The 72,089-nt window shown below is 42.2% G+C and overlaps 3 protein-coding genes and 1 long non-coding RNA gene across 9 annotated transcripts in view; 1 reads left to right on the forward strand and 3 right to left on the reverse strand.

Moving 5' to 3' along the window:
* Window positions 1-1,211: 1,211 nt before the first annotated feature.
* On the reverse strand, window positions 1,212-14,030 carry zgc:162872 (BAR_ACAPs and ArfGap_ACAP domain-containing protein). Of its 4 annotated transcripts, XM_021587235.2 has the most exons (22): window positions 13,409-14,027; window positions 13,155-13,212; window positions 12,923-13,042; window positions 12,717-12,770; window positions 12,558-12,616; window positions 11,919-12,102; window positions 10,770-10,814; window positions 10,491-10,586; window positions 9,868-9,942; window positions 9,679-9,782; window positions 9,512-9,563; window positions 9,283-9,383; window positions 8,901-9,012; window positions 8,475-8,671; window positions 8,160-8,229; window positions 7,838-7,932; window positions 7,327-7,403; window positions 7,037-7,191; window positions 6,527-6,636; window positions 5,120-5,230; window positions 4,970-5,031; window positions 1,212-2,915 (listed from the first exon to the last, which is right to left on the reverse strand). In XM_021587235.2, exons 1-22 carry the CDS (start codon window positions 13,459-13,461, stop codon window positions 2,746-2,748), a joined length of 2,160 nt encoding a protein of 719 aa, XP_021442910.1. In that variant the 5' UTR covers window positions 13,462-14,027; the 3' UTR covers window positions 1,212-2,745. The 4 variants fall into 4 exon arrangements, with proteins under 4 accessions (XP_021442910.1, XP_036820825.1, XP_036820824.1 ...); XM_021587236.2 differs by lacking the exons at window positions 1,212-2,915; window positions 4,970-5,031; window positions 5,120-5,230 and having other exon boundaries at window positions 6,523-6,636; window positions 13,409-14,030; XM_036964930.1 differs by lacking the exons at window positions 11,919-12,102; window positions 12,558-12,616; window positions 12,717-12,770; ... (1 more) ...; window positions 13,155-13,212; window positions 13,409-14,027 and adding an exon at window positions 11,287-11,912.
* A 1,967-nt stretch (window positions 14,031-15,997) lies between these two features.
* Window positions 15,998-29,234, forward strand: LOC118944727. The gene is made up of 3 exons (XR_005040018.1): window positions 15,998-16,463; window positions 28,680-28,806; window positions 28,958-29,234. It is a non-coding gene; the product is annotated as an uncharacterized LOC118944727 (long non-coding RNA).
* Window positions 29,235-29,881: 647 nt separating this feature from the next.
* On the reverse strand, window positions 29,882-57,250 carry trmt9b (tRNA methyltransferase 9B). Its single transcript, XM_021587237.2, has 5 exons — window positions 56,970-57,250; window positions 39,723-39,925; window positions 38,858-39,031; window positions 31,766-31,996; window positions 29,882-31,574 (listed from the first exon to the last, which is right to left on the reverse strand). Exons 2-5 carry the CDS (start codon window positions 39,883-39,885, stop codon window positions 30,880-30,882), a joined length of 1,263 nt encoding a protein of 420 aa, XP_021442912.2. The 5' UTR covers window positions 39,886-39,925; window positions 56,970-57,250; the 3' UTR covers window positions 29,882-30,879.
* A 4,120-nt stretch (window positions 57,251-61,370) lies between these two features.
* The window catches only part of n4bp2l2 (NEDD4 binding protein 2-like 2), a 28,825-nt gene continuing 18,106 nt past the window's right edge, over window positions 61,371-72,089 (reverse strand). Inside the window, exons 5-9 of one of the 3 annotated variants that reach the window (XR_005039996.1) lie at window positions 64,411-64,679; window positions 63,568-63,644; window positions 63,298-63,394; window positions 61,891-62,013; window positions 61,371-61,665 (exon numbers count right to left, since the gene is read on the reverse strand). The gene's annotated coding sequence lies outside the window, so the exon portion shown is untranslated. Of the gene's footprint in view, window positions 61,666-61,890; window positions 62,014-63,297; window positions 63,395-63,567; window positions 64,002-64,410; window positions 64,680-72,089 lie in introns of all 3 variants that reach the window. The other 2 variants (XR_005039997.1, XR_002471107.2) reach the window with 2 other exon arrangements.

Consider the following 72,089-nt stretch of genomic DNA (forward strand, 5'->3'; position numbering starts at 1 on the left):
TCTGTGAAGAGCACAGGGCGCCAGTGGCGAATTTGCCAATCTTGGTGTTCTCTGCCAAACGTCCTGCACAGTGTTGGGCTGTAAGCACCCACCTGTGGACGTCAGGCCCTCATACTACCACCCTCATGGAGTCTGTTTCTGACCGTTTGAGCAGACACATGCACATTTGTGGCCTGCTGGAGGTCATTTTGCAGGGCTCTGGCAGTGCTCCTCCTTGCACAAAGGCGGAGGTAGCGGTCCTGCTGCTGGGTTGTTGCCCTCCTACGGCCTCCTCCACGTCTCCTGATGTACTGGCCTGTCTCCTGTAGCGCCTCCATGCTCTGGACACTACGCTGACAGACACAGCAAACCTTCTTGCCACAGCTCGCATTGATGTGCCATCCTGGATGAGCTGCACTACCTGTGCCACTTGTGTGGGTTGTAGACTCCGTCTCCTGCTACCACTAGAGTGAAAGCACCGCCAGCATTCAAAAGTGACCAAAACATCCGCCAGGAAGCATAGGAACTGAGACGTGGTCTGTGGTCACCACCTGCAAAACCACTCCTTTATTGGGGGTGTCTTGCTAATTGCCTATAATTTCAACCTGTTGTCCATTCCATTTGCACAACAGCATGTGAAATTTATTGTCAATCAGTGTTGCTTCCTAAGTGGACAGTTTGATTTCGCAGAAGTGTGATTGACTTGGAGTTACACTGTGTTGTTTAAGTGTTCCCTTTATTTTTTTGAGCAGTGTATTTTGTACCCCTCATTTAGTTCAGTGTTTCCTTTATTTTGTGTTTCCTTTATTTACCTGTAAAATGGACAGGGGTATCTCTGGAGTCACAACAAAATGGAATATGAAGTTGTGTATAAAGTTCGGTATGACACAATTTCATGTGTACAACAGCTAAAGACCTGCATCACAATACTGAGAGCTTTGCTGTTTCTAAAATTATGTATTTTTTTTTTTTTGTGCCTTTTTCATGTCTTTTTTGGGACCCACATACTACACAACGAGGATGAGGTAGTGATTTGCTGTTTGGGGTCAATTTCTATAAAAGGGGAAATCACAAAATATTTGTCTGGACCCTTCTATAACAATCCATTTACATACAAAATAGAGATTTGTTTGTAAAATATAACTTTTCCATCAAGGACTGTACTCATCATTTACTCATTATTTCAATCACATCTGGGACACTGTGCACCATAATCCAATAAAAACTCAAAACAGTATTGACACATTTTTATTATATCTGACTGTGCCACAGTAAAATCACATATAATAGGCCTATATTTAAGCAATAGGGCCCAAGGGGATGTGGAATATTGGCCATATACCACAAACCCCCAATATGCCTAATTGCCATTATAAACTGGTTACCAACACAAGTAGAACAGTAAACAAGTATTTCTGCGTCATATTGTCTGATATACACACAGCTGAAATGCTGTTTCAGCCAATTATAATCCAGGACCCAAACTACCCACTTTATAATACATTCTAAATCCCTGCATTCTCGTTTTATAGTTTTGGTCCACTTATTTCCTCTGCAAACAAAAACATAACAATATTTTATAAGGAGCCATTGCTTTCAATGGGATTGATCCAGACTCAAATTGAAAGATTAACCGGGGTGTAATCATTAGTACACACTGTAACAAAAATGTTTCACAACAGAAAATGTTCTGCAATGAAAACGAGAGTTCTTATTGGACAGATTTGGGTATCCCTCCCTGTTTCGTCCTGTTTGGCTCCTAGTGAATACACCCCACATTCAGCAAGAATCAACTGTTCCCTCAGATGACCTGTAAGTAGCAACATGTATAGGCTATTGCATGCAGCAGTTCAGTCAGTAAGAGTAAGTCATCTAATAACATCTGAAATATTGGAGTTGCTAATAACAATACATAAATATAATACTTTAGTATTTCAATATGTAACCCTTTTATATTCCTTATTTATGTCCTTTTTGGTCATTACAGCAGACTGTGCAAACACAGTTCATATGCATCCATCCTATGAAACATCCATTCACAAGAATGGGAGCATTCATTCCTTAAGGGTTTAAGGGTCTACTGACCAGTATTCAAGACTGTAACATTTAATATTATAAGTTCTATACAGGATTGAGATCCTGAGACCGTTTGCTTCCTTGTAGCAGTAGGCCTAGTAGTTTAAGTTCTTTGTCTTCTTTTTCTTTGTAAAAACTGTTCAGGTAACTTTTCTAATAACTTCAAAAGTGTGCCTCAAAACTGAAGCAAGTTTAAAAAAAAAATGTTTTTACTATGTTCAAGTCAGAATTTGATTTGTTATTTAACTGCTGAGGCACAATGACAACTGTCAGACACTGCAGCCCTGAAGAACCAGGAGGGTGCAACTTTACAGAATGTTTAGATATACTGTAAATGTTTTGTATATATTAGGTGTGAGTGTTTGTTATGTAGAACTGAGAGTCATGTCATTTCTACCTGCAACAATGTGAATGTTTCACCTCATTGAATTCACCCCTGGGTTCCCCATTCTTGACCTGAAAAGTGGTAATGACCCTTTTCCTTTATAATTCCCAACCCTAGGTCTCCTCCTCTTTATTTACATGGGAGAATCTCTATTGCATAATCCTTGCATCCTCTCTCCTCACCTCCTTCTCAAAACCCATTGGATGAGAATGCCAGAGGCCCCACCCGTCTGATCTTTTCCTCCAATGGGTTTTTAGAAAGAGACAAGATGAGAGGACACGAGGAGTATGCAATTGAGAGTCTCCCTATGTGTCTTCCTCCTCCTTCTCTGCCTTGTGCTGGTCATTCACCATCCTCTTGTCCTGTCCCTCCGCTTCTCCGCTTCTGCTGAACTGTCGACGGGTCAGTCTTTCTGGATCGTGAGAAGCCATATCACTGAAGTCACGGAAGATGTCTTGAAATGTCTCATCGTCACCTGGAAAGAAACACACAAGCATTTCAGCAACATTTTGTGTTTCGATTAAGGGTTGTGTTTAGTAGGCATGAAATGAAACAGAGTGAAACAGGCTGAACTATCTGTACTTGTTCAATAAGAACAAGCCATTTTAGTCTTCATTGCAAAACGTTTTGCTATGGTGAGCCCTAATTAATACAACCCAGCACAGCAAAATAACATTGTAGGAGTTTTCACATTCAGCACGGACAGAGAAGTCTGGCTGATACCAAAACTCGAAGTCCTCCTGACTTCAGAGTCTAGGGAGGCTGTTAGATGCTGTCAGCACGATGCATTAATAATGAAGGGGGCTGTGCTTTTACTGGTTTGTTCTCCTCTTCGTCTTTCTCTCTTAAACACCCTCATGGACAGCCTCACACAGCCCCGGCTGCACCGCCCTCTTCCTTTACAAATGTTAGATTTTCACATCCAAACGAGAGGTCTCAACGTTTGAGATTGCCAATCAAAGCGTGCTCTATTTCTGAGTGAATATTGCGCCAACAAAGGAATTCCTGTCCAGACCAGTGGGACACAGCTCTCCCTAGCTGTGTACCACATGGGTGGCATCAGTCAAGCTAGAAGGTGAAAGAACAAAGTCTACTCACAAAGTTTAGATAAACATTGTTGGGTCGATTGGTTCACCTCAACTCTGGAAATCAATACGACTTGCAACTCCATGGGAATTGGACTATACGGATAGGGCTAAATTGAAATGTTTCTTACAGAAGAAATATGAAAAGCACATGCATAAGCATGGTAGCAATTCAAAGGGAACAGTTTGGAGATTATGGGGAAATTATTAGACCAAAATTGAGGACACAACAGTTCACCGCAGAACAGTTTTTTGTGCATTTTATACTGAACAAAAATAAAAACGCAACATGCAACAATTACAGTTCATATAAGAAAATGTGTCAATTGAAACAACCACTGGGGAGCCAGGCCCAGTCAATCAGAATGAGTTTTTCCACGCAAAACAGAAATACTCCTCAACACCCCCCTCAGACGATCCCACAAGTGAAGAAGTCGGATGTGGAGGTCCTGGGCTGGCATGGTTACACGTGGTCTGCGGTTGTGAGGCCGGTTCGACATACTGCCAAATTCTTTAAAACGATGTTGGAGGCAGCTTAGTGTAAAGAAATAAACATTTAATTCTCTGACAACAGCTCTGGTTGACAATCCTTCAGTCAGCATGCGAGTTGTATCCCCCTCAAAACTTGTGGCATTGTGTTGTGCTACAAAATTGCACATTTTAGAGTGGCCTTTTATTGTCCCCAGCACAATTACTGTTGTTGTTTACTCAATCCAAAAACGTCCCATTATAAATGGCAATCTGGGTCAGGTGGGCATAATTTTGAAAGCTTGTTCTATTGCCAACATGACTAGCTAAGTTATAAAATACAATCTTAAAAAGGAGTCATAAAGGAGTCATGCGTGCATTTAGGTGCATGTTCTGCCGCAAATTTTCTTCACAATAGACAAACATTGGCTCATTCTGTTTATAACAACCTAGGGTATGAAGCCATGTCATCTTGTAACTGTACATCAACATAGTGATCATAAACGTTGACACTGTATATGCCCATGAGTTTTATGGAAATGTGAAGTACACATTTGGATTCACAGATGTTTGGCTTGCTTGTATGACATCACAGCGGTATTTATTATAATACTCAACGTCTCATCTTTCAAAAATACACTTAAAATACCTCTTAATTTACAGCATTCCCCTCACTCAGACAAATTTTTTTTTGCATAAGTTGCCCAATTAGTGGGAAGGATGGGGGCAACTTCTTGTCACGTGTGGTGCTCAAGTTCAGAAAAGTTGACAGGTCAAAACCCATACAGAGCTGTGAAGTGGAGGCCCTGAGCTCTGATGTCATGTATAGCATGTTACTGGGCAGCCACTGCGTTCCAATTTAGGCTCTTCTCAGTTAACATATCTTACATTTTCAACCCGTATACAGGTTTCTCACAGGTGAGAAACAAATAAAAGGTATCAGCATTTTATTAAACATCAACATAGTGAATGTTACCCATAGATCCAAAGAATCCCTCTGAGTCTCTCATCTCTTCATTCATGCGAGCCATTCGTAGTCTGGAAAACAGTCCCCAAAAAATACAGGCCATTAACAAACTACCACAAAGCTTCTACTTTTCCTGCATTTCAGAGTGGATTTACTTACAGGGTTACAATATCGGCATGTGCTGTCTCTATGGCAATGGCAAGTGGGTCCTGCCCCCTCTCGTCAACTGCATACTGATTGGCTCCCTTTTTTAGAAGTAGACACACTTGCCTGTGAGAAACATGATACACACGTTATTCATTTGCACCCACCAAACAGATTTTAACCAATCATAGACTGATATACTATAGCCTAAGACATCAGTGGTTCTCAAAGTGGTACAGCAAGGGGTCAGCAACCAAATTATTTTAAAAAATAAGAAAAGGTGCCAGATACTTGGTTAGTCCGATCATGCACTGCAGAAATCATAGTAAAACTCTTTGCATGCTTTTTTTATTGAATTCTCAAGTAGGAGTTGTGTTCTGATTATGAAGGGGTCCCGAAGGAATTTGCCATCACAAAAGGGGTCCCTGACCCCAAAAACTTAAGAGAACCCCTGGCCTGACCTGGAAGTACGTGCTTCTACACCTGCATTGCTTGCTGTTTGGGGTTTTAGGCTGGGTTTCTGTACAGCACTTTGAGATATCAGCTGATGTACGAAGGGCTATATAAATACATTTGATTTGATTTGATACTGCTATATGTAAGACCAAGGACTTTACACTGACCATAAACTCTGGGTCCTAGTTACAGGCACTGTTCCAATAGCATACCAGTTAAAACGAAGCTACGTTTTGGGCATGCATAGTGTAGATATTGTAAAATAGCCAGCCATAGTCTATGGTGTTGCTCATCCCTGCTCTATATACTGTATTCCCTGACTGTGTTATGGTTGGACGATGTTATCGCCCATATTGGCCAAAGTGAAACTGATTTATGTGTGTCTTTGTGACACATGCCATGATGGAGCAAAGTGTCAGTCAAATGGTCCGTCTCACAGTAGTGAGTTATAAATCATGGGCTGAATAGAAGCAAAGTCTACCGCCTTTAGAACTGGATAATAATCGCTTTAGGACTATTTGCCTCCTCCTCTCTTAATATTGTTTGTTCTATCGCTCTCATAAAGCTGTGATTGAGAATAGCCTACGCCTAGGTCCTATAGACTCCGACTTTCATTCGTGTTCCTTTTTAAAGCGTCAACCTTCTTCGGCTATTTGAATATTTGGGATATAGGCTACTGTATATCATTCTAACTTGTCTTAAAGCTTTTATGATAGGCCTAGTAGGAGGATAGGTTATTGGCCATGGAGGGTCAGGGGGTTTTCTGACCCACACAGATAATTCATTTCCAACGGTCTTGACATTCAGGCTACCTAGCTGTCAATCATCGTCAATAGACGATACTATAGTAATATTGCCCAACCCTAGTCTGTGTGAAAGCATTGGTGTGAACTAAATAGAACTCTATTCAACACCATACATATACTGTATATGTAACTGATATATCTCTATGGGTGTGACCCTCACCCTGTGTGGCCCCAGGTGGCTGCAGTGTGAAGGGCACCTTGGCCGCGCTGGTCACGGTAGTTTACATTGGCTCCATTCTGCAGTAGGAACTCACAGGCCGATAGGGAGCCCTGCAGACAGACAGAAAATGTAAGACAAGTGCACACCCCATGTTTATGGCCCTGAAGTTAAAAAAAAAATACACATAAAACAAACTACCTAGTCAGGATAAACTTGGGGGCCTACCATGCTAAAGTATAAATATAACACAATCTATGTCAAACAGACTTAGCAATATTACATTGCCGTGATGTTGCAGATAAGCATGATGCATCACGATGCACTCAAGAGTATCACAGAATAGCTGCACATCTGCATCGGTGCACTTCAATAGCGTCAATGTGATAACTGCAAAACCGAAACAGCAGAGAAGTTTAGCCCTGGGATTGAATGTCCTTAGCAGCTTGATATTGCTGACTACTTTGTTTATCGCTGACTGTACCTTTAAGTAATGTCCATGGCGCTACTCACCCCAAAAGTTGAACCAATGAGAGCAGTGCGTCCCTCCTCCTCAGCGTGGCTCCAGTTCACCTCTGCACCCTGCGCCAACGCTGATGCCATGGTGACCAGGTCCCCTTGGAAAGCAGCCTGGTACAACTGGCGCCCTGCATTCTCCCTCCCAATCTCTACAGTAACAATAATAGCGTCATTGAAAGAGGACTGGACAGAGGAAATTTAGGAGTAGGACTCATTCAATTCACACAGAGACACACAAACAACATCAAACCCGTGCAGAGCTGAGTAGTACGATAGGGACCTACGTGTTTCAGGCGAGCTGGCATCCTTCACAAATCTTTTCTCCACATATTTCTCTTTAATCCATGTCTCTTTCTCTGGGCTGAAAGAGAGCGAGAACTGTTCAGGAACTGTTAAAGCAGGGGACTGTGCAGGGAGTTATATTAGTAGTTTTGTTTCAAATCAAACATTGTAAAGCCCTATGTGAAGTCTTTTGAAACATACTCCAGTGTTCACTCTTAGAAAAAAATAGTTCCATGTAGAACCCTGTGGAAAGGGTTCTACCTAGAACCCAAAAGGGTTCTTTAAAGGGTTCTCCCATGGGGACAGCCGAAAAACCCTTTCAGGTTCTAGATGGAACCTTTCTAAGAGTTCAGCTCATTCAGTGTAGCTCTTTTATAATCAATGCCTTTCAATTGATGGAGTAAGTCTCATTCAATCGGAACAGACAAATATAAGGGGTTTTATTTTAGTCCAAAATAGCGAAGTAATGGGAATTTGACAGTGTTGCCAAAGAAACGGTTGTGAAATGCTTACCGAGGGCTGCCAGCACTAGGCTTTACTCTGCCCTCTGCTGCACACCTGGACTCATATATCCCATTGATGACATCATTACCGAGACCACACAGCAGCTGCAGAGTAGAACAGAGCAGAAGAGTTAAGAAACTAACCTCATACTTAGGGGCCCTTCGTTTTTTCCTGACCATGAGCTCTGACCAGTAAAACTCTTGGCCCTAGGTATAGCCAGCTGGTTATGCAGTCAGGAAAATCTCAGGGCTACTACTCATAATTGTAATATTTTATCTTGAGCTACTCAACTTTAATTTGTAACATGTATGTGAGACTTCCGCTACAGTACCTTCAGCTGTTCGGGATCCCAGGAGTCTAGGGTGAGAGATCGCACTTTGGAGAGATGGACCCCGAGGCTCCTGTTAAAAAAACACAACACAACAGAAACATGGTGGTCAGTAACACCGGTCTTGGGAAGCTCCAGGGGGACTGACAGGACTTCCAGCCTAGCACTAACACACCTGATTCAACTAATCAAGGTATGTGTGAGACCTTGATCTGTAAAATGAGGTGTGAAAGTGCTGGACTGGAACAAAAGCCTGCACGCCCTGTAGTCTTGTCAGTCCCCCAGGACTATAAACACCACACACTAGCAAGGTAGTACCTGTGGATGCCGGAGCACTCGATGCACATGGTGATACCCAGGTTGACGCTGGCCCAGCGTGGCTCCTCCTCACTGCAGTCGCAGCAGCGGTGGTTCCCCGGACTTTGGAGGGCCACAACCAAAGCTGCAGGCCTTTGAGGAGGCTGTCCTGGCTGGGGGTCTGAGGGGCTCTGGAGGGGCAGAGGGCTTTCTTTGGGCTAGGCACACAGAGAGGCATAGTTAGAATGTATTTGCCTAGATATTCCTTAATAAGTCAATAGGACACTGACGGTATGCTGTTTTGTTTAGTTAAATGTGACTTTGTTTTTGTTTTCTTTGTACAATTTTTATTTTATACAAAAATCTAAGTGCTCGACAATTGTAGTTAAATATTGTAGCATGGAAAATCTGTTAATGTGTCTGTATGCTTGTCTGAGTTGTAAATACCTGAGGCTGCTGGGACTCTACTCTCTCGCGGTAGGCCATGTCTATGCTCCCTTGAACAGCACTGATCCAAGCCTGCTTCAGCTCCTCTGAGTCAGCCTGGAGGGCACAGCATCTGGGCAGAGGAAGACAGACAGGTCAATGAGGGATAACTTGGACTTGAGCTCTGCTTTAATGCAATGCGTCACATGCAAAATATAAGTAAAATATTTCCACTGTATCTGAAATCAGCTGCGAAGCTTGCACTGTTAAATCTTCAATGACTGAGTTTTTATTATCTCACAGATAAAGCCTCACGGAGATACATTTAAACAACATTTAGTGGAAAACTTCAGAAAAAATGTAAATAGAATCAAAAATATAGAAATTAAAACTGCTTAGCTACTTTTTAACAGAAACCAGCTCAAAACTGAAGCGGCGGTCAATGCTGTCCAGAGACTTCACCGCACACAGCCTGAGGTCATCAAACAGCGACACAGGCTCCTCCTACAGGAAGATAACTGTCAATCACAACTATTCAAGGACACAAAAATGTCTGTAATAAAATTCTGCAGTACAACTATAATAAATGATTGCTCAAAAGACCAAATAAATACATAAATAAACTGTCCTACCTTATGTGACTTTGTGTACACCAATTGGTTGTCTTTAATGGAAAACCAGCATCTACAGCAAGATTTGAGATTTAGTGACGTGTTGAATACAGGGGAGTAATTAACTGCCATTGTGTGACATAAGTTGTAAGGTATCACAGTAAAGAATTTGTGTTTCTCTCGCTCACCTCTTCCATGTCTTGTTCTTTCTCCGAGATCTTTTGAAGAGGTAGCCCTGTATGGTTTCCCCACCATCAGGACAGGAACTTAGTATGGGCTCCCCTGAGGCATCCTGGACACAAACACACACATTTGTGTTAGTTAAGTGATAATCCTTCAGTAACTGTGAGCGTCTGGCATCTGATGATAACACTCACTCTCTGCTGGACCAGTAGGTGGGTATTCTCCAGGTCCTTTCTTTTAGCTGTACATTCAGTCGAGAGCTGGGCGAGCTGTCAAGAGGCATATTATCAGAAATCTCAATGAACCAGTAGACAATGATATTGGCAGCCGCATTCTGGACTATATACTCCCTGAGTGGCAGGCACAAGTCCAGATAGGGCTCAACCAGTGCCAGAGCACCTGCCCTTTTGACCTCTGAAAAAATGTCCTCCTCGCGCAGAATTTTTTTATTCATGACTTTTTAAATTGTATTTTTAGTCTCTTTTCAATGTTTCGAAATGTAACACATTTCACATTAAACTAGCTAATTTAATTAACTCTTGGGAAAAATCCCCCTCCTCACCCTCCAGTTTAAAGAGCGCACGTCTGACTTCTGTATGCAATCAGTGGCCACTGACACAGAACGGAGAGTATGTCCTTTTTTGTTGTTGTTGAGAACCAGAATATTATATTTTTTTTTTTACAGTCAAGCCAGGTACTTTTAGCTACAGAGTTTTTCCTGGTCAGATCGCGTGGTCAGTAAAAACTCCTGTCCCTAGTTATAGTGACTTTCCCTCAACTAACAATCACATCGTCTAGTCTGTCACTGTAGTCTCACCTGTGCGGCCATGGACTTCATAGTGGGCTCCAAGTCTCTCAGCAAGTCAAAGCCTTGGTGGAAGAAGGTATACTGGGCATGGAAGTATGAGAACACCTGAAACAAACAATATAGGAATGACTGATAATTCTACATCTACATCTGACATGCCCACTCTCCAATGTTCTTCACAATTCACGTTTTAATTAGTTATTGTCATTCATTACACTGAGTTCACCTGGGTATTTAACTACGTTTGCATTTAAGATCACCCATTACAGCTTAGAAACTGGGACTCACAGAATTTAAGATGTCCAGCTTCTGCTGGGCCTTGAAGTTATTCAGCTGCAAGAAGAGCAATGGATAAAAGGACAAATTAACAAAAACAATGCAAGCCAAAATCTAAAAATCTGTTGAACTTCACAAAATGAATTTCAAAGCATTGAACGTATTAATATGACCTCACCAATCGCTGAAGAAACCTAAATGAATGCTGTAACTCCGTTAACTCTGGGTTCTGTTTATTAGGCACCAAACAGAAGAACATGGACTGAAACAAGGAGGGACTTCCTTCACTTATCCAATAAGAAACGCTCATATTTTGTTTTCTGTTGCATTACTTTAATTTGTATTACTTTAATTCCACCTTAATGAACACGACCCCAGGCCTCATCCTTGTCATTAATAGCCGTCCTAAAATGCATGTTTGCTAATGTCTAGCCATGTCATGGGTTGTCTGGTTATGCGCCGGCCTGTTTATGATGACATACAGTATCTGTTCCTGCTCTGTTAGACGTACCTAAACGTGTTCTCTCACCTGCTTACTCAAACCTTAAACAAATAAACCCCTCCCGCTGTTCCAGGATGTCTTTGCCAGTGAGTCCTTTGTCGTCTGAGTTCTCTGCTAAATAGTCTCTGCTGGGAATGCCCTACTTCAGCAGCCATCATCTGCTCTCTGAGGAATCACACATTCGTTCAATTTCCAATCTGGCCCTCATACCATCATCGTAACCTAATCATCTCCCTTCATTCCCTCTCCTCCCCCCTGTAACTATTCCCTAAGTCATTGCTGTAAATGAGAATGTGTTCTCGGTAAACTTACCTGCTAAAATAATGGTAAAATAAAAAAGAAATCACAGCTGAGTGTACTTTACACTATGAGCAGAATGAAAATAATCATCTAAGTAAGAATTACCTGAGTGCTACTCACTCCGCTAACAATTCCTATCCTGTGTAAACATCCCTAATCCCAAGTAGGGTTGCAAAATTCCAGAAAATGTCTCCAAAGTTCGCAGGTATTTTCAGAATTCCGGGCTGGAGACTTAACACCTTTACGAAATTTTGCAACCCTAATTAGTACCTCCTCAAACTAAATTTGAATATAACTAGCAGTTTATTTTCCAATTGTATGTATTGATCTTTGGTTATGCATCTGGCTATTGCATTTACCTGCAAGCAGTAATCAAGGGCAAAGTGCTGGTGACATTTGCGTGTGGCCAACAGAAGATGGCTGGCGCGCTCTGCATCGGTGACTTTGTGGCGGTATATCTGGGCATTTTTCACCGCCGCCGTCTCCAGATCCTCCCCAATCCGCACAAACTCCTTCCTAGTCTCTCCTAGCTGGGGTATGAACCTAAATGACAAAGACATAAAGGACATTTATGGTGCATTATGATGCAGTTATAATGCATTGTAAAACTTGTCATGAGCATGTCTTATAATTATCTCTTCTTCTTTTGTCACATACATCTGTTAGGTGTAGTGAAATGTGTTGTTTTACAGGGTCAGCCATAGTAGTATGGTGCCCCTGTAACAAATTAGGTTTAAGTGCCTTGCTCAAGGGCATCGAGAGATTTTTCATCTTTTCGGCTCGAGTATTCGAACCAGCAGTTACTGGCCCAATGCTCTTACCGCTAGGTTACCCTAATAATAATGATCCTGACTAGATTCCAGACATTTTGTGTAAGTTGAAATATCGAGAGACCTAAGTCTTATTATAAGACATTATTAAGGCTCATGCTTATAACAAGTTATAAGTGCACCTGTGTGTGTGTGTGTGTGTGTGTGTGTGTGTGCAAGGCAACATACTGTGTGAGAAGGTTTGACAGCTGCTGATTGATAGCTCTTTGCGTCTGGTCAAACAGCACCTAAAGACAGGAGAGAACCACTAGGAGAGTAAAACCTGCGCTGACTTAAGCACATAACAAGTGGACAACAATCATCCGTCTCAAGTGGAACTCAACTCACAGTATGAAAGTTGATCATCTCCTGTAGTCCTTGAATGAACTGACTCATGCAGTTCTATGAGGACAGAAGAGTAGAATCCAACAGACATCAATTTTGTGATAATAAAACAGAACCAAATTCCAATTTTAGCCTAATGATTTGTGTCCCTTATAATTGCCCCAAGCCCTTCTTTCCTACATTTTAACCCTCTCCCTGTTCATACATACCACGATGACGCTGTCACGTTTGTGATACGTGGAGAACTCGGCCAGTCCGGCGAGGAAATGCTGATTTGCTGTGTTGTATGCTTGCCCTGATTCAACCATCTTGCCACAGAGCTTCATCACCTGCATCAGGAGGTATACACACTCAGATATTTATGACTTACAATTGACATCACTGCAGAAGCAAAATCATCATGCTGCTTGCTACATTTTCAGAGCACAAAGAACTTTGCACCTTTTCCACTTGACTCTGCAGCTCTGCAACATCAGTTTGACACTTATCCAGGGTAAGCCTGAGCAAAACCAATAAAAACAGATTATTCCCCAGTCTCCAGAAACTCACCATCAGAGCTATGAAATGCACCATAGTGTCATAGTGTTATATTGTTTAAAATCATCTAGACCAGTGTTGTGACAGGTAGAGGAGCAAGGAGTTTTTCCTTAACACCTGAGCAGGAAAAACTCCAAGCCCTAGTGAAGGTTACCAACCTAAATGCAGGTGAGTCCTGGATGCATTCTTCATAGTCCAAGAATGAATCCATTTTGGCTGCGATTTCTCTTCAGTAGAACGGTAGCTGGCTAATAGCTTTGACAAAATTATTAAATGCAATGGGGAGACCTAGATAGCATTAAGCTAGCTAATACCGTTAAGCTAGCTATGTTTATAAACTGTCTATGCTATTCATGATACATATTTAAAGTCACAGCTTGCATCACTAACAGTGACAATAACATAACCAGTTGCTACAATTATAAAGAATAAAACAAAATGTAATTGACATGTTCAGTAGCTAGTGCATTAGCGGCATGCCTATCATTAGCCTTCGAGTAAAGGATAGCCTAAAGCTAGCCAGCTAGGTGTCCTTCCTTGAAAGACGATCGATGGGATGTGAAAAAATGTAATTCGTTTTTCTGAACACGAGCGGCAATGCCCGCTTACAACAAGTTATGGACTGCATGAGCGTGTAACAGCTCAACAGAATTTTAGATCTGTCCCTTTGTAATAACTAACTATAAATACTAGTCTCAAACAGCTGTCTCCGCATACATGCAAGATGTTGCCAATCGCTTTTTGTAAATATCCGATGATGACTATTTTTCTGCTAGCGGCACTAACGATGATGTCACGTTCTTATGATAATGAGAAAACCTTCAAAGTAAAAGCCGCTATTTCAAAACATTGCAAGGTGGATAAATCATTCTAAAGATAATACATTTGAATCCATGTCGATTTTTATTTTGCTTCTTAGCAAAAGCAAGAAGGAATTTATGGAAAATATATGTTAAAAAAATTCAGACCACTGTTGAAAAATACAAATTTTAGACTGGCATGTCACAATATTGGTGTTATAATGAAAAAAACTATTATTTGTGACAGTTTCAAAGTGGAGTTGGAAGTACTCATTAGAGTTTGTAGAATCTATATATGGTGTCATTTTATAGGGTACTGAATCATATGGAGTGTTGCTAGCCTTTTACTCCACCCATTGCATTGGCCACAATGAAAATCACTGTATATGCATTACATATAGGCTTATATAGAAAAAACGGTTGTTTGTGCGGATGTAAAAGTGGGGTTGAGAGTACTCATTAGGGTCTATAGAATCTATATATAGTGTCATTTCATGGGGCAATGAATAATAATACAGAGTGTTGCTGGCCTTTTACTACATCCATTCCATTGGCCACAATGAAAATCACTGTATATGCATTACATATTGGCTTATAACATTTTTTATTTTATTTGTGGCGATGTAAAAGTGGGGTTGGGAGTACTCAGTAGGATCCATAGAATCTACAGCACCAGTCAAAAGATTGGACACACGTACTCATTCAAAGGTTTTTCTTTATTTTTACTATTTCCTACATTGTAGAATAATAGTGAAGACATCAACACTATGAAATAACACATATGGAATCATGTAGTAACCAAAAAAGTGCTAAACAAATCCAAAATATATTTTATATTTGAGATTCTTCAAAGTAGCCACCCTTTGCCTTGATGACAGCTTTGCACACTCTTGGCTTTCTCTCAACTAGTTTCACCTGGAATGCTTTCCCAAAAGTCTTAAAGGAGTTCCCACATATGCCGAGCACCTTTTGGCTGCTTTTCCTTCACTCTGCGGTCCAACTCATCCCAAACCATCTCAATTGGGTTGAGGTCAGGTGAGTGTGGAGGCCAGGTCATCTGATGCAGCACTCCATCACTCTCCTTCTTGGTCAAATAGCCCTTACACCGCCTGGAGGTGTGTTGGGTCATTGTCCTGTTGAAAAACAAACAATAGTATGCAAATCAGATGGGATGGCATATCACTGCAGAATGCTGTAGTAGCCATGCTGGTTAAGTGTATGGAACGCCGTTTGGGTCTTTATGTGTCAAAAAAGATACACGTCAAATAACAATATGCAAATATTGGCCAATAACAAATAAGGTGCATGTGAAGCCAGCCATGTGAAAAACATTTTCAATCATAATCACCAACAAACTAATAAGTTGTGTCGAACCTTGAAAACATGAGACGGCTTTTAAAGTTTTGCCAACCAAGGACAACCACCTTTACAACTACCCCAGGAGGATCAGGTGGTTCAAAGGTAAGATTAATTCTGGTTGGTAATACCTGGCAAAAGTCAACATTAACTGGCACAGCTACCTAACGTTAATGTAACGCTCCCCCCTTTCTATTGTTAGCCTATTTAGCCATGTTATCGTTTGTTATTTAACAGTATGTCCGTTCGAGTAAACTAGGCCTTTACATTGCTGTTATGTTGTTTAATGTTTTCGTTGACTTTTTCTTCAAATATCGCTTGAACATGGAGGGTCATAGGACTGGACTGAACTACACTAACTAGCTAGGTATGGCTAACTATAGCAGCAGCTACCGTGGGGTGTGCGAGTATGGGCGGCGTCGATTATGCTGTGTCATTAGTGTAACTTTTTATAACGTTTGCACCTGTCAGATTTAAATCATTCAAGAGACAGCATAATGCTGGAGTCCAAAGGCGGCAAACAGGGAGAAACCGGCTGATAAATATGAGGGTTTGCCTGATCGCTGACCCTACCATCCAGCAGCTCTTTTATTATTTTCACCCCTCACGTTCTAACTCACTTTCTCCTTCTCCCTCACCTTCACCCCCCTCATCTCCATTTGTTTATAAACAAATTGTAGTATTTAAAACCTTAATGTCAGAGTATTTTCCCTTAGGATCAATCCTTATTCGATTTGTCATACATTTTGAATGAGCTCCCCCCCTCTAGAACGGACATAAATTACCTTTTACGTTCGCTATAGAGCCGAGTGGACCAGGACAACTGCCCCATCGTCGACGTGATAAATGTCCACAGGGGCAACGTCCTAAACAGTAGCCTGTATGCGTTTCAACGCATAAACTTGAATGCAGGGGCTAAGATGGATGTTGCATTCGTGTATGTTGAGTCCAAGGGGTCCCTCCAGGGAGTATTACAGGCTCCTCATGGGGGACATCAGAGACTCGGCCATCTTCGATGGTCCGGAAGGAGCGAAACGGCTGTACCTTGATGTTCATGGTAAGCCTTCTTTTTACCTGTATTAAGGTCTGATTTTCATGTAAAATACAGAAATTAAGCCAAAACAATTAGTGAAGAGGCTTTTTCGGGTACTTTCTCCAGGGCGATATTTCATAGGGATAATAAAGCTGGCACACATTTGAAATGGTCTTTTTAGCATCACAAAGGCCTGTATAAAACCATTGGGAAAATGATCAGTGTGTGTGTAGTCCATGGAGGGGTTGGGCCACACTTCTTCTCTGAGCGACTTCGCAGCAGTGTGTGGGAAGCCTGCACCTACACTCAGTTTGGAGGAGGTGAGCCACACTACTCTGAGAGCACATTTGGAAAATGTCCGTTTGATATCCTCCCTAACAGCAACAGGAAACAATATAGCATTTTTTACATGTATGGTTTCTTTTGCTGTGTTTAAAATTCTTGATTGCCTGTCAAGATCAAAAAAGCAGAGGACCTATCAGAGGTGAATAACAAATTGGAGGAATCGGACTGGCTGAGCCTACTGGGGCTGAAAAGGATTGTTGTCAAGACAATGGAGGACAGTGATGGTGTGGTTGAATTGGTGGCTCAACAATTTGTACAAGGGAGCTCTGTCATAAACTCTGTCATAAATATGTGAAGTACTAGTTCTTGCCTCCCCTAACATAAGTATTTTGAATCGGTCCACCCCCCTAAATCAATACACATCACTATATTGTCCTTATCACTTATTTTTTTAAATATACATACCGTCTCTAAACCATAACAGGTTCAAATATGGTCTCAACTCTCTTGGGCTAATGGAGGCATTGGGGAACCACCAGACAGCTTCTGAGCTGTCTTCGATGCATAATCAGAAACAACATCTTCATGGACTGTATTTTTTTATTTACCTTTATTTAACTAGGCAAGTCAGTTAAGAACAAATTCGTGTTTTCAATGACGGCCCAGGAACAGTGGGTTAACTGCCTGTTCAGGGGCAGAATGACAGATTTGTACCTTGTCAGCTCGGGGGTTTGAACTTGCAACCTTCCGGTTACTAGTCCAACGCGCTAACCACTAGGCTACCCTGCCACCACACACTGTATTATCTCTCGATACAGAATCATTTTTTTTTGATTGACTAGAATGGTCATATCTTTGCTCTGTCTTGGAACATATGGGAATTGGCTCCAATTTCATTAATATTATTTAAAATACTATATGCCAATTCCTCAGCCATGGTTATAACTAGCCATATCTACTCTCTGTTCACCAGAAGCATCAGACAAGCGATCAAATTTCGCCTTTGCTATTCTTATTATACATGGAACCGCTGGCCCAGGCAATTCGTCAATTGAAGGAAAGCAACATGCACCGAATACAACAAGTGTAGATTTTACCATGAAATGCTTACTTTACAAGCCCTTTACCAACAATGCAGTTCATAAAGAAGAAAATATTTACTAAGTAGGGTAAAATAAAAAGTAACACAAAGATAATAACAATAACGAGGCTATGTACAGGGGGCACCTGTACCGAGTCAGTGCTAGTTGAGGTAATCATTTTAATGAATTGTTCCGAGGTCTAACGGCTTGGGAGTAGAAGCTGTTGAGGAGCCTTTTGGTCCTAGACTTGGTGCTCCGGTACCGCTTGGGTGGCAGGAAGCTTGGCCCCAGTGATGGGCCGTTCGCACTACCCTCTGTAGGGCCTTACGGTCAGATGCCGAGCAGTTGCAATACCAGGTGGTGATGCGACCGGTCAGGATGCTCTAGATGGTGCAACTGTGGAACCTTTTGAGGATACGGGGGCCCATGCCAAATCGTCACAGTCTCCTGAGGGGGAAAAAGTTTTGTCGTGCCCTCTTCACGACTGTCTTGGGATGTTTGGACCATGATAGTTCGTTGGTGATGTGGATACCAAGGAACTTGAAACTCTCGACCCGCTCCACTACAGCCACGTCGATGTTAATGGGGGCCTGTTCGGCCCACCGTTTCCTGTAGTCCATGATCAGCTCCTTTGTCTTGCTCACGTTGAGGGAGAGGTTGTTGTCCTGGCACCACACTGCCAGTTCTCTGACCTCCTCCCTATAGGCCTGTACATAAAATACCTCTTACCTCTGCACATTATTCTGGTACTGGTACTCCCTGTAAATAGATCACTACTTGTGGATTTTATTTTATTCCTCAAGTTACAATTACATTTTTTAACTCTGCATTGTTGGGAAGGGCTCTTCAGCAAGCATTTCAAATCAAATCCTATTAGTCACATACAAATGTTTAGCAGATGTTACTGCGAGTGTAGCGGAATGCTTGTGCTTCTAGTTCCGACGTTGCAGTAATATCTAACAAGTAATCTAACAATTCCACAACTTCCTAATACACACAAATCTAAAGGGATAGAATAAGAATATGTACAGTCGTGGCCAAAAGTTTTGAGAATGACACAAATATGAATTTTCACAAAGTCTGCTGCCTTAGTTTGTATGATGGCATTTTGCATATACTCCAGAATGTTATGAAGAGTGATCCGATGAATTGCAATTCAATTGCAATTAAAGTCCCTCTTGCCATGTAAATGAACTAAATCCCCCCCAAAACATTTCCACTGCATTTCAGCCCTGCCACAAAAGGACCAGCTGACATCATGTCAGTGATTCTCTCGTTAACACAGGTGTGAGTGTTGACGAGGACAAGGATGGAGATCACTCTGTCATGCTGATTGAGTTCGAATAACAGACTGGAAGCTTCAAAAGGAGGGTGGTGCTTGGAATCATTGTTCTTCCTATGTCAAACATGGTTACCTGCAAGGAAACACGTGCCGTCATCATTGCTTTGCACAATAGGATATTGCTGCCAGTAAGATTGCACCTAAATCAACCATTTATCGGATTATCAAGAACTTCAAGGAGAGCGGTTCAATTGTTGTGAAGAAGGCTTCAGGGCACCCAAGAAAGTCCAGCAAGTGCCAGTACCGTCTCCTAAAGTTGATTCAGCTGCGGGATCGGGGCACCACCAGTACAGAGCTTGCTCAGGAATGGCAGCAGGCAGGTGTGAGTGCATCTGCACACACAGTGAGGCAAAGACTTTTGGAGGATGGCCTGGTGTCAAGAAGAGCAGCAAAGAAGAGAGCAGCAACTTCTCTCCAGGAAAAACATCAGGGACAGACTGATATTCTGCAACAGGTACAGGGATTGGACTGCTGAGGACTGGGGTAAAGTCATTGTCACTGACGAATCCCCTTTCCGATTGTTTGGGGCATCCGGAAAAAAAGCTTGTCCGGAGAAGACAAGGTGAGCGCTACCATCAGTCCTGTGTCATGCCAACAGTAAAGCATCCTGAGACCATTCATGTGTGGGGTTGCTTCTCAGCCAAGGGAATGGGTTCACTCGCAATTTTGCCTAAGAACCCTGCCATGAATAAAGAATGGTACCAACACATCCTCCCAGAGCAACTTCTCCCAACCATCCAGGAACAGTTTGGTGACGAACAATGCCTTTTCCAGCATGATGGAGCACCTTGCCATAAGGCAAAAGTGATAACTAAGTAGCTCGGGGAACAAAACATAGATATTTTGGGTCCATGGCCAGGAAACTCCCCAGACCTTAATCCCATTGAGAACTTGTGGTCAATCCTCAAGAGGCGGGTGGACAAACAAAACCCACAAATTCTGACAAACTCCAAGCATTGATTATGCAAGAATGGGCTGCCATCAGTCAGGATGTGGCCCAGAAGTTAATTGACAGCATGCCAGGGTGGATTGCAGAGGTCTTGAAAAAGAAGGGTCAACACTGCAAATATTGACTCTTTGCATCAACTTTATGTAATTGTCAATAAAAGCCTTTGACACTTGTGAAATGCTTGTAATTATACTTCAGTATTCCATAGTAACATATGACAAGAGTATTTAAAGACACTGAAGCAGCAAACTTTGTGAAAATTTATATTTGTGTCATTCTCAAAACTTTTGGCCACGTCTGTACATATAAATATATGGATGAGCGATGACCGAGCGGCATAGGCAAGATGCAAAAGATGGTATAAGATACAGTATATGCATATAAGATGAGTAATGTAAGATATATAAACATCATTTAAGTGGCATTATTTAAAGTGACAAGTGATCCATTTATTAAAATGGCCAATGATTTGAGTCTGTATGTAGGCCGCAGCCTCTCTGTGTTAGTGATGACTGTTTAACAGTCTGATGGCCTTGATATAGAAGCTGTTTCTCAATCTCTCAGTCCCAGCTTTGATGCATCGGTACTGACCTTACCTTCTGAATGGTAGCGAGGTGAACAGGCAGTGGCTCGGGTGGTTGTTGTCCTTGATTGTCATTTTGGCCTTCCTTTGATGGGAAAGTCTATACCAGTTGTATTCAGTGCATGTGACAAATACAATTTGATTTGTTTCACTCAATTGGAGAGGACACATCAGAGTAGGCATAATAAGGCCACATTATATGTAATCATCGTGTTTCTTCTATGTTGGTACATTTGCTTTTATTGTTTACAGAACTTATGAAAGAGATGTGTGTATCTAATCATGACATGGCATTGGTCGGAAGTTTACATACACCTTAACCAAATACATTTAAACTCAGTTTTTCACAATCCCTGACATTTATTCCTCGTAAAAATGTCCTGTTTTAGGTCAGTTAGGATCACCACTTTATTTTAAGAATGTGAAATGTCAGAATAATAGTATAGAGAATGATTTACTTCAGCTTTTATTTCTTTCATCACATTCCCAGTGGGTCATAAGTTTACATACACTCAATTGGTATTTGGTAGTATTTGCCTTTAAATTGTTTAACTTGGGTCGAACGATTCACGTAGCCTTCCACAATCTTCCCACAATAAGTTGGGTGAATTTTGGCCCATTCCTCCTGACAGAGCTGGTGTAACTGAGTCAGGTTTGTAGGGGCTTTGTGGGCTTTGGGATGGCGACTCCAATACCTTGACTTTGTTGTCCTTAAGCCATTTTGCCACAACTTTGGAAGTATAATTGGGGTCATTGTCCATTTGGAAGACCCATTTGCGACCAAGCTTTAACTTCCTGACTGATGTCTTGAGATGTTGCTTCAATATAATCACATAATGTTCCCTCCTCATGATGTCATCTATTTTGTGAAGTCTCGTGATGCCATCTATTTTGTGAAGTGCACCAGTCCCCCCTGCAGCAAAGCACCCCCACAACATGATGCTGCCACCCCGGTGCTTCACGGTTGAGATGGTGTTCTTCGGCTCACAAGTCTCCCCATTTTTCCTGCAAACATAATGAGAATTTTTTTCAAAAAGTACCATCTTTGTCCCCATGTGCAGTTGAAAACCATAGTCTGGCTTTTTTATGGCGGTTGTGGAGCAGGGGCTTCTTCCTTGCTGAGCGGCCTTTCAGGTTATGTCGATATAGGACTAATTTTACTGTGGATATAGATACTTTTCTACCTGTTTCCTCTAGCATCTTCACAAGGTCCCTTGCTGTTGTTCTGGGACTGATTTTCACTTTTCGCATCAAAGTACGTTAATCTCTAGGAGACAGAACGCATCTCCTTCCTGGGCAGTCTGACAGCTGCGTGGTCCCATGGTGTTTATACTTGCATACTATTGTTTGTACAGATGAACGTGGTACCTTCAGGCATTTGGAAATTGCTCCCAAGGTTGAACCAGAATTGCAGAGGTCTACAATTCTTTTCTGAGGTCTTGGCTGATTTCTTTGATTTTCCCATGATGTCAAGCAATGAGGCACTGAGTTTGAAGGTAGGCCTTGAAATACCTCCACAGGTACACCTCCAATTGACTCAAATATGTCAATTAGCCTATCAGAATCTTCTAAAGCCATGACATAATTTTCTGGAATTTTCCAAGCTGTTTAAAGGCACAGTCAATTTAGTGTATGTAAACTTCTGACCCACTGGAATTGTATTACATGGAATTATAAGTGAAATAATCTGTAAACATTTGTTGCAAAAAATGACTTGTATCATGCACAAAGTAGATGTCCTAACCAACTTGTCAAAACTATAGTTTGTTAACAAGAAATTTGTGGAGTGGTTTAAAAACGAGTTTTAATGACTCTAACATAAGTGTATGTAAACTTCCGACTTCAACTGTATACTGCACTCTGATTGCAAAAATTTGGATCGAAAAAAGGCCTACACATCCAGTAGCTAGCCAGCACCAGAGAAAGGAAACCTTGCCCTAATGCATTCATTAAAGATAATGATTGATAATGCATATATATTTATTCATAGACTAGCCATGATACAAGAGGCCTTCCAATAGTTCATCACAGCAATGTATGTGTGAGCTGCCCCCAACCACAGATTGTCCATGGGGAAATTTCCCAGAGTACTAGACTTCCTCATCAAGGACCAAGGCACCAAAGACCAACAGTGTTTGTCCCAATAATATATTGTTTTTCCTGAAGTGTACATTTGTTCACTACTTCCCTCAAATCTAAAATCATTGTCTTGGTGGAGGCATGGGCTAGAGGGGCTATGTCCCAATTATCTCCCATTCCTCCCCAAGAGTGCACTTGTTCACTTCCCTTCACGGAAAGGAAATTAATGTTAAAAAAATATAATGGGAGCTCCCACTACCCCATGCATCAACAATCCAATGCTTTTAGATTGGTAGGAAGTAGTGAACAGAGTAGTGCACACTTCTGGAGAAAGGAGATTTTTGGGACAGATCCAGGGACTTTCGACCATATTTCCTATACCAATCACTTCCTTTCAAATCAGTGAAGGGAAGTGAACAAGTGCAGATAATTGAGCCAGTCAGTGATATGTGGGATGATAGTTGATGTTTGCTCAGCTATGACAGTCCTTATTTTGTGTATTTTTATCCAGAAATATGGGCCGCTTCAATTGCCTCCCACAATCTTTTAAGCTGTGTGCACAGAATAATACCTGAACAACTTCATAAATGGACAGATAGATGAGAAAGAGCAGAGGAGGATGGGCGTTGCGTGGAGTGAGGGCATAGTGCGACGCTGCAGATATGAAACAAGTGTGCTCAAGCAGGTTAGATGAACATTCATCATTTGGACTGTCTGAAAAAAATTATAATCCAGTGGAGGCTACTAAGAGGAGGACGGCTCATAATAATGGCTGGAACAGCACAAATGGAATGGTTTGATACCATTAAACGAAAGGTATCAAGATTTGATGATTGTTAACCCTTAGAAACCAGGACCTAGTTTTCCTTGCATTGCAAATTAAGCAGTGATTAGGACTGCCCAAGGAAACCCCAAATAACATTTTGACATGATTTTGATTTACAACCAAATCTATGCAAATGTGTGGTTTGCATCACTTAATGCCCGATGTCACATATGTCACAAATATTTACAGTGACTATACTTAACCAAAAAGTAATATTTTTATTTGAAAATGTACTCAGGAGTCTCAGGACATCTTATGAGCGTTTTTCATGCATTACAGTTCAGAAACTCCTCTTTTTGACAACATACCAGACCATTCGGAGGAGCAGAATATCCATGTTTACCATTGGTGATTTTCAGTGTTCAAAGTGTTTCTTAGGATCTCTTCTTGAAGATAGTGGTTTCCTTTTATGTATTGAACACATGACACTTTCCAGTGATGGTGCAACAGATCACAAAACTAACGGTTCGGATCAAGGTTTTGAGTCACGGATCGGATCATTTTTTTGGATCAGAATAAAAAAAGGCAGACCAATATAACTTTGCTTTCCATTTATTATTTAGCTTATAACTTCAAATTATTCTTCAAAAAGATGAGGATGTCTACATAGTCTGCTCCTGTCGGCTCTGTGGCTTGACCCTGCAGAAAAAAATTACTTGATATATTAAACTAACTAATGATTTATTTTCACATTTCAGATAAGTATAATTGTGGCAATAACATTTAATAAAAGCCATTATTATTCCAAATAAAAAATGGATGATTGTAATAGCAATAGTATAGACTAAGATTAGACGGCAGTATATTTATTATTTAAGTAATTCCCTCGTTTTTTTTTTTTTTTTAACCTTTTCAGTGGCCACAATCTCAGTGGTGAGATCATTGCATGTCCTCCGGTGTAGGGCAGGGTCTAGGTGAGACAGGGACGTCAACAGACAGGGACTTGAGCCTTGGATCCAGTGCAGTAGCTCTATGAAGGTAGTCCTGTACATCAGGGGGGTACCTGGTGATGGTGCAGTCCTCCTCACTTGGGGCCATGGATTGTAGAATCCTTGTTTTCAGAGGTGGGATCACAGGACACAGACAGTGCAGTTTCAGTGCTCAATAGGGTTGTAACCGGTTCGAGGGGTTTGAGCACCTGGAGGACCTCCTCTGCCACTTTCGCGTCATCATCAGACAAGGTGACGTTGGCTTTATGTTTTTCCAGGGTCTTGTCTGTCAGTGCAGAGCATACAGCTGCCTGCTGCTCAAGATGGCGCTCCAACATGTCATAAGTGGAGTTCCATCTTGTTGTGACATCGTGCATGAGCTTGTGGGTCGGTAGCTGTAACATTTCCTGCTTGGTCTTAAGCACATGAGCAGCTGTTGTGCTTCGGTGGACAAAGGAATGAACCTTCGTAATGCCCCCAAGGAGGCGGTTCCATCTGGTTCACTGAGATTCCCCTTTGGGATGCTAAATTGATCACATGTGCAAAGCAAGCTTTCTGTGGCCCCAGTCCAGCTTATATCACTGCATTTACTTGGTTCTTGGCATTATCTGTGGTGGTTGGGATATTGCTATTGGGCCTCTCTAGCTTCCACTCTGCTACTGCTCCTAGCAGTACCTGCCCCAGATGTGTGCCTGTAGCACGGGACGTGTCTGTAGTACCGGACTTCGCATTTCCCACTCCTTTGTGGTTTCCGTTGTCCTGGAGGCCCACCCATCTGTGGTGAGGGCAACAGAGGATGCCTTGGATAATTCGGCGACAATTTAGATATTTTCCTGTTCATAAAGATCTGGCAAATGCTGCGGTGAGAAGTTGTCGTCTTTTGGCTGAGTTGGCTCCCGTCACTGACACACCAGGGTGATGACGATTTAAATGTGTGGCCATGCTCGATGTATTTGCATGATCATACAGCTTTCTTGTGGCACAATGCCTACACACCGTAATGGTGTTGTCCACCACCCTTGTTCAGACATCATATTTGACAGGGAAGCCAAAATGCTCCCATACATGAGACTTAAATGAAGCGGGAGGCTTCTCCAGTTCTTCAGCTCCTCCGCTAGCCATGTCCGTCTCTGCTCTTTTTCTACTTTGCAACGTAGGCATCCAGGATTGATTCGTTGGGATTCAACATGCCCCGTAAACGTTAACAGTACAGTCGTGGCCAAAAGTTTTGAGAATGACACAAATATCAATTTCCACAAAGTTTTCTGCTTCAGTGTCTTTAGATACTCTTGTCAGATGTTACTATGGAATGCTGAAGTATAATTACAAGCATTTCATAAGTGTCAAAGGCTTTTATTGACAATTACATGAAGTTGATGCAAAGAGTCAATATTTGCAGTGTTGACCCTTCTTTTTCAAGACCTCTGCAATCTGCCCTGGCATGCTGTCAATTAACTTCTGGGCCACATCCTGACTGATGGCAGCCCATTCTTGCATAATCAATGCTTGGAGTTTGTCAGAATTTGTGGGTTTTGTTTGTCCACCCGCCTCTTGAGGACCACAAGTTCTCAATGGGATTAAGGTCTGGGGAGTTTCCTGGCCATGGACCCAAAATATCTATGTTTTGTTCCCCGAGCCACTTAGTTATCACTTTTGCCTTATGGCAAGGTGCTCCATCATGCTGGAAAAGGCATTGTTCGTCACCAAACTGTTCCTGGATGGTTGGGAGAAGTTGCTCTGGGAGGATGTGTTGGTACCATTCTTTATTCATGGATGTGTTCTTAGGCAAAATTGTGAGTGAGCCCACTCCCTTGGCTGAGAAGCAACCACACACATGAATGGGCTCAGGATGCTTTACTGTTGGCATGACACAGGACTGATGGTAGCGCTCACATTGTCTTCTCCGGACAATATTTTTTTCCGGATGCACCAAACAATCGGAAAGGGGATTCAGAGAAAATGACTTTACCCCAGTCCTCAGCAGTCCAATCCCTGTACATTTTGCAGAATATCAGTCTGTCCCTGATGTTTTTCCTGGAGAGAAGTGGCTTCTTTGCTGCCCTTCTTGACATCAGGCCATCCTCCAAAAGTCTTTGCCTCACTGTGCGTGCAGATGCACTCACACCTGCCTGCTGCCATTCCTGAGAAAGCTCTATACTGGTGGTGCCCCGATCCCTCAGCTGAATCAACTTTAAGAGGCGGTACTGGCACTTGCTGGACTTTCTTGGGCGCCCTGAAGCCTTCTTCACAACAATTGAACCGCTCTCCTTGAAGTTCTTGATGATCTGATAAATGGTTGATTTAGGTGCAATCTTACTGGCAGCAATATCCTTGCCTGTGAAGCCCTTTTTGTGCAAAGCAATGATGACGGCATGTGTTTCCTTGCAGGTAACCATGATTGACAGAGGAAGAACAATGATTCCAAGCACCACCCTCCTTTTGAAGCTTCCAGTCTGTTATTCGAACTCAATAAGCATGGCAGAGTAATCTCCAGCCTTGTCCTCGTCAACACTCACACCTGTGTTAAACGAGAGAATTACTGACATGTCAGCTGGTCCTTTTGTGGCAGGGCTGAAATGCAGTGGAAATGTTTTTTTGGGGGGGGATTCAGTTCATTTGCATGGCAAAGAGGGACTTGGCAATTAATTGCAATTCATCTGATCATTCTGGAGTATATGCAAATTGCCATCATACAAACTGAGGGAGCAGACTAACTGAAAATTAATATCTGTGTCATTCTCAAAACGTTTGGCCACAACTGCACACACAACTGATCAAAAAAAAGAATTAAATCAACGTTGGTAGTGAGTACTATATCGAAATCTTGGCAGTGGAGGACAGAAAGTACCAGTACCATTTTGATTTGAATTAAACGTTGCATAGGTTGGCCCATGTTAGAATTGGTCAAACTTACTTTCTGGACCAGAATGCTTCAACACTTCGGATTTAAAATTATACAATGACTGTGGTTAAATTGCAGACTTTAATGGTGCAAGGGGCAACACTTCATTCTGAGGAGTGAATTTCACAGATCCTCAGCTACACTAGCACTATCACACTTGATTCAACTAATCACCTCCGCAACTAGCCATATTACACCAGTGACACCTTTGACCGCAGCAACCCCAGCAGCTGGGCAGAGCCCAACTGAGTGATCCGGGTCAACAGCATCAATGTAACAGTCTTGCCTCGGTCCCTCGCAACACAACTGCCTCCCATGAAGCATCAATACCTATCGCTCCACAAAATCCACGGCACTTGCAGAGCAAGGGAAACAACTACTTTAAGGTTTCAGAGAGAGTGACGTCACCGATGAAAACGCTACTAGTGCGCACCGCTAACTAGCTAGCCATTTCACACCGGTTACACTAGGGCAGAAACAAAAATGTGTACCCCCTTGGGTTCCCAGGACCAGGATTGGGAAACACTAAGTTAGATAAAACAAAAGAAACTGGACAACCAGTTGAAGAATGTTGATTATGGTCACCCAGATTGCGATTATGTCCCTACGGAGTGCTGCATGAGTTTTGTGGTTTCAAATGGTGTTACGAGAATTATGTTCTCATGTTCATGAACCAATTCAATTCAACTACTCAGTCTGCTATATCAGGATTTGTAGGATACAGATAGAAATTAAAACAGAGGCCCAGCTAAAATAGTCAAAGTTTATTCACGGGAACGTTCTAAAGTCAAGAATACAAAACAATTCATTTTATAATGACTTCTCACGCACACACATTCACCCCACCATACGCACACACATTCACACTAACCAGCCGATAGAGATTAGGGAGACCTTGTCCTCGAGACGTACTCCCCGTTCTCTCCCAAATCTCTAGTCAGGCCGGCACCGAGCTCAGACAGTCTGTGTTTAAAATACCATAAAGATAAACATTAGCTATATTGTTTTAGCATAATTCTGACTAGGACTACACATATTGATTATGATTGTATACATTCTAATCAATTCCATGTTTCAGGGCAGAATATTCTCATCATTCAATTAACAGATAAATCCAACTAACAAATGGTCACACCTATATTAAAATCAGGCCACACCTACCAAACGGGAGCAAATACACCTGACTGTTGAAGAACTGTATGCCCCGATGTGGTCAATGAATTGAACGCACCCTTGGTGTCCATTCTGTTGTTTCTTTGACAGGTCTTTACAATAAAGACCTGTACGTGATAAAGACAGCGGTGTCCCTGTCGCCACGGTGATATGAGTCTATTCCGAAGACATCAACAAACTCTCCCTCAGACACTCCATCCAGAGAGCAGCTACTCAGGTCAGACGCTCGCTAGTCCACGGACCAGATACTCAGTTCAGACACACTCTACTGTCCACTACCCAGGACGGACACTCTAGTCGAGACAAGTATCAGAGCATATCGCTGACACGGAGTCCAAATGGTTAAACTACTGTTCCTTTCCTTTCAGGTATGGAGAGAACAGAGGATGATTTTACCAGAGGCTCAAGAGAACCCAGAGAGGATTCATCTTCACTAGTTTTGTTTCAGTGTGAGGACGTATACAATGCAAAACATTATATTGTACTTCGCTACAAATGGCCCCCAAAGGTATTTTTTATCACATTAAAGATCTTGTGTTTCAGGGCTACATTAAACAGATGCATCACTTGTGAATTACATAAATATTAAACATCAATAGGATCAATTAAACAAGTTGTGTTGCAACAATGAAAACTATCTTGAATGGAAACAGTGCATATAAAGATTGTTTTCGTAAAGCATTCTTACATGCTACTGACTTGTCAACACTTGCATGTCATATGTCATGATAGAGACTTGGTTTTAGCTACCTCACTCATCCCTTTTTCACTCTACTGAGGGGAGACAAACTGAGCCAAGCCAGTACTGCGCCAGCCTTGACCGGGATCCAATCGGATCGCGCTTGTAGACAATACAGCTTTTAAAGGCAATGTTACCTCATTCGTGGAGATTGCAAGGTAATGTCAGCTCAATTAGAATTATTTGTCAGCTCAATTATTAGTCAAGCTCGCTATAGTGCGGTTTTGGATTGAATCCCGACACTTGAAACTGTACTGGAAAGTAGAATGTGAAAGGAAAATATCCAAGCCAGCATGGTATTGTGCATCATTGGTATCATTCCACCCTGAACTGTGGTATACTAACCTACATACCTGTAATGTATGTAGTTTTCTGGCGTGCCATAGGATGGCACTGACACTAACAGTATTATGAAGTGTAGTCTATTAAATTAGTCTGACAGGTAGTAAATGTTGTTCTGTACCCGCATCCCTGGCCTCAGTGTATCAGGAAATTGAGAACATTGGTAGAATAAACAGATTATGATTAGGACGAGTAAATCAATCACAAGAAGGAGATTCATACTAATTATTTATTAATGGGCTAAAAACATACACAGACAAATTCTATTTAAAAATTGTAATTTTTAAAAATCAACCATAAAATCTGTACACCAGTATCATAGTAGTGAGTCTAGACATGCTGCACTGGACTGACAGGCTTATGCAACTACCACGGCTCAATGACTACAGAAATGTTTCACGTTTTCCGGGAGCTATTAATATGCGAACCACGGACATTCAGCAAGCAGCAACAGACCTACAGTGCAACATTTCACAGTATCATCTAGGACATATGTCTGATAATTTGCCCCAAAAGTTATATTGGTTTAGTTCAGCTGGACAACATGTTAACACCAAATCACACAGACAGCATTGACATTACAGCACTTGACTTAATTAAGCATTCTTAAATAACAGCACATGGCTCCTTAGAACGCGACCCATTATACACAGGTGGTCCACAGAAAGGGATACCAACACGTCACAGAACGTTGCTGCAAGGTTGGTTCCTCTTGTATTTTGCGGAACATATGAAGACAAATACAGGCAGAATTAGCATTTGAGAGACCCATTCCACCACTATATAACGTAATGGTCAATAGTTAGTCTAAGAGGCAAATGGAAGGGGGGGGGGGGGTGTCCTATAAGTTCCTCTATGGCTAAAAACAGAAGAGCAAAATTTAGAGAGGGAAAACTTAAATGACTTGATTCCTTGGCAGACATTTTTCATAGTTATTGGTGGTCCATTGATAGCAGCATTGGAACGGAGGATAGAAGTCTTGGGAATAGGGTGCCATTTGGGACGCAGACCCATATATACCGTGGCCCTGGGTCTCTGGACACTGCTTATTGGGTGCCTTCCATTTGCAAAACACTACCTCTTAAAACAACACCTCAAGAATTTGAACAGTACCTTCAACATCTCTTAAAAAATAGTGTACTTTTTGTCTTTGAGGCGCAAGATGAATAAATCATGATAAAAAATTAAATCAAACTTGTTAAAACCAAGTCATATGTTCCAAACCTGGACCTTCTCGGCCACCACGCACCAGTTGGCGTGGTCGAAGCAGGAGTAAAGGACGTGGAGCTCTTGGACGTGGCTCTCGATCAGCTCCGCCAGCTCGCCCTCCCGGAACACGTGGTAATAGCGCAGACACGAGGTGGCCTCCGGCTCCCCTTCACTGTCCTGTTTGAGGTCTCCTGGTGGGCCTGCTTCCCTCTCCCCTGGTCCCTCTGTGTGCTCCCTCTGGTAGGAGGAGACCAGGTCAGGCAGGGCCACAGAGCCACACTCCTGGACCAAGGCAGTAGGGACACTGGTCTTCTCTGTGGAGTTGGAGTGGTTGTCGTTGCCATGATGTCTCTGGCTCCTGGCTAAGTCTGTGACCGAGTCAAAGACATCTTCCTCCGAGTTGTTCCTGGAGAAGCCAGAAAAGAGGCTGGACAGCTGCTTGATGAGGCCCGCTCCCCTGCCTCTGCGGCCGACCTTTCCCCCCTCCGCCTCCCCAAGCCGGGAGGAGACGGTGCTGATGAGTTCCCTGGAGGTGGATCTGGAGATGGTCAGGCTGCCAAAGTCAAAGACCGAGTCCAGGGAGCGTGAGAAGAACCAGAGCCTGTGGCTCTGATGGGGACTGCAGGTCATTTCCTCTTTGTCCAGCATGGACGATGTGCTTTTCACCTTCCTGTTCTTGTCGCTGTAGAGGCATTCTTGGATAGGTAAGAAAATAAATCTTACTTGGTTAGTCCAAACACACACACACAATAAAACATATTTTAGGGGTTAAGAGCGTTGCTCAAGAGCACAACAGCAGGGGATTGCACCTGGGATCAACAACAAAAAAATAGCAGCCTTCCAGATATTAAACCAGCAACCTTTCGGCACCTAACCAGCTACCTACCGCTCATGCTCTGTACAGCGCCCCTCCTCCTGGGTGTGGGCCGCTCCCTGCCCAGGGTGGGGGACGGGGGGTTGGGGTTCCAGGGCACAAAGATGTCCTGCTTCTGAAACTTCCGCCGTGTCTGCTCCATGGCCCACACGTAGATCATGATGCGCCCGCCCACGCGCAGGGTCCTTGCCATTTCCTTTATTGCTCGAATACGACGCTCTTTGGTGGACAGATGATGGATGACTAGAAGGAGAAAAAACATTTTGAGGGTTGGAAAGTTGAGCAGTTCAGCTTTGCAACTAGGAAAGTGGTGGGCATTGGAGCTTCTTGTACAGTATTGTCACAAGTTCAACAGATCTTTCTGAATGGCAAGTTCAGAATGGGAGGGGGGGCATTGAGATAGCGAAGAGGGTTCAATAATAGCATAAGGGGCATCAAAATATTTATTTATTTCAAAAGTTTTAAATTCAAATGACTTCGTCGCTATACTTGTGCTATACTTGTGCTCTGAAGGCAGCGGCAGTAACTGTTCGACCTCCTGAGGCCACTGAGGGGCCAGTGTTTATGATTATTAATACTGTCCTAGGGCAAATGATCACCTGAATCCTGCCTACTCACGCGTTGGTAATTAGACACCGCTTTACCTTGCAATAAAACCATTCATTATTTCCCCAAACATACCCTTGTTATCTTGGTAACCCGGCTGCTGAGGCAACAAGGGCGCTGTGCCAGGAAGTGTATCTCATGTCAACTATGAAACTGGCCTCGTTTTCAACATTCGATTCATGTCACAACCGCTCTGATTTGAAGTGAAGCACTGAACATGAACAGCTACATGATACCCAAGCAGAGGCAGTTGGGAGTATGTTAAATGGGAAATTTGGGATTCAAAAACAACAAAACGGAACCAGACACTTTTTTGGGTAAACAGCTTTGGGATGGGCTGGAGAAATGGAACCACTCAAATTCATAGACAGAGCTATGGTTGCAAGGACTGACCATCCATGAGATAAACATTTTTTTTAACCATGTTTTGAAGCTGTACAGTATTTGTTTACAAATTACGATTGCAACATTTACAAACAATGGAGTAAAACCAGCTTATATTTTGGATGGTGAGGTAAGACAGTTCAACTAAGCTCATGAGGCATGCATACATTATATTTAAGCAGTAAGGCCCGTGGGGGTGTGGTATATAGCCAATATACCACGGCTAAGGGCTGTTCTTGGGCACAACGCAACGCCGTGGTATAGCCGTGATATATTGGCCATATATCACAAACCCGAGGTGCCTTATTGCTATTATAAATGTAATTTACCAAAAAAATGTAGTTACCAATGTAACTAGAGCAGTTAAAATAAATGTTTTGTCGTACTCGTGGTATACAGTCTGATATACCACGGCTGTCAGCCAATCAGCATTCAGGGCTCAAACCACCCAGTTTATAATCAATGGCCATATATCATGAATTTAGAAGTCCAAAAATGTATGTACCAATCCCACATTTCCCCTTTAAATTGAAGAGAGATGGATAAATGAATGTGATGCATGTGAGCTTCATGCCAAAGACGATTTTCAAATGTAAATTGGATATACAAAGCTTTTTTTTTTATTGAATTGAATGAAGTGCCCAGTTAGCCTAACACTGGGTCCCAAATCACCCTACCACAGTTCTTGATTTGGGCCGGAGCTTTCCAGAGCACCGTACTGGCACCTCTAATTTTTGGGGAATTGCATTTTGGCTCCTCTATAAAACAAAGTAGCATATCGCAGGCCCAGATTCACATACGGAGGTAAAAAAAAAAGGTTGATCAAAGCATGAAGGCAGGATCTGCATTGAATAGCCATGGAGAGCAGGCATTCAGTTCCTGATTCCGTTTTCTTCAAGTTTATTTGCCGCTAGTCTGTGAATCTGCATTACAGTAGGCTGTTAAAGATTGCGTTGGTACTGAAAAGGACACAACTTCCAACATTCTGGCACAGCCAGAAGAGGACTGGCCACCCCACAGAGTCTGGTTCCTCTCTAGGTTTCTTTCTAGGTTTTGGCCTTTCTAGGGAGTTTTTCCTAGCCACCGTGCTTCTACACCTGCATTGCTTGCTGTTTGGGGTTTTAGGCTGGGTTTCTGTACAGCACTTTGAGATATCAGCTGATGTATGAAGGGCTATTTACAGTGCCTTGCGAAAGTATTCGGCCCCCTTGAACTTTGCGACCTTTTGCCACATTTCAGGCTTCAAAACATAAAGATATAAAACTATTTTTTTGTGAAGAATCAACAACAAGTGGGACACAATCATGAAGTGGAACGACATTTATTGGATATTTCAAACTTTTTTAACAAATCAAAAACTGAAAAATTGGGCGTGCAAAATTATTCAGCCCCTTTACTTTCAGTGCAGCAAACTCTCTCCAGAAGTTCAGTGAGGATCTCTGAATGATCCAATGTTGACCTAAATGACTAATGATGATGAATACAATCCACCTGTGTGTAATCAAGTCTCCGTATAAATGCACCTGCACTGTGATAGTCTCAGAGGTCCGTTAAAAGCTCAGAGAGCATCATGAAGAACAAGGAACACACCAGGCAGGTCCGAGATACTGTTGTGAAGAAGTTTAAAGTCGGATTTGGATACAAAAAGATTTCCCAAGCTTTAAACATCCCAAGGAGCACTGTGCAAGCGATAATATTGAAATGGAAGGAGTATCAGACCACTGCAAATCTACCAAGACCTGGCCGTCCCTCTAAACTTTCAGCTCATACAAGGAGAAGACTGATCAGAGATGCAGCCAAGAGGCCCACGATCACTCTGGATGAACTGCAGAGATCTACAGCTGAGGTGGGAGACTCTGTCCATAGGACAACAATCAGTCGTATATTGCACAAATCTGGCCTTTATGGAAGAGTGGCAAGAAGAAAGCCATTTCTTAAAGATATCCATAAAAAGTGTTGTTTAAAGTTTGCCACAAGCCACCTGGGAGACACACCAAACATGTGGAAGAAGGTGCTCTGGTCAGATGAATCCAAAATTGAACTTTTTGGCAACAATGCAAAATGTTATGTTTGGCGTAAAAGCAACACAGCTGAACACACCATCCCCACTGTCAAACATGGCGGTGGCAGCATCATGGTTTGGGCCTGCTTTTCTTCAGCAGGGACAGGGAAGATGGTTAAAATTGATGGGAAGATGGATGGAGCCAAATACAGGACCATTCTGGAAGAAAACCTGATGGAGTCTGCAAAAGACCTGAGACTGGGACGGAGATTTGTCTTCCAACAAGACAATGATCCAAAACATAAAGCAAAATCTACAATGGAATGGTTCAAAAATAAACATATCCAGGTGTTAGAATGGCCAAGTCAAAGTCCAGACCTGAATCCAATCGAGAATCTGTGGAAAGAACTGAAAACTGCTGTTCACAAATGCTCTCCATCCAACCTCACTGAGCTCAAGCTGTTTTGCAAGGAGGAATGGGAAAAAATTCAGTCTCTCGATGTGCAAAACTGATAGAGACATACCCCAAGCAACTTACAGCTGTAATCGCAGCAAAAGGTGGCGCTACAAAGTATTAACTTAAGGGGGCTGAATAATTTTGCACGCCCAATTTTTCAGTTTTTGATTTGTTAAAAAAGTTTGAAATATCCAATAAATGTCGTTCCACTTCATGATTGTGTCCCACTTGTTGTTGATTCTTCACAAAAAAATACAGTTTTATATCTTTATGTTTGAAGCCTGAAATGTGGCAAAAGGTCGCAAAGTTCAAGGGGGCCGAATACTTTCGCAAGGCACTGTAAATACATTTGATTTGATTTGATCTGATTCAGTATAAGCAGGCCCAGGCCCTGGTGAGGAGAACTAAGAGGTCATGTTGGCGTTGGTTCTGTGACACCATTGGAAGGGCGACACCTGTGGGAGAAGTGTGGGGGATGATTAAGACGATGAGTGGGGTCAGAAGGGCGTGGGATAATCCAGTATTGATGAGTGGGGCCAGAAGGGAGTGGGATAATCCAGTATTGATGAGTGGGGCCAGAAGGGAGTGGGATAATCCAGTATTGATGAGTGGGGTCAGAAGGGAGTGGGATAATCCAGTATTGATGAGTGGGGTCAGAAGGGAGTGGGATAATCCAGTATTGATGAGTGTGGCCAGAAGGGAGTGGGATAATCCAGTATTGATGAGTGGGGCCAGAAGGGAGTGGGATAATCCAGTATTGATGAGTGAGGCCAGAAGGGAGTGGGATAATCCAGTATTGATGAGTGGGGCCAGAAGGGAGTGGGATAATCCAGTATTGACGAGTGGGAAGGATGTGCCAGTAACAGATGAGGAGAGATGATGTCCAAAGCATTTGTCCAAGTGAAAACCTGGTTAATTTGTCAGATGGAAGGGCAGAGAGAGAATGAGAGAGAAGCATCCAGGAGTGCTAGATAGGAGTGAGGATGTAAATTATGCGTTGAATGCACAAAAGGGAAATAGGTAAGACTGGGTTACCTTCACCTGGGAAATTTGAGGTGTGCCATGTTATGTTGGCCCATCTTATTGTTGAGGCACTGGATAAGGTATTGGTGTTGTACAAGAGTGTGGGAGGAAGGTAAACTACAGTAGTGGTACCAATCTGAAAGGCAGGGAAGGACACGAGGCCAACAAGCTATCGGCCAATAGCTTTAACATCACATGCATTTAAGATTATGGAACGTATGATTACAGAGAGGCTAACTTACTTCCTGGAGTGCAAGGGGCTAGTATCGCCACATCAGAGTGGGTTCAGGAACGTTAGGGGAACTATGGACCCAGTGCTCTGCTTAGAAGCAGAGGTCAGGAAGGCTCAAGTGAACAAGGAGACTGTTGTATCTGCCTTTTGTGATGTGGTCAAAGGTGTATGATATGATGTAGAAAGAGGGGTTGTTTATCGAGCTCAATATTCCGGGGGTTAGGAGGAAGAACGTACACCTGGATAAAGGATTTCCTGTTTGGAAGGTCTATCCATGTGAGGTTGGGGAAGCCTCTCAGGCAGCTACCTGGTGGATAATGGTACACAGCAGGCGAGCATGATTAGTTCTCTGTTGTTCTCAATCATGATCAATAATGTTTACTCTCAGGTACAGCCAGATATTGGGAGGTCGTTATTTTGCAGATGGGGAAAATGGGAAAAATGTGCCATACATAGTCAAGAAGGTACAGGAAGTAATTGAGGAGGTAGAGCGGTGGGCATTAATGACATCTTAGGGCTAGGCCCCTTTTTTTCTCCATTTCTGCCTGAATGATGTGCCCAAAGTAAACTGCCTGTCGCTCAGGCCCTGAAGCCAGGCTATGCATATAATTGGTACCATTGGAAAGAAAAGACTAAAGTTTGTAGAAATTGTAAAATAATGTAGGAGTATATAACACAATAGATATGGTAGGAGGAAGGGGGACCATGTATGGACCATGTATGTTGCATTAATCCGGTCTGATGGGGAAGGAGTGGGGGGGGGCTGGGCGTTCCTCACTGAGGACCATGTATGTTGCATTGATCTGATCTGTAATAGACTATAGCAGTGAATGGTTCGACAGCCCGGACCTCATTTGAATGGCTAGATGTCATACAGGGGAAAGGACTCAAAATATGTAGTGGGGCATTTCAGACCTCCCTAGTGTCTGGACTACAGGTGGGGATGGGGGATATGCCATTGCAGATTAGGAGACACCAGCTGGCAATTAACTATTGGGTCAACCTACAGATACATGGGGTGTCTCATCCTGAGAAAGGGGTTTTACAGGCATGCTGGGAACATGAGCGAAGACAGAACAGAGCGTTTGGGTGGGTCAGTAATACCCAGACGAGGGAGACAGGACTGTATGGAAGGGAGTTTTAGTCCAACGGTAGCTATTCCTGTGAATCCACCATGGCTGCTCCCGCCTCCAGTAGTCTGGCAGTGTTGGGGAGATTATGGAAAGATAAGGAGGGTGTTGATCCATCTGATGTGTTTAAGAGACATCTGGATACTGTGTACTTCACTACATTCCGAAGGAAAATGATGTACTTTTACTCCATACATTTTCCCAGACATCCAAAAGTACTCGTTACATTTTGAATGCTTAACAGGCCAGGAAAATTGTGAAATTCACACACTTATCAAGAGAACACGTGGTCATCCCTACTGCCTCTGATCTGGCGGACTCACTAAACACATATCGATCTTTTGTATATAATGTCTGTGTTGGAGTGTGCCACTGGATATGCATACTTTTTAAAAACAAAATGGTGCCGTCTGCTTTGCTTAATATAAGGAATTTGAAATTATTTATACTTTACTTTTGATCCTTAAGTATATTTTAGCAATTACATTTACTTTTAATACTTAAGTATATTTAAAACCAAATACTTTTACTCAAGTGGTATTTTACTGGGTGACTTTCACTTTTACTTCAGTCATGGGCAACCATCCTCAGAGGTGGCACTCTTTTGTTCCAGCCCTGGTCTAACCACATTGTAGCATTAACATCAGCTGCTCAACAGAACCTCAATAAACAGACTAGGGTGTTTCACGGCTAGATCAAAAGACAAGCCCGCACACCCAGGAGCTCTCCAGACGGAGGGTTGACCACATGTGACTAACCGTGCAGTTCTACTTTGTGGGGGTTAAGTGCCTTGATCAATGGCACAATGGCAGGAGACGGTAGGTCTACCTACATGGGATCAGACACAGCAGCCTTCCAGTGTCAATAATGCTTACTTTTTCATGTAGGCTATAATAGTCATGAACAATATGTACAAACCCTTAACAATGAATAAACAGAGGTCTCTATAGCACAATGCAATTTGTGAACTTCGATGAACATAATCTAATGGACCGACCTGGAAGAAGACAGCTCCTGCACTTTCATCCTAAGTCAAGCACTATCCAGTGGATACCTGGATACCTATCCAGACACTTCCGATATGCAAACATTGTAGGGTTAGGCCCGAGGGGGAGTGAGGAGGACAGTGAAAAGAAAGTAATGGTAGCAGGAGTGTGAGTCAGAATGCAAGCCAGTTGGTCTGACCCCCAATTGAACCGGGGTCAGACACACTAACCGCTAGACAACACAGGCCAGTACCCTCCCATGTTGAGTTGAAGCATTGGCCTACCTGCGATAGAGAGGACACCGTCAAAGCAGCTATCCCTGTAGGGCAGCCTGAGGCTGTCACACAGCTGCACCTCGTGGCCCTGGCTCCAGGCAGAGTCCACCAGGGGGCGACACACGTCACAGCCCAGCTTGAACACACTGCCGTTGATGTGCAGGTACTTGCCATTGCCACAGCCTGTGATGGGGATGAGGGCAGATAATCAACAACAAACACCAGGTCCCAGTCCTGATTCTCCCCCCTTCTCCCAAACTGTGCACTTGCTCACTCACAATCATAGATTTCAAAGAATTGGATTGGTGTAAGCACTGGCTGGAGGGAGTTTCCACCATTGTTTAATCCATGACCGGGAGTGTGCATGTGCACCCTTTCGGAGAAGGGCAGAGAATCAGGATGCAGCCTAGATGTCAACCCCAGGAGAAAGACATGCATGAGGCCAGTATGAAATGGCACCCTATTTGCTTGCCTATACGGTGCACTCCTTTGGGAGTGCTACTTGTGTTTTGACATTGACATCATGACTTGAATAAAGGCCATCTCAGAATGACTGGTACTTTCGAGTGTGAAAACCAACTCCCTAGCGGGAAATTAAGAATATCACACACCATCTTAGACACTAGCTGAAAGCAAGAGTCAACCAAAGACTAATTTGCTTGTCAACAACAAAACATTGCATCATGAAATCAATCAATAGCAGGTAGAAAAACTTAAGCAGCATATGTTATTGGACTTTTTGTTAGTTTCAATTGAACTCAGGCCACCAGAGATAGTCAGTGGTAGGACAGACCGAGGCCAGTATTAAGACAGAGACACATACCCACTTAATGCATGTCCATCAGCAGTAGAACAGACACAGTAGCGTACATACCCACGTCAGCGATGATACTGCCAGGCTCATGGTCCAGTAGGAACTGGCGCACCTTGGGCCAGGCCTTGTAGCGGCTGTCGTTAAAATAAGGAGCAATCTTCTCGTAGACGCTGTGCACATGCTCCCTCTCCAGCCGAGTGGCAGCCTCCTCCATCACGGTCATCCAGGCTCGCTCATAAAACCAGCCCACCTCAGCCGCACAGCTACAGGGCAGACGATAACAACAGGTTGGATTTCCAAGGGAGAGGTAGCATTCCAAATGATACCCCTATTCCCCAGTGTACTACATAGGAAATAAGATGCCATTTGGGACATAACGCGAGTGTTCTTATGGGATAAGTTCAGGACAAGTAGTCCCTTGTCCAGTGGTGTAAAGTACTTTAAAGTAATACTTAAGTCATTTTGGGGGTGGTATCTGTACTTTACCTTACTATTTATATTTTTGACAACTTTTACTTCCTGAAGAAAATAAATGTACTTTTTACTCTATACATTTTCCCTGACACCCAAAAGTACTCGTTACATTGAGTGCTTAGCAGGATAGGAAAATGGTCCAATTCACACACTTATCAAGAGAACATCCCCGGTCATCCCTACTGCCTCTGATCTGGCAGACTTACTTAACACAAATGCTTTGTTTGTAAATTATGCCAGAGTGTTGGAGAGTGTCCCTGGCTATCAGTAAATAAAAATGTAAAAATAAAATTGCGATGTCTGGTTTACTAAATATAAGGAATTTTAAATGATTTATACTTTTGATACTTAAGTATATTTTAGTAATTACATTTACTTTAGATACTTAAGTATATATAAAATCAGATACTTATAGACTTATACTCAAGTAGTATTTTACTAGGTGACTTTCACTGTTACATGAGTAATTTTCTATTAAGGTATCTTTACTTATAGAAAAGTATGACAATTGGGTACTTTTTCTACCAATGCCTTTGTCCCATTTCCACCCACCCAAAAATCAATTCCATTCATACAAAACACAACCCTGACCTTTTTGTTCAGGACAGGTAGTCCCTTGTTCCATTTCAAAACATTTTCTGTCGTTTTGTTCCTACAGAACACGACCCTGGCCTTTTAAAATGTCCCTACATGATTAACAAAAGTATTCTTAAATCAATCAATATAAATGATTGGTGTGAGAATTACAATGCCAGTATGGATGGCAAACCCAGCAACATCATAGCAGATTTAGCATGATTGCTAGAGGTCAAGAAAGGTTCAAGGACAGGCAAAATAGAGGATCCTTACGTCATTAGGGACAGATCCAAATTCACAGAATGATTACCTGGAGGAAAGTCATGCTTTTTCTATTTCAGGCAAAGGGAGGGTTTAGTATATATATATATATATATATTTTTTTTTTTATCTGGTCCAGGGGAGGGTCATGTAATATGAAATGTATTACATTGCTATATTTCTAAGTGTTTTAGAATTAGTTGCTTATTAGGATATATAAACTATATAAAAATAATTCGTAAAAATCCAAATAACTTCACAGATCTTCATTGTAAAGGGTTTAAACACTGTTACCCATGCTTGTTCAATGAACCATAAACAATTAATGACCATGCACCTGTGGAATGGTAGTTAAGACACTAACAGCTTACAGACGGTAGGCAATTAAGGTCACAGTTATGGAAACTTACGACACTAAAAAAAGGCCTTTCTACTGACTGAAAAACACCAAAAGAAAGATGCCCAGGGTCCCAGCTCATCTGCGTGAACATGCCTTAGGCATGATGACTGCAGATGTGGCCAGGGCAATAAATTGCAATGTCCGTACTGTGAGACGCCTAAGACTAGAAGTCGACCGATTAATTAGGGCCGATTTCAAGTTTTCATAACAAAAATCGTTAATCTGCATTTTTGGACGCCAATTATGGCCGTTTACATTCCACTCCATCAGGAGACTGCGTGGCAGGCTGACCACCTGTTACGCGAGTGCAGCAAGGAGCCAAGGTAAGTTGCTAGCTAGCCTTAAACTTATCTTATAAAAAACAATCCATCTTAACATAATCACTGGTTGACGACATATGGTTGATGATATTACTAGTTTAACTAGCTTGTCCTGCTTTGCAAATAATCAATGCAGTGCCTTTTTTCATCGATTCACAGCCTACTTGGCCAAACGGGTGATGATTTAACAAGCGCGTTCGCAAAAAAAAGCACTGCCGTTGCACTAATGTACCTAACCATAAACATCAATATCTTTCTTAAAATCAATACACAAGTATACTTTTAAACCTGCATATTTAGTTAAAAGTAATTCATGTTAGCAGGCAATATTACCTAGGAAAATGTCACTTCTCTTGCGTTCTGTGAAAGTAGAGTCAGGGTATATGCAGCTGTTTGGGCTGCCTGGCCCGCTGCGAAATGTGTGAAGACCATTTCTTCCTAACAAAGACCGTAATTAATTAGCCAGAATATTACATAAGTATGACATAACATTGAAGGTTGTGCAATGTAACAGCAATAATTAGACTTATGGATGCCACCCGTACGATAAAATACAGAACGGTTCCGTATTTCCCTGAAAGAATAAACGTTTTGTTTTCGAAATGATAGTATCCGGATTTTAACATATTAAATGACCTAAGGCACGTATTTCTGTGTGTTTATTATGTCACGAACCGGCTCAAAGCCCGTAACAAAGGGAGACAACGTGGAGATAAGGAGTAACAAAATATATATTTATTAACTAAAGCAACTAAGGAAAATATACAATGATGTGTGTAATCAGTAGTGTAAGTGAGTTTTGCGTGCATGAATGTGATAATGCAGGGTGTTGAAAGGTGCCAAAGCAAACAAACAAAAGGCCACCAAGAACCACAACACAATCTACAAAGGTGTCTGCCTGGAGCGAGTCTCTTCCATGAATATGGAAGAGGTCTATTTATCCTGGGAGACACCTGGCCCAGGTGTTTCCCATGAAGCTGACGACCCTCCCAACTCCGCCCACCGGCATCCTAATAAGGAAACAAGAACAAAGACAGAATACAGCAGACAGAGTGGGAGGGTCGTCACAATTATATTATAATTAAGCCCGTCATTTGATATTTGATAGAGCAGTCTGACTGAGCGGTGGTAGGCAGCAGCAGGCTCGTAAGCGTTCATTCAAACAGCACTTTCCTGCGTTTGCCAGCAGCTCTTCGCAATGCTTGAAGCACAGCGCTGTTTATGACTAAGCCTATCAACTCCCTTCTCAAGAATTTCCCTGAATTTAGCACCATCCATCATTCCTTCAATTCTGACCAGTTTCCCAGTCCCTGCAGATTAAAAACACCCCCACAGCATAATGCTGCCACCACCATGCTTCACTGTGGAGATGGTGTTCTCGGGGTAACGGGGGGGGGTTATTAGGTTTGCGCCAGCGTTTTCCTTGATGGACAAAAAGCTACATTTTAGTGTCGTCTGACCAGAGAGTACCTTCTTCCATATGTTTGGGTTGTCTCCCACTTGCCTTTTAGTGTACACCAAACGTGTTTTCTTATTTTTTCTTCAAGCAATGGCTTTTTTCTGGCCACTCTTCCGTAAAGCCCAGCTCTGTGGAGTGTACGGCTTAAAGTGGTCAAATGGGAGATAATCCAATATCCGCGGTGGAGCGGATGGGCCTGGTCTGTGAGTTTTGGTGGGCAGACCTCTATTGGCTGGTTTGTTGTGGTGCCATATTCTTTCCATTTTTTTACTGATGGAATTAATGGTGCTCCGTGAGATGTTAAAATGTTCAGATATTTTTTTATAACCCAACCCTGATCTGTACTTCTCTATACCTTTTCCTGGACCTGTTTGGAGAGCCCCTTGGTCTTCATGGTGCCCCTTGCTTAGTGGTGTTGCAGACTCTGTGGCCTTTCATAACATACATATATACATACACACACTGAGATCATGTGACAAATCATGTGAAACCTAAATAAAGTCCGCCTGTGTGCAAACTAATTATGTAACATCTAAAGGTAATTGGTTGCACAATATCTTATTTAGGGGCTTCATAGCAAAGGGGGTGAATACATATGCACACACCTCTTTTCAGTTTTTTATTTTGTCAATTTTTTTGGAAACATGGTTAATATTTCAAAATTTCACTTCACCAATTTGGAATATTTTGTGTATGTCCATTACATGAAGTCCAAATGAAAATTTATTTAAATTACAGGTTGTAATGCAACAAAATAGGAAAAACGCCAAGGAGGATGAATATTTTTGCAAGGCACTGTATTCCAGCTCAGTTTCACTTCCATTCACTAAACTCTACTAATCAACTCAATCAATTAATATTATGTAATCACTTGTGAGACGCAAGGCTCCCCTGCCCAGTGCTTAGCCTCTGAATGACAAGAGAGACTAAAATTAGTTCACAGTTAACACAAAAAGATCAGCCCCAAAATGAATAACAAAGACTTCTGTGTTTGGGAGAAATTGTGCTCTTGTTTCTTTTCTCTCTGGTAGTCAAGATCATTTAAACAGTACTTTATGTTGCCCTCTCCTACTTGCTGCAATTACATTATAGGCAACAGGATTTAAAAAAAATATATAACCAGGTAAAGGTTTGGACACACCTAATCATTCCAGGGTTTTTCATTATTTTTACTATGTTCTACATTGTAGAATAATAGTGAAGACATCCAAACTATGCAATAACACATATGGAATCATGTAGTGACCAAAAAAAAGTGTTAAACAAATCAAAATCTCTTTGATATTCTTCAAAGTAGCCACCCTTTGGCTTGATGACAGCTTTGCTCCATCTATCTCTCTGATTTGAACAGACACAGGCCACTGACCTTTAAATCTCAGCAGTTGCTAAAGGCTTTCTGCTGTGCAATGCGAGTCGGTTAGGCTAATGAAGATACTGCTAGGTAGTGTTACTTCCCCGCAGAGTACCATTGTAGAGATTAAAGAGGAACAGCCAGAGCGCGGCTTGAGCCAGAAATCCTGCAGTTATAGGGAACATGCCCCATCTACCACCTGTGCTATAAGGGCCGCTTTCTAGGACACAGATTAAGCCTAGTCCTGGACTAAACTTTGTAATCATTGTTTTTTGTTTTCAAGTGAAATGTCTAACTGTTTGAGCAGGGTTTCCCAAACTCAGTCCTGGGTCCATTTAACAAACCATACGACTCTATGCACAAGGACTACTTTGAACAATTTACACGGAACATTTGACAAAAAAACACATTTACTTGAACAATGCAGATGCAAAGTTTGGAAACAGAATGACAGTTTGTGCCATGTGTGTCTTTATTCTGTTACCAAACTTTGCATCTGAGCAGAAAGATCAGAGTCTCTGTTACCGTGGAATTTCCCCATACAGTAGTTACAGACTGATTATTATTTAACTTCGATTAAGCTGATAATGCTACGAGGGTCTCAGGGGCCACAATAGAGCTAAATCCGTTAGATCAGGATTGATTACATTGATGTACCCTTACCCTATGAAAATATGCTTCATTCTAATCCTAATGTCTAACCCCATCAGAAGTTTGTAAAATGAAATGCAGTAAAAAATATATAAAATATTTAAGTGGTTTAACAATGTATTAAGCCAAATATATATTCTAGACAATACACGCATGCTTCTGAAATGTGGTTCACGAGCTCCAATACATTGACTGAAAAGTGATATGATTTACCATACATTGGTAGACGCATAAGTAATTGTTGTCCTCTTTTAGACAAATAAAAGGGGAAACTTCCCTTTCAACAACTCATACAGTGGTTCCTAGCCCATTACATTACAGTCATTAAAGGAAGGCATCTTCTGTACGGGGGGAGGTAAGGTTTTGGAAGCACAAGGACCTTATTTTTCATATCAGTGAGATATCATTATCGAAAAAGAAATTTTTTAAATTGATACACACCTTTATACGGTTAGTGTTCCCACATGGCCATATCTCCATTTTACAGCACGTGTTTACGGAAGACAGAGGGACCACCTGTGCTAATTAGCTACAGTATATTGTATGCTCTGAACACCTGTGTGTAATGGAAGGCCGCCAGAAATGTATTATCACTGAAAAATACAGTCTGCTGCAACTGTGACGAAGCAGGTTAAAACAGTTAACAGTGCGCAAATCTCACCATCTTCCTCATCAATCTTAAAAACAGTTCTGTAGCAATGAGGTTTGTACAGTAAGCTATAGGCCCAATACATTATCACTGCATATTGGCTTCGCTTTAATTTCCCTGCCAACGCATTGTTGTTCGGATCATTTAAATAATGCAGTGCCTTGCGAAAGTATTCGGCCCCCTTGAACTTTGCGACCTTTTGCCACATTTCAGGCTTCAAACATAAAGATATAAAACTGTATTTTTTTGTGAAGAATCAACAACAAGTGGGACACAATCATGAAATGGAACGACATTTATTGGATATTTCAAACTTTTTTAACAAATCAAAATCTGAAAAATTGGGCGTGCAAAATTATTCAGCACCTTTACTTTCAGTGCAGCAAACTCTCTCCAGAAGTTCAGTGAGGATCTCTGAATGATCCAATGTTGACCTAAATGACTAATGATGATAAATACAATCCACCTGTGTGTAATCAAGTCTCCGTATCAATGCACCTGCACTGTGATAGTCTCAGAGGTCCGTTAAAAGCGCAGAGAGCATCATGAAGAACAAGGAACACACCAGGCAGGTCCGAGATACTGTTGTGAATAAGTTTAAAGCCGGATTTGGATACAAAAAGATTTCCCAAGCTTTAAACATCCCAAGGAGCACTGTGCAAGCGATAATATTGAAATGGAAGGAGTATCAGACCACTGCAAATCTACCAAGACCTGGCCGTCCCTCTAAACTTTCAGCTCATACAAGGAGAAGACTGATCAGAGATGCAGCCAAGAGGGCCATGATCACTCTGGATGAACTGCAGCTGAGGTGAGATGAACTGGATGAACTCTGGATGATCTACAGCTGAGGTGGGAGACTCTGTCCATAGGACAACAATCAGTCGTATATTGCACAAATCTGGCCTTTATGTAAGAGTGGCAAGAAGAAAGCCATTTCTTAAAGATATCCATAAAAACTGTTGTTTAAAGTTTGCCACAAGCCACCTGGGAGACCAAACATGTGGAAGAAGGTGCTCTGGTCAGATGAAACCAAAATTGAACTTTTTTTGGCAACAACGCAAAACGTTATGTTTGGCGTAAAAGCAACACAGCTGAACACATCATCCCCACTGTCAAACATGGTGGTGGCAGCATCATGGTTTGGGCCTGCTTTTCTTCAGCAGGGACAGGGAAGATGGTTAAAATTGATGGGAAGATGGATGGAGCCAAATACAGGACCATTCTGGAAGAGAACCTGATGGAGTCTGCAAAAGACCTGAGACTGGGACGGAGATTTGTCTTCCAACAAGACAATGATCCAAAACATAAAGCAAAATCTACAATGGAATGGTTCAAAAATAAACATATCCAGGTGTTAGAATGGCCAAGTCAAAGTCCAGACCTGAATCCAATCGAGAATCTGTGGAAAGAACTGAAAACTGCTGTTCACAAATGCTCTCCATCCAACCTCACTGAGCTCGAGCTGTTTTGCAAGGAGGAATGGGAAAAAATTTCAGTCTCTCGATGTGCAAAACTGATAGAGACATACCCCAAGCGACTTACAGCTGTAATCGCAGCAAAAGGTGGCGCTACAAAGTATTAACTTAAGGGGGCTGAATAATTTTGCACGCCCAATTTTTCAGTTTTTTATTTGTTAAAAAAGTTTGAAATATCCAATAAATATGTCGTTCCACTTCATGATTGTGTCCCACTTGTTGTTGATTCTTCACAAAAAAATACAGTTGTATATCTTTATGTTTGAAGCCTGAAATGTGGCAAAAGGTCGCAAAGTTCAAGGGGGCCGAATACTTTCGCAAGGCACTGTATATATTTCAAACTTTGAGGTAATCTATATGATCACACAGTAATATATACACATAATATATAATAATTATCTTCTGAATATACATAATTCTCTTCGATTATAATCACAGCTGTATATATTCCCCCCCAAGCAGACACATCGATGGCTCTGAACAAACTTTATTTGACTCTTTGCAAACTGGAATCCATACATCCTGAGGCTGCATTCATTGTAGCTGGGGATTTTAACAAGGCTAATCTGAAAACAAGACTCCCTAAATTGTATCAACATATCGATTGCGCAACCAGGGCTGGAAAAACCTTGGATCATTGTTATTCTAACTTCCGCGACGCATATAAGGCCCTGCCCCGCCCTCCTTTCGGAAAAGCTGACCACGACTCCATTTTGCTGATCCCTGCCTACAGACAGAAACTAAAACAAGAAGCTCCCACGCTGAGGTCTGTCCAACGCTGGTCCGACCAAGCTGATTCCACACTCCAAGACTGCTTCCATCATTTGGACTGGGATATGTTTCGTATTGCGTCAGATAACAACATTGACGAATACGTTGATTCGGTGTGCGAGTTCATTAGAACGTGCGTTGAAGATGTCGTTCCCATAGCAACGATTAAAACATTCCCTAACCAGAAACCGTGGATTGATGGCAGCATTCGCGTGAAACTGAAAGCGCGAACCACTGCTTTTAATCAGGGCAAGGTGACCGGTAACATGACCGAATACAAACAGTGCAGCTATTCCCTCCGCAAGGCTATCAAACAAGCTAAGCGTCAGTATAGAGACAAAGTAGAATCTCAATTCAACGGCTCAGACACAAGAGGTATGTGGCAGGGTCTACAGTCAATCACGGACTACAAGAAGAAAACCAGCCCAGTCACGGACCAGGATGTCTTGCTCCCAGGCAGACTAAATAACTTTTTTGCCCGCTTTGAGGACAACACAGTGCCACTGACAAGGCCTGCAACGAAAACATGCAGACTCTCCTTCACTGCAGCCGAGGTGAATAAAACATTTAAACGTGTTAACCCTCGCAAGGCTGCAGGCCCAGACGGCATCCCCAGCCGCGCCCTCAGAGCATGCGCAGACCAGCTGGCTGGTGTGTTTACGGACATATTCAATCAATCCCTATACCAGTCTGCTGTTCCCACATGCTTCAAGAGGGCCACCATTGTTCCTGTTTCCAAGAAAGCTAAGGTAACTGAGCTAAACGACTACCGCCCCGTAGCACTCACTTCCGTCATCATGAAGTGCTTTGAGAGACTAGTCAAGGACCATATCACCTCCACCCTACCTGACACCCTAGACCCACTCCAATTTGCTTACCGCCCACAGTCCACAGACGATGCAATCTCAACCACACTGCACACTGCCCTAACCCATCTGGACAAGAGGAATACCTATGTGAGAATGCTGTTCATCGACTACAGCTCGGCATTCAACACCATAGTACCCTCCAAGCTCGTCATCAAGCTCGAGACCCTGGGTCTCGACCCCGCCCTGTGCAACTGAGTACTGGACTTCCTGACGGGCCGCCCCCAGGTGGTGAGGGTAGGCAACAACATCTCCACCCCGCTGATCCTCAACACTGGGGCCCCACAAGGGTGCGTTCTGAGCCCTCTCCTGTACTCCCTGTTCACCCACGACTGCGTGGCCACGCACGCCTCCAACTCAATCATCAAGTTTGCGGACGACACAACAGTGGTAGGCTTGATTACCAACAACTACGAGACGGCCTACAGGGAGGAGGTGAGGGCCCTCGGAGTGTGGTGTCAGGAAAATAACCTCACACTCAACGTCAACAAAACTAAGGAGATGATTGTGGACTTCAGGAAACAGCAGAGGGAACACCCCCCTATCCACATCGATGGAACAGTAGTGGAGAGGGTAGTAAGTTTTAAGTTCCTCGGCATACACATCACAGACAAACTGAATTGGTCCACTCACACAGACAGCATCTTGAAGAAGGCGCAGCAGCGCCTCTTCAACCTCAGGAGGCTGAAGAAATTCGGCTTGTCACCAAAAGCACTCACAAACTTCTACAGATGCACAATCGAGAGCATCCTGGCGGGCTGTATCACCGCCTGGTATGGCAACTGCTCCGCCCACAACCGTAAGGCTCTCCAGAGGGTAGTGAGGTCTGCACAACGCATCACCGGGGGCAAACTACCTGCCCTCCAGGACACCTACACCACCCGATGTTACAGGAAGGCCATAAAGATCATCAAGGACAACAACCACCCGAGCCACTGCCTGTTCACCCCGCTATCATCCAGAAGGTGAGGTCAGTACAGGTGCATCAAAGCTGGGGCCGAGAGACTGAAAAACAACTTCTATCTCAAGGCCATCAGACTGTTAAACAGCCACCACTAACATTGAGTGGCTGCTGCCAACACACAGACTCAACTCCAGCCACTTTAATCATGGGAATTGATGGGAAATGTAAAATATATCACTAGCCACTTTAAACAATGCTACCTAATATAATGTTTACATACCCTACATTATTCATCTCATATGTATACGTATATACTGTACTCTATATCATCTACTGCGTCCTTATGTAATACATGTATCACTAGCCACTTTAACTATGCCACTTTGTTTACATACTCATCTCATATGTATATACTGTACTCGATACCATCTACTGTATCTTGCCTATGCTGCTCTGTACCATCACTCATTCATATATCTTTATGTACATATTATTTATCCCCTTACACTGTGTATAAGACAGTAGTTAGATTACTTGTTGGTTATTACTGCATTTTCGGAACTAGAAGCACAAGCATTTCGCTACACTCACATTAACATCTGCTAACCATGTGTATGTGACAAATAACATTTGATTTGATTTGATTTAATACCCCATAATGACTAAGTGAAAACACATTTAGAAATGTTTGCTAATGTATTAAAAAGAAAAACAGAAATTTCACATTTACACAAGTATTCAGACCCTTTACTCAGTACTTTGTTGAAGCACCTTTGGCAGCTACTACAAACAAGTATTTTTGGGTATGACGCTACAAGCTTGGCACACCTGTATTTGGGGTGTTTCTCACATTCTTCTCTGCAGATCCTCTCAAGCTCTGTCAGGTTGGATGGGAGCGTTGCAACACGGCTATTTTCAGGTCTCTCCAGAGATGTTCGATCAGGTTCAAGTAGATCTGGTAGGGCCACTCAAGGACATTCAGAGACTTGTCCCGAAGCCACGCCTGCGTAGTCTTGGCTGTGTGCTTAGGGTCGTTGTCCTGTTGGAATGTGAACCTTTGCCCCAGTCTGATGTCCTGAGTGATCTGGAGCAGGTTTTTATCAAGGATCTATGCACGTTGCTCCGTTCATCTTTCACCTAGATCCTGACTAGTCTCCCAGTCCCTGAAAAACATTCCCACAGCATGATGCTGCCACCACCATGCAGTATTTTTATTAACCTATGTAATTGTAAAAACATGGACTTTGTAACAGTGGTAAGGGCATGAAAGCAGCAGAAGGAAAGGCAGGTTGACGTACTCAGTGTCGAGTTATTGACAGGTCTTGGTGATCCAATGGTGAAAGACCCATATCATACAAAATATACAAGTAGATTTACCAAATATACACAGGCAATAGCCCAAAAGAAATAGCCTCTGTATCAGGCTTAACTTGTCCTCCCTGACCAAGGCCCTACTCCCACGATTGCTCAGTTTGGCAGAGGGGGCCAAAATTAGGAAGAGTCTTGGTGGTTCCAAACTTCTTCCATTTAAGAATGATGTTGGCCACTGTGTTCTTGGGGACCTTCAATTTTCAGGATGCTGGGGAAACTCCATTAAATCCAATCAATTTAATTTACCACAGATGGACTCCAATCAAGTTGTAGAAACAGCTCAAGGATGATCAATGGAAACAGGATGCACCGGAGCAAAATTTGTCTGAATATTTACGCAAATCTTTTTTATTTTTAATACAAATTTCTAAAAACCTGTTTTCACTTTGTCATTATGAGGTATTATGTGTAGATTGATGAGGAATATTTTTTATTCATTACATTTTGGAATAAGGTTGTAACGTAACAAAATGAGAAAAAAAGTCAAAGGGGTCTGAATACTTTCCGAATGCACCGTATGATTTGCACTCTTTCAGAGTTCTAAAAGCAAGCACAGCAGAAACTGGTTACTCTTTAGTTGACAAGGTAACTGCTGTTTAACTTTACATACAAAAAACTAAACTAGTGTTTATTCCCAGTGCTGAGCTAGTATTGTAACTGACATGTAACGTTAGCGAATGTTTAATCCCCTCTCGACCGAGGTGAATTAGCTGCACTAGCTAGTAGCTACCACATTCAGGTAGAGGCTGAATATCAAATGAGCAAAAATACCTTCAAATAGTTTAAATTACCAGGAGATTCTCACATGGCCCCAATATTAGGCTATCTGTATTACTGGGCTAGATCAGCCAATATGTTAGATTGAAGATAGCAGAGTTGGAGAGACGTGCACTTTCTCTTGAGCTATTTTAAAGGATACCTTCTAGGAGTGGGAAGATTTTCAGACAGACATTTTTTATTTATTTTATTTGACCTTTATTTAACTAGGCAAGTCAGTTAAGAACAAATTCTTATTTTCAATGACGGCCTAGGAACAGGTTAACTGCCTGTTCAGGGGCAGAACGACAGATTTGTACCATGTCAGCTCAGGGGTTTGAACTTGCAACCTTCCGGTTACTAGTCCAACGCTCCAGAAATGTGGGTGATTAGTATTTAGAACTTTCTAGGCAATATAGGAAGTAAATTTCCTTGGAAAGAGAACTGCGATGTGCTTCTCTGCTCATGCATAGGCTATATCCTACTCTATTTAATTGAGACCACACGCACCTGATCTTGCAGGTAGCTACTGAACTGGAAGCAGCATGAATAACACACTTGCTACGTTTTGCTTAGTCCAATAGAATATCGCCCACCTATTAGGAGGACAATTTGCAGGCAGAGGCAAATAAAAGGGTAATCAATACTTAAATGAATAGGCGCAATGGTCGCTCACCATAGTAACCTAACCTATGTGTGCTTTGTGCCTTTTCAATGATGATTCCATGTTTTGATTGCAGGTCGACTCACGTTGGTTGAGCGCCCTCCACTTCTTTCCATTATCTTTTTTTTACACACACTGTCACCTGAAGTATAATCTTATTTGATATTTAACTGCCACGTGATTCTCTGCCTATGTAGGCAGCCTACTCTATTTTAATGAGACCACACATACTAGGAACACTTGAACGCTCACGTCCAACTGTGAGAAGCAGCAAAATCTGAGTGTGTGAATAATGCGAAAAGGATGTGAGGCTAACGCATACCAAGCAGACAGAGGACCGTTTCCAAATAATCTGTGGGACAACAGAAATATTTGAATCCCAAAGTCATCTGTCTGACTGTCCGCAGACTGTGCTGCAATGATCTCTGTCAAACCCGCAGGTCCTTCAGGCGTCCCACAGGAATGGAACCCTGCTCATCATGTCTTAGCAAGACGAGATGGTGACAGGGGTCCCAGCAGGGTCAGACAGCCAGGGAAGACCAGTCTGTGAGGTGAAATTTTGCAGATACAATACTTAATTCTCTCAGTGCAGCAAACACTGGACAAGCCATATGCTATTTTAATGCAGTCTGACAAACCTCCAACGTTGATATACAAACTATCATGAGTTGATATAGGCTTTTCCCGATGACACAAAACATTTTATTTAACTAGGCAAGTCAGTTAAGAACAAATTCTTATTTACAATTACGGCCGACCAAAACGCATCCTGCGGGGACGAGGGCTGGGATTATAAATAAAAACTAAAATATAGAACACCACAATACTACATAAAGAGAGTCCTAAGGCAACACAGCATGGCAGCAACACAACATGGCGGCAACACAACATGGCGGCAACACAAAACATGGTACAAACATTATTGAGCACAGACAACAGCACAAAGGGAAAGGTAGATAGAACATTACATCACGCAAAGCAGCCAAAACTGTCAGTAAGGGTCCATGATTGCGTCTTTGAATGAAGAGATGGAGATAAAACTGTCCAGTTTGAGTCTGTTGCAGCTTGTTCCAGTTGCTAGCTGCAGCGAACTGAAACATGTAAAACAAAAGTGTGAAGACCTGGTAGAAGCTATTGATGATGATGAATGGACACATATGTTTGAATGTCCAGTCATGTTCATATCATCTCAGACATAAATTACTACAGTTTAAGACCATCCATAGAAAGTACTATATGCCAGTGAAACTGAATAACATGCACTCAACAATGTAATTCCTCTGCTAGAGGTGTATAACACAAAAGGGGACACATTTGCATATGTTATGGTCTTGTAAAGGCTGGCTGAATTCTGGCAAACAGTATGTTATTTTATCTCTGCATGTCTACAGATTCACTCTTCTTATTGGTTTTGTTTGCTTGGAAATGTTGATACTGGAGACCTATCTGAAGAAACTGTTTAACCAAGCATTTATAGCAGATAAGAAACATGTCCATTAATTGGAAGGTTGGTTATCCTGCCAGAGTGTCAAGTTATGCATCAATAGCTTTGATTTATTACCAGATTAAGGGAGCAACTTGCAAAAGGTCTGGATGCCTAATATGGAATACATTATGACTGAAGGAGTCTGTATTGAAAACATTCATACTTCTGGGGAGATAACAATTTAGGCAATCCCTAGCTGATGGGCTGCTCAGTCCTTGCCATGTGGGTCTGCCGTCCTGTGGGTTATCACTCTGGCTTTGGCCTAACACACCCAAAACGAAAAATACATGTTTTCATTAAGATCCTAAACCTGAGTAGGTTGTGTGGTTTGGGGTTACATACACCTTAGCCAAATACATCTAAACTCAGTTTTTCCACAATTCCTGACATTCAATCCTTGTAAAAAGTCCCTGTCTTAGGTCAGTTAGGATCACCACTTTATTTTAAGAATGTGAAATGTCAGAATAATAGTAGATAATAAATTATTTCAGCTTTTATTTATTTCATCACATTCCCAGTAGATCAGAAGTTTACATGCACTCAATCAGTATTTGGTAGCATTGCCTTTAAAATGGTTAACTTGGGTCAAACGTTTTGGGTAGCCTTCCACAAGCTTCCCACAATAAGTTGGACGAATTATGGCCCATTCCTCCTGGCAGAGCTGGTGTAACTGAGTCAAGTTTGTAGGCCTCCTTCCTCGCACATGCTTGAGGGATTGAGGTCAGGGCTTTGCGATGGCCACTCTAATACCTTGACTTTGTTGTTCTTAAGCCATTTTGCAACAACTTTGGAAGTATGCTTGGGTTCATTGTCCATTTGGAAGACCCATTTGCGATCAAGCTTTTAACTTCCAGACTGAGGTCTTGAGATGTTGCTTCAATATATCCACAATTTTCCTACCACATGATGCCATCTATTTTGAAGTGCACCAGTCCCTCCTGCAGCAAAGCACCCCCACAACATAATGCTGCCACCCCCATGCTTCACGGTTGGAATGGTGTTCTTCGGCTTACAAGCCTCCCCCTTTCCCCCCCAAACATAACGATGTTCATGATGGCCAAACAGTTCTATTTTTGTTTCATCAGACCAGAGGACATTTCTCCAAAAAGTACGATCTTTGTCCCCATGTGCAGTTGCAAACCGTAGTCTGGCTTTTTTTTAATGGCGGTTTTGGAGCAGTGGCTTCTTCCTTGCTGAGCGGCCTTTCAGGTTATGTCGATATAGGACTCGTTTTACTGTGGATATAGATACTTTTGTACCGGTTTCCTCCAGCATCTTCACAAGGGCTTTTGCTGTTGTTCTGGGATTGATTTGCACTTTTCACACCAAAATACATTCATCTCTAGGAGACAGAATGAGGGGTCTGACAGCTGCGTGGTCCCATGGTGTTTATACTTGCGTACTATTGTTTGTACAGATGAACGTGGTACCTTCAGGCATTTGGAAAATGCTCCCAAGGATGAACCAGACTTGAGGTCTACAATTTTTTTTCTGAGGTATTGGCTGATTTCTTTTGATTTTCCCATGATGTCAAGCAATGAGGCACTGAATTTGAAGGTAGGCCTTGAAATACATCCTCAGGTACACCTCCAATTGACTCAAATGATGTCAATTAGCCTATCAGAAGCTACACTACAGCACAGTCAACTTAGTGCATGTAAAATTCTGACCCACTGGAATTGTGATACAGTGAAATAATCTGTCTGTAAACAATTATTGGAAAAATTACTTGTGTCATGCACAAAGTAGATGTCCTAACCGACTTGCCAAAACTACAGTTTGTTTTCAAGAAGTTTGTGGTGTGGTTGAAAAATGAGTTTTAATGACTCCAACTTAAGTCTAAGTAAACGTCTGACTTCAACTGTATGTTTTTTGTTTCCAAAACGTTCCCTTGGGAACAAAAAAAAATTAAGGTGGGAACTGGGAAGTTACTTGTTTTGGGAGAGAGTGGAGTTATTTACTGGACTGGTGGGGCTCGGGCTGGCAGGTCAGTCTGACTGAAATTTGATATAGAGGATGTCTTAATAAAGTCAATCAAAAGTCTACTTAGTTTTTCAAGTTGTTCATTTGTTAGTCTATTGGTTAAAGGTGCAACAATATTTATTATTGAATTACCCTTGATCTTGTTCAGTCTGATTAATCACATTAAACATACTTAATAATGATCTCTTACCTAGCTTGATGACAGTGGGCATGTTTGCTTACTTTTTGTTGTAAATAGAGACAGCATATTGGATTGTGTAAAAATGCAAGAAAATAGCTTTAGATGTCCCCCAAACAACCTGGGGGAGGACCACCACCAGATTATGTCCCCCCCACTTCTAAAACCAAAGTGGTGCCCCTGGTGTACAGTAAGTGTATATTTTGTCATTGTGGAATTATTCTGATGTGATAGTAAAGGGCTTTATGTTTCTAGAATCATATCGCAATTGAGAAATCAATTTATTTTCAGATGGTATTTGGCTGTCAGAGCCAGTTTACCGCTGAAAATAACATACAAGGTTCTTGGACCTTAAAATTAAGAATACATCTTGGGTTTAGTGGGCTAACCTTTTTCGGTTACTGTACCACTGTCAGGCAAATTAATTTTGGTCTGCCTGGAGTACCCCTGAAGTGTCCCTCATGTGCATTTTACCAGTAGGCCTAAGGTCTCATGAGACTTCTCAATTATCAACTGTGGCTAGGCCAAGTACCCCTGGTTGAGAACTAGGCTGGGAACAACTGCATTTGTACATATACTCTAGCTAGCCTAAAGAGACCGCTCTACGTTCTACTAGAACCACAAATTCATCCGAGAACGTATCTTCGCGTAGCATACTCACTTACATTTGTATCGCGTACAATCGGCAACAATGTAACATCATAATTACCGTAAATACTTCTGCCGGCCAATTTATCGTGTCGGCTACATGTCAGCAACGGATGAAATATGTTCAAATCGGTTGTCAGCGTTGATAAAGGTTGAGTGAAATTGGCGTTCTGATTCAGTCCTATTTTGACTAGATGGGATACAGTTTATGTCAGAATTGACTTTCCGTGGCAGGTTAGGATAATTTACGCTGCAGGTAAAGCGAATTGATGTAGCAGGTCAGGAGAATTAGATTAAGGTTATGAAAATGGTTATGGTTAGCTAGAATGAAAAATAATTAAACTTTATTAGAAGTCAATTTGACACAAACAGTCTCCCATCTAGCCATTATGTCCGCGGTCAAGGCACACTGGCGGCGTCTAATCCACGACTGCCATTGGTTAGCTGTCTCACATGACCAACACACACACACACACACACACACACACACACACACACACTGACTATAGAAAGTCTACGCCCCATGAATTTTTACATTTTGTTGCGTTACAAAGTGGGATTGAAATATGTTGACATGACAAGAAATTACAATTAAAAGTGAAAATACAATTATACACATTTTTACAAATTAATATCTAATCTGAGAACATGGCAACCATGTTCTGTGTACGTTTGGTGGAACAATGATGGGATATTCTCCTAACCCACAGAAAACTGGATTCATGAATATTCTTGCAACATTCTCATGAAACATGGTCTAACAATATCATAAATTCTGGGAACATGGTAACCACATTCTGTGAAAATTCTAATTGGAATTAAGGAGATGGTCTCTTGGAAACATTACTTGCCCATCACAGGAACATTCCTATGAAAATGATAGTTAATGACCCAATGAGACTCTTAAAGAAATGTTCTCTAGTTGTGGGAAAGTTTTTTGTTAACTGGGAGCTCACCGGTCCTGTCAAACAAAACTGTTCAAAGGAGTAACAGTATAACTTTAGACCATCCCCTCGCCCATACCCGGGCGCGAATCAGGGACCCTCTGCACACATCAACAACAGTCACCCACAAAGCATCGTTACCCATCGCTCCACAAAAGCCGCGGCCCTTGCAGAGCAAGGGGAAACACTACTTCAAGGTCTCAGAGCAAGTCACCGCTAACTAGCTAGCTATTTCACATCTGTTATACTCACCCCCCTTTTGACCTCCTCCTTTTCCACAGCAACCAGTGATCCGGGTCACGGCACCAATGTAACAGTATAACATCGTTACCCATCGCTCCACAAAAGCCGCGGTGAACACTACTTCAAGGTCTCAGAGCAAGTGACGTCACCGATTGAAACGCTATTTAGCGCGCACCACCGCTAACTAGCTAGCTATTTCACATCCGTTACACATGGTTCATGCTCTCTCTCCATCAAATGCACACTTATCTGCATGTACAATCATCACAAAACTACAGGAACAATAAACAAATCACTGTTAATATGCAGGAAGGTGCTTTTCCGTGAACCAGTTGGGCTGGGATTACCATTTACTAGTATGAGATTAGAACATATACCTGGCAGGTTAAGGACACTCCATCAAGAAGTCCCATAATTTGTGCCATACACATTCAGGGATTTGTCCCAAAGCCACTCCTGCGTTGTCTTGGCTGTGTGGTTAGGGTCGTTGTCCTTCACCCCAGTCTGAGGTCCTGAGCAGGTTATCAAGGATCTCGGTCCTTTGCTCTGTTCATCTTTCCATCAACCCCGACTAGTCTCTCAGTCCCTAACATTGAAAAACATCCCCACCGCATGATGCTGCCACCCCCATGCTTCATTGTAGGGATGGTGCCAGGTTTCCTCCAGACATGACACTTGGCATTCAGACCAGAGTTTAATCTTGGTTTCATCAGACCAGACTTGTTTCTCATGGTCTGAGAGTCATTTAGGTGCCTTTTGGCAAACTCCAAGCGAGCTGTCATGTGCTTTTTACTGAGGAGTGGCTTCCGTCTGGCCACTCTACCATAAGGGTCTGATTGGTGAAGTGCTGCAAAGATAGTTGTCCTTCTGGAAGTTTCTACCGTCTCCACATATTAACTCTGGATCTCTGTCAGAGTGACCATTGGGTTATTGGTCACCTCCCTGACCAAGGCCCTTTTACACCGATTGCTCAGTTTGGCCGGGCGGCCAGCTCTAGGAAGAGTCTTGGTGGTATCAAACATTTTCCATTTAAGAATGATGGAGACTACTGTGTTCTTGGGGACCTTCAATGCTGCAGACATTTTTTGGTGTCCTTCCCCAGATCTGTGCCTCAACACAATCCAGTCTCGGAGCTCAATCCAGTCTCAGACAATTCCTTTGACCTCACGGCTTGGTTTTTGCTCGGACATGCACTGTCAACTGTGGGACCTTATATAGACAGGTATGTGCCTTTCCAAATCATGTCCAATCAATTGAATTTACCATAGGTGAACTCCAATGACGTTGTAGAAACATCTCAAGGATGATCAATGGAAACAGGATGCACCTGAGCATAATTTTGAGTCTTGCAGCAAAGGGCCTGAATACTTAAAAAAATATATACATTTGCAAAAATGTGTCATTATGGGGTAGCGTGTGTAGATTAAATAAAACATGTTCATCAATCAATTTTAGAATAAGACTAACATAACATGGGGAAAAAGTAAAGGGGTCTGAATATTTTCTGGATGCACAGTATACACTGAGTATGCCAAAGATTAGGAACACCTTCCTAATATTGATTTGTACCTGCTTTCCCCCTCAGAACAGCCTCAATTCGTCGGGGGAAGCTTTCCACAGGGATACTGGCCCATGTTGACACAATGCTTCCCACAGTTGTCAAATTGGCTGGATGTCCTTTGGGTGGTGGACAATTCTTGATAAACACGGGAAACTGTTAAACGTGAATAACTCAGCTGTGTTGCAGTTCTTGACACAAACTGGTGAGCCTGGCACCTACTACCATACCCAGTTCAAAAGGACAAAAGGACATGTTTTGTCTTCAACCTCTGAATGGCAAACACAATCCCTATCTCAATCGTCTCAAGACTTAAAAATCCTTATTTAACTGGTCTCCTCCACAACTACACTAATTGAAGTGGATTTAACAAGTGACATCAATAAGGGATCATAGCTTTCACCTGGCCAGTCTATGTCATGAAAAGAGCAAATGTGCTTAATGTTTTGTATACTCAGTGTATATTGCACTACTTTTGACAAACACACCCTAATCCCTATATTTAGTGCACTACTTTTGACAGAGACCTGGCAGCATGGTGCCAGGACAACAACCTCTCCCTCAACCTCAGCAAAACAAAGGAGCTGGTCGTGGACTACAGGAAACGGAGCGGCAAGCAAGCCCCCATCCACGTCGAGAGCTTAAAGTTCCTTGATGTCCACATCACTAAGGAATTAATATGGTCCACACACAGTTGTGAAAAGGTCACTACAGCACCACCCAAGTCATAGACTGTTCTCTCTGCTACCGCACAGCAAGCAGTTCCTGTGCATCAAGTCTTAACCAACAGGTCCCTGAACAGCTTCTACCACCAATGCTAAATATCTAATCAAAAAGGTTACCCGGACTACCTGCATTGACCCTTTTTTGCACTAACTCTCTTGCACTGACTCTACACACGCACACACAGTACACCCACCCACACATAACATGCACACACATACGCTGTTGCTACTGTCTATTATCTATCTTGTTGCCTAGTCCCTGTACCCCTACTGATATGTATACGGAACAAAAATATAAACAGAACATGCAACAATTTCAAAGATTTCTCTGAGTTACATTTCATATCAGGAGATCAGTCAACTGAAATAAATAAATTAGGCCCTAATGTTTGTATTTCACATGACTGGGCAGGAGCGCAGCCATGGGTAGGCCTGAGAGGGCATTGGCCTACCCACTGGGGAGCCAGGCCCACCCACTGGGGAGCCAGGCCCACCCACTGGGGAGCCAGGCCCACCCACTGGGAGCCAGGCCCAGCAAATCAGAATTCATCTTTCCCCACAAAAGGGCTTTATTAGTTAGAAATACTCCTTTATTTCAGATCATGAAACACGGGAACAGCACTTTACATGTTGTGTTTATATCTTTGTATAGCTACTTCAATTACCTCGTACCCCAGGGTATAGCCATGTTATTTTCACTTGTTATTGTTCTTAGTTTTACTCGTTATTCACTACGTATTTATTCCTCGTGTCACAATTTTTTATTTTTTTCATTAACTATGAATTGTTAGAAAAGGCCCGATCAGTAAGCATTTCACTGTTCGTCAACACCTGTTGTTTGCGACGCATGTGACAAATAACATTTGATTTGGGACACAGACACCACGCAGAAGGACCAATTCCACAGAGGAATACAAAGGAAACACATATTTCATATAGAATATTTGATTAATTAAACAGACTGGAAAAATGTATGAGGAAAGTGCAATTAGTTAATTGTATTCTTATCTATTTAATACTCCTTTCTCCGTCTCAAAACACTAATAAAACAATGCCTGGCAGCAAAATGGACCAAATACTTGATTTAATCTTGGATTTGTCACTTGTCATTTTTTTTCATCATCTGCAAAGGCACCTTTGCACATGCACAATAAAATGCAAATCGCCTAGGCGATCGATGTACAGCTCCTCTCCATCTGTTCTTGTCCTCGTGGTCACGGGCCCCCTGACCTTGGAGAAAAAAACATGATCTCTGTCTCATCTTCTCCTGCCCATCTTCCGTCGCACCTGGGCACAACAACAGCATGGAGGTCCTGGTTAGAAAGCCCACTAGACATACAGTACCAGTCAAAAGTTCGGACGAACCTACTCATTCAAGGGTTTTTCTTTATAATAGTGAAGACATCAACACTAGTAAATAACACATATGGAATCATGTAATAACCAAAAAAGGTGTTAAACAAATCAAAATATATTTAATATTTTAGATTCTTCAAAGTAACCACGCTTTACCTCGATGAAAGCTGATGGCTGCTTTTCCTTCACTCTGGAGGCCAGGTCATCTGATGCAGCACTCCATCACTCTCCTTGGTCAAATAGCCCTTACCCAGCCTGGAGGTGTGTTGGGTCATTGTCCTGTTGAAAAACAAATGATAGCGCAAACCAGAAGGGATGGCATATCGCTGGAGAATGCTGTGGTAGCCATGCTGGTTAAGTGTGCCTTGAATTCTAAATAAATCACAGACAGTGTCACTAGCAAAGCACCCCCAGACCATCACACCTCCTCCTCCATGCTTCACGGTGGGAACCACACATGCGGAGATCATCCGTTCACCCATTCTGCGTCTCACAAAGACACAGTGTTTAGAACCAAACATCTCCAATTTGGACTCATCAGACCAAAGGACAGATTTCCACCGGTTTAATGTCCATGAAGGCCTGATTCACGCAGTCTCCTCTGAACAGTTGATGTTGAGATGTGTCTGTTACTTTAACTCTGTGAAGTATTTATTTGGGCTGCAATCTGATGAACTTATCCTCTGCAGCAAAGTAAACTCTGGGTCTTCCTTTCCTGTGACGGTCCTCATGAGAGCCAATTTCATCATAGCGCTTGATTTTTTTTTAACGACTGCGCTTGAAGAAACTTCAAAAGTTCTTGAAATTTTCCAGATTGACTGACCTTCATATCTTAAAAGTAATGATGGACTGTCATTTCTCTTTGCTTATTTGAGCTGTTCTTGCCATAATATGGACTTGGTCTGAACTTGGTCTTCTGTATACCACCCCTACCTTGTCACAACACAACTGATTGGCTCAAACGCATTAAGAAGGAACGAAATTCCACAAATTAACTTTTAACATGGCACACTTGTTAATTGAAATGCATTCCAGGTGACTACCTCATGAAGCTGGTTGAGAGAATGCCAAGAGTGTGCAAAGCTGTCATCAAGGAAAAGGGTGGCTTCTTTGAAGAATCTAAAATCTAAAATAGATTTTGATTTGTTTAACACTTTTTTGGTTACTACATGATTCCATATGTATTTCATAGTGTTGATGTCTTCACTATTATTCTACAATGTAGAAAATAGTAAAAATAAAGAAAACCCCTGGAATTAGTAGGTGTTCCAAACTTTTGACTGGTCCTGTATATAAAGACTTTACCAGCACAGCTGAGAGATGGCACATTGAGGTGGGTGAGAATTGAGAGAGGCGGGTCAAGGGGTGGAGGAGTATGTGGAGGAGGGTGACGAGTTGGGGGCGGGGGCTGAGAGGAGAGGGGTGGGTGAGGGAGTGTAGGGTCAGGTGAAGAGGTGGAGGTGAGGCGGGGACTGGAGGTCAAGGGGGATGTAGGTGAGGGGTGGAGTGTGTGTGTGTGGGGGGGGGGGGGGGGGGGCAGAGTTGAGTGAGGGGACTACTTACTCTGGTTGTGGTCTTGCTCTCCTCCTCTTCCTGGCTCTGAGACATCTCCATCTCCTCCACCTCGGACTCGTTCTCTTTACTCAAACGTCCTGTGTGACTGAAACACACAGCAGGTCATTGTACAGCCTGATCCTCACTGAGTAACAGGGTTAACATTGAAGTCAAATCAAAACAAAAAACAAAAACCTACAAACAGCAACTCAAGGCACTGAATTAATTCAAAATATAAAGGATAAGGAATGAAGTTGAAGAAAATGCCACATGAGTTACATATTTTTCATGGCTGAATGTTGCTGTGCTTTGAGAGGTCTCCCCCATCTTTTCTGTGGCGTGGATTCTGCAGTCGTCTGTAAAAGAACACATACATCAACAAAATGTCACAAAAGATTCCTCATCCACACCTTCTCTTTCAAGAGATTAGTAGCATGTTAGGCGTTGGCTATCGATTTATCAACCTATCAATGTGTCCATTTAGACCAAGGGCCTGAAACCCGAGGCTCCAGAGCAACATATTGCTCCGCGGCAATCTACAATTAGCCATTTAAAAAAGTAATCAGTAGCCTCTGCTGCGACCTCCGTGGTGCCCTGCCTCCTCTCTGCACCGTGGGCTTCACTTCCATGTTCTCACTGCTGCCTTCTTCCTCCTCTCCCTGCTCCTCTTCCTCCTCAGCTTGACAAGCAGCCTTCTTCCGGCCCCTCATGCCCTTGGTAAGTGTGTCATTATTAGGCACAGCAGCCTCAATATTGATCATAATAATAATACATTTATTACAACTAACTTCCAAGAACACTTTATAGAGTAAAAGTATTAAGTACAAGAACAGATCAAACAACCGCAACAAGACCCACAGTCTTGTTGTAAACAAACAGCAGTGGCGCTATAAAGATGGTCTGTATAAACACTTCTCGAGTACTGTGAGATCTGATAAATTATGTGAGCTGTGTTGAAGATAAGTTGGATAGCAACCATTAAGCGTTAAGTTCAGGATTTTACAACTTGATATAGATGGTTCCTCACACTGTATTTGTCTATGGGCCACTAAAAATTAAGTTGTAAAATCCTGAACTTCCCCATTAAAATAAGGCATCCGGGGTCAAAAAACAAAATGGTACCTTGGGGGCTGTCTCCTGCGACCCCTTTTGGGAGGATTGTTCTGTTCATCTTTCGTCTCCAGGGTGGTGTCTGCGGCATTGGTCTCAGCCCACGGCTCCTCCCCCACGTTTGGGCTTGGCCTCCTGGCCTGCCTTGTCGTCCTGGCTGGAAGCGGCTGTCCGTCGTTTGCGTCACCTGCAGGGCTTGCTGTCGTCGTCCTGTGCAACCAGACTCTTCATGACTGTGATATCCTCGTTCTCACTGTGGTCCAACCTCGGCACTGTCGATCCTGGGACATTAAGAGATAGTGTTTTATTAAGTGTGTTTGCCTTGACACAGGGACTGGAAAAAAAAAGACAATTAACTGTAGATGTGGTCTGGGTGGTCTAAGCCAGTGGTTCCTTACTGAGTAACTATAGGAAAAAGGTAACATTCCTGCTCTCTTTTGTGGAAGTAGCAGTGAGCGGATTTGACCCTTTTTTCTGCAGCTCTCCTTGAACATGGCTGCATCATACTTTACCTGCAGTGTAAATGTAGCTAAACAACACCTGCTACAGACTATAATATATGCACCTGTCCTCTCAAGGCAAAGTGGAAAGATTGACGAGTAGCGACATCCATCTGACTTCCCACTCCCTCCACCTACGTATACAGCTATAATCTTTTATTTAGGCATCTAGTAGCGACATCCATCTGACTTCCCACTCCCTCCACCTACGTATACAGCTATAATCTTTTATTTAGGCATCTAGTAGCGACATCCATCTGACTTCCCACTCCCTCCACCTACGTATACAGCTATAATATTTTATTTACTCATCTAGTAGCGACATCCATCTGACTTCCCACTCCCTCCACCTACGTATACAGCTATAATCTTTTATTTAGGCATCTAGTAGCGACATCCATCTGACTTCCCACTCCCTCCACCTACGTATACAGCTATAATCTTTTATTTACTCATCTAGTAGCGACATCCATCTGACTTCCCACTCCCTCCACCTACGTATACAGCTATAATATTTTATTTATGCATCTAGTAGCGACATCCATCTGTCTTTCCACTCCCTCCACCTACGTATACAGCTATAATCTTTTATTTAGGCATCTAGTAGCGACATCCATCTGACTTCCCACTCCCTCCACCTACGTATACAGCTATAATCTTTTATTTAGGCATCTAGTAGCGACATCCATCTGACTTCCCACTCCCTCCACCTACGTATACAGCTATAATCTTTTATTTAGGCATCTAGTAGCGACATCCATCTGACTTCCCACTCCCTCCACCTACGTATACAGCTATAATCTTTTATTTACTCATCTAGTAGCGACATCCATCTGACTTCCCACTCCCTCCACCTACGTATACAGCTATAATCTTTTATTTACTCATCTAGTAGCGACATCCATCTGACTTCCCACTCCCTCCACCTATGTATACAGCTATAATATTTTATTTATGCATCTAGTAGCGACATCCATCTGACTTCCCACTCCCTCCACCTACGTATACAGCTATAATGTTTTATTTATGCATCTAGTAGCGACATCCATCTGACTTCCCACTCCCTCCACCTACGTATACAGCTATAATATTTGATTTACTCATCTAGTAGCGACATCCATCGGACTTCCCACTCCCTCCACCTACGTATACAGCTATAATCTTTTATTTACTCATCTAGTAGCAACATCCATCTGACTTCCCACTCCCTCCACCTACGTATACAGCTATAATCTTTTATTTAGGCATCTAGTAGCGACATCCATCTGACTTCCCACTCCCTCCACCTACGTATACAGCTATAATCTTTTATTTAGGCATCTAGTAGCGACATCCATCTGACTTCCCACTCCCTCCACCTATGTATACAGCTATAATATTTTATTTAGGCATCTAGTAGCGACATCCATCGGACTTCCCACTCCCTCCACCTACGTATACAGCTATAATCTTTTATTTAGGCATCTAGTAGCGACATCCATCTGTCTTTCCACTCCCTCCACCTACGTATACAGCTATAATCTTTTATTTACTCATCTAGTAGCGACATCCATCTGACTTCCCACTCCCTCCACCTACGTATACAGCTATAATCTTTTATTTAGGCATCTAGTAGCGACATCCATCTGACTTCCCACTCCCTCCACCTATGTATACAGCTATAATATTTTATTTATGCATCTAGTAGCGACATCCATCTGTCTTTCCACTCCCTCCACCTACGTATACAGCTATAATCTTTTATTTACTCATCTAGTAGCGACATCCATCTGACTTCCCACTCCCTCCACCTACGTATACAGCTATAATCTTTTATTTACTCATCTAGTAGCGACATCCATCTGACTTCCCACTCCCTCCACCTACGTATACAGCTATAATCTTTTATTTACTCATCTAGTAGCGACATCCATCTGACTTCCCACTCCCTCCACCTACGTATACAGCTATAATCTTTTATTTAGGCATCTAGTAGCGACATCCATCTGACTTCCCACTCCCTCCACCTACGTATACAGCTATAATCTTTTATTTAGGCATCTAGTAGCGACATCCATCTGACTTCCCACTCCCTCCACCTATGTATACAGCTATAATATTTTATTTAGGCATCTAGTAGCGACATCCATCGGACTTCCCACTCCCTCCACCTACGTATACAGCTATAATCTTTTATTTAGGCATCTAGTAGCGACATCCATCTGACTTCCCACTCCCTCCACCTACGTATACAGCTATAATCTTTTATTTAGGCATCTAGTAGCGACATCCATCTGACTTCCCACTCCCTCCACCTATGTATACAGCTATAATCTTTTATTTAGGCATCTAGTAGCGACATCCATCTGACTTCCCACTCCCTCCACCTACGTATACAGCTATAATATTTTATTTAGGCATCTAGTAGCGACATCCATCTGACTTCCCACTCCCTCCACCTACGTATACAGCTATAATATTTTATTTACTCATCTACTAGCGACATCCATCTGACTTCCCACTCCCTCCACCTATGTATACAGCTATAATCTTTTATTTAGGCATCTAGTAGCGACATCCATCTGACTTCCCACTCCCTCCACCTACGTATACAGCTATAATCTTTTATTTACTCATCTAGTAGCGACATCCATCTGACTTCCCACTCCCTCCACCTACGTATACAGCTATAATATTTTATTTACTCATCTAGTAGCGACATCCATCTGACTTCCCACTCCCTCCACCTACGTATACAGCTATAATCTTTTATTTAGGCATCTAGTAGCGACATCCATCTGACTTCCCACTCCCTCCACCTACGTATACAGCTATAATATTTTATTTACTCATCTACTAGCGACATCCATCTGACTTCCCACTCCCTCCACCTACGTATACAGCTATAATATTTTATTTACTCATCTAGTAGCGACATCCATCGGACTTCCCACTCCCTCCACCTACGTATACAGCTATAATCTTTTATTTACGCATCACTCCATTCCTTGGCAGGACATTCCCCATTCATCTATTCAGTTCAGATGTGATTCACTCCCTCTCTCCCAGATTATGTAAATGACAAGGTTTTTTGAAGTATACAGCCTGGTGACAAACATGGCAGCTTGTTTTTCTTAGACTGGTGCAGAACACCACATCTCAATTACAAACTAGTAATCCATACAATCCATACAATTAGACCGTGTGTTGGACAACCATGTTGTCTCCCGAAAAATCGAGTAAAAGAAAAACCCAGCACTCTGAGTTAGTCTTTCAGATACTTAAAGTGGCAAGAAAAAGTATGTGAACCCTTTGGAATTGTCACGTTCTGACCATAGTTCTGTTATTTTATTCTTTGTTTTAGTATGGTCAGGGCGTGAGTTGTGGTGGGCAGTCTGTTTGTTTTTCCTTATTGGTTTTTGTGTTCGGCCTAGTATGGTTCTTAATCAGAGACAGGTGTCGTTAGTTGTCTCTGATTGAGAATCATACTTAGGTAGCCTGGGTTTCACTTTTGGTTTGTGGGTGTTTGTTTCTGTGTGAGGGTTTGGGCCACACGGTACTGTTTCAGTTTTCATTTTGTTCACATCGTTTATTGTTTTGTATTTTAGTGTTCAGGTCGTTTTGAATAAATCATCATGAACACTTACCACACTGCGCTTTGGTCCGATCCTTCTTCCACCTCTGAATGCCATTACAGGAATGATCTGGATTCCTGGATTATTTATTTTTTTGGTCATAAAATAGATCTTATCTTCATCCAAGTCACAACAATAGACAAACTTAAACTAACAACACACAAATTATTGTATTTTTCTTGTCTATATTGAATACAACATTTAAACATTCACAGTGTAGGTTGGAAAAAGTATGTGAACCCCTAGGCTAATGACTTCTCCAAAATTAATTGGAGTCAGGAGTCAGCTAACCTGGAGTACAATCATTGAGATGAGATTGGAGATGTTGGATCAGACTGGCCTGCCCTATAAAAATCACTCACAAAATATGAAGCATTGCCTGATGTGAACCATGCCTCGAACATAAGAGATCTCAGAAGACCAAATATTAAAGAATTGTTGACTTGCATAAAGCTGGAAAGGGTTACAAAAGTATCTCTAAAAGCCTTGATGATCATCAGTCCACGGTAAGACAAATTGTCTATACATGGAGAAAGTTCAGCACTGTTGCTACTCTCCCTAGGAGTGGCCGTCCTGCAAAGATGACTGGAAGAGCACAGCGCAGAATGCTCAAAGAGGTTAAGAAAAATCCTAGAGTGTCACCTAAAGACTTACAGAAATCTCTGGAACATGCTAACATCTCTGTTGACGAGTCTACAATACGTAAAACACTAAACAAGAATGGTGTTCATGGGAGGACACCACGGAAGACGCCACTGCTGTCCAAAAAAACATTGCTGCACGTCTGAAGTCCGCAAAAGAGCATCTGGATGTTACACAGCGCTACTGGCAAAATATTCAGTGGACAGATTAAACTAAAGTTGAGTTGTGTGGAAGGAACACACAACACTATGTGTGGAGAAAAAAAGGCACAGCATACCAACATTAAAACCTCATCCCAACTGTAAAGTATGGTGAAGGGAGCATCATGGTTTGGAGATTCTTTGCTGCCTCAGGGCCTGGACAGCTTGCTATCATCGACGGAAAAAGGAATTCCCAAGTTTATCAAGACTTTATGCAGGAGAATGTAAGGCTATCTGTCCACCACTTGAAGCTCAACAGAAGTTGGGGGATGCAACAGGACAACGACCCAAAACAAAGAAGTAAATCAACAACAGAATGGCTTCAACAGAAGAAAAAAAACCTTCTGGAGTGGCCCAGTCAGAGTCCTGACCTCAACCCGATTAAGAGTCTGTGGCATGACCTCAAGAGAGCAGTTCACACCAGACATCCCATGAATATTGCTGAACTGAAACAATTTTGTAAAGAGGAATGGTCCAAAATTCCTCCTGACCATTGTGCAGGTCTGAGCCGCTACTACAGAAAATGTTTGGTTGAGGTTATTGCTGCCAAAGGAGGGTCAACCTGTTATTAAAACCAAGGGTTCACATACTTTTCCCACCCTGCACTGTGAATGTTTACACGGTGTGTTCAATAAAGACATGAAAACGTAAAATTGTTTGTGTATTATTAGTTTAATTAAGCAAACTGTGTTTGTCTGTTGTTGTGACTTAGATGAAGATCAGATCAAATTTAATGAACAATTTAAGCAGAATTCCAGATAATTCCAAAGGGTTCACATACTTTTTCTTGCACCTGTTTACTGCACAAAAATATAAAACGCAACATGCAACAATTTCAATGAGTTATGGTGTATTTAAATGAAATAAGTAGATTTGAAATACATTAATTAGCCCCTAATCTATGAATTTCACCAGGTGGCGCAGCCATGGGTGGGCTTGGGAGGGCATAGACCCATCCACTGGGGAGCCAGGCCCAGCCTGGAACCACGCAGCCGTATACCGCTCAGGAAGGAGACGCGTTCTGTCTCCTAAAGATGAACGTACTTTGGTGTGAAATGTCCAAATCAATCCCAAAACAACAGCAAAGGACCTTGTGAATATCCACAGTAAAACGAGTCCTATATCGACATAACCTGAAAGACTGCTCAGCAAGGAAGAAGCCACTGCTCCAAAACCCCCATAAAAAAGCCAGACTATCGTTTGCAACTGCACATGGGGACAAAGATCGTACTTTTTGGAGAAATGTCCTCTGGTCTGAACTGCTTGGCCATAATGACCATCGTTATGTTTGGAGGAAAAAGGGTGAGGCTTGCAAGCTGAAGAACACCATCCCAACCATGAAGCACGGGAGTGGCAGCATCATGATGTGGGGTTGCTTTGCTGCAGAAGGGACTGGTAAACTTCACAAAAAGATGGCATCATGAGGTAGGAACATTATCTGGATAATGTTGAAGCAACATCTCAAGACATCAGTCAGGAAATTAAAACTTGGTCGCAAATGGGTCTTCCAAACAGACAATGACCCCAAGCATACTTCCAAAGTTGTGGCAAAATGGCTTAAGGACTAAAAAGTCAAGGTATTGGAGTGGCCATCACAAAGCCCTGACCTCAAACCTATATTTGCGGGCAGAACTGAAAAAGTGTGTGCGAGCAAGGAGGCCTACAAACCTGACTCAGTTACACCAGCTTCTGTCAGGAGGAATGGGCCAAAATTCACCCAACTTATTGTGGCAAGAGTGTGGATGGCTACCTGAAAGGTTTGACCCAAGTTAAACAATTTAAAGGTAATGCTACCAAATAATAATTGAGTGTATGTAAACTTGTGATCCACTGGGAATGTGATGAAATAAATAAAAGCTGAATTAAATAATTATCTCTACTATTATTCTGACATTTCATTCTTAAAATAAAATGGTGATCCTAACTGACGTAAGAAAGGGATTTTTTTACGAGGATTAAATGTCAGGAATTGTGAAAAAATGAGTTTAAATAAAGTTGGCTAGGGTGTATGTAAACTTCTTAACCAACTTGCCAAAACTATAGTTTGTTAACAAGAAATTTGTGGAGTGGTAGAAAAATGAGTTTTAATGACTCCAACCTAAGTGTATGTAAACGTCCGACTTCAACTGTATATATTTTTGATCTAGTCCAGGAGAGGGTCATGTTATTTGTAATTGATTACATTTCTATATTTCTAAGTGTTTTATAATTAGTTGCTTATTAGGATATATAAACTCAGCAAAAAAGGAATGTCCCTTTTTCAGGACCCTGTCTTTCAAAGATAATTCATAAAAATCCAATTCACTTCACAGATCTTCATTGTAAAGGGTTTAAACACTGTTACCCATGCTTGTTCAATGAACCATAAACAATTAATGAACATGCACCAGTGGAACGATCGTTAAGACACTAACAGCTTTGGGCAATTAAGGTCACAGTTGTGAAAACTTAGGACACTAAAAAGAGGCCTTTCTACTGACTGAAAAACACCAAAAGAAAGATGCCTGTTACACGAGATGCCTGTTACGCGAGTGCAGCAAGGAGCCAAGGTAAGTTGCTAGCTAGCATTAAACTTATCTTATAAAAAACAATCCATCTTAACATAATCACTGGTTGATGACATATGGTTGATGATATTACTAGTTTAACTAGCTTGTCCTGCTTTGCAAATAATCAATGCGGTGCCTGTTAATTTATGATCGAATCACAGCCTACTTTGCCAAACGGGTGATGAT

Source organism: Oncorhynchus mykiss, chromosome 27 (genome assembly GCF_013265735.2).
Source record: "Oncorhynchus mykiss isolate Arlee chromosome 27, USDA_OmykA_1.1, whole genome shotgun sequence".
NCBI lineage: Eukaryota > Metazoa > Chordata > Actinopteri > Salmoniformes > Salmonidae > Oncorhynchus > Oncorhynchus mykiss.

Coding starts and splice junctions, on each gene's coding strand:
- trmt9b (XM_021587237.2), bottom strand. CDS start 39,885: ATGACCGTGATGGAGGAGGCTGCCACTCGGCTGGAGAGGGAGCATGTG. Junction 31,997..38,857: donor CGGTGTCCTCTCTATCGCAG/GTAGGCCAATGC, acceptor TTCTCCTTCTAG/TCATCCATCATCTGTCCACC. Junction 31,575..31,765: donor CGCTGTACAGAGCATGAGCG/GTAGGTAGCTGG, acceptor TACCTATCCAAG/AATGCCTCTACAGCGACAAG.
- zgc:162872 (XM_021587235.2), bottom strand. CDS start 13,461: ATGGATTCATTCTTGGACTATGAAGAATGCATCCAGGACTCACCTGCA. Junction 10,815..11,918: donor CCCTTGATTACTGCTTGCAG/GTAAATGCAATA, acceptor CTCTTCTTGCAG/CTGAATAACTTCAAGGCCCA. Junction 9,783..9,867: donor ACCTACTGGTCCAGCAGAGA/GTGAGTGTTATC, acceptor GTTTGTGTCCAG/GATGCCTCAGGGGAGCCCAT.